General features: G+C 44.4%; 3 protein-coding genes and 1 pseudogene across 3 annotated transcripts; 2 read left to right on the top strand and 2 right to left on the bottom strand.

Moving 5' to 3' along the window:
• Nucleotides 1–5,689: 5,689 nt before the first annotated feature.
• On the bottom strand, nt 5,690–6,215 carry LOC130480907 (shematrin-like protein 2). The gene has a single exon (XM_056853530.1). It carries the CDS (start codon nt 6,209–6,211, stop codon nt 5,690–5,692), a length of 522 nt encoding a protein of 173 aa, XP_056709508.1. The 5' UTR covers nt 6,212–6,215.
• Nucleotides 6,216–19,958: 13,743 nt separating this feature from the next.
• LOC130480981 (claw keratin-like) lies at nt 19,959–20,498 on the top strand. The gene has a single exon (XM_056853613.1). It carries the CDS (start codon nt 19,960–19,962, stop codon nt 20,479–20,481), a length of 522 nt encoding a protein of 173 aa, XP_056709591.1. The 5' UTR covers nt 19,959; the 3' UTR covers nt 20,482–20,498.
• Nucleotides 20,499–26,643: 6,145 nt separating this feature from the next.
• On the bottom strand, nt 26,644–45,596 carry LOC130480906 (shematrin-like protein 2; annotated as a pseudogene).
• Nucleotides 41,609–42,190, top strand: LOC130481200 (shematrin-like protein 2). Its single transcript, XM_056853935.1, has one exon. It carries the CDS (start codon nt 41,613–41,615, stop codon nt 42,174–42,176), a length of 564 nt encoding a protein of 187 aa, XP_056709913.1. The 5' UTR covers nt 41,609–41,612; the 3' UTR covers nt 42,177–42,190.
• Nucleotides 45,597–72,089: the final 26,493 nt, after the last annotated feature.

Raw genomic sequence — 72,089 nt, 5'->3', positions numbered from 1 at the left:
CTGACCCCTTATGGTGTAGTGGGCTGTATTAGTCCTTCGTGCATCAGCCAGCTGCCACCCTCTGAGGTGGTGATCCAGCCGCCACAAGTTGTCGTGACGATCCCGGGGCCGATCCTCTCCGCTAGCTGCGATCCTGTTTCTGTGGGCGGCTGCTCACCTTGTATCCCTTGTCCTCCCTGTTGGTGCGTTCCGCGAAGGCCGTCCTGCAATCCATGTAAACCTTGCTAAACGGAGGACATGCAGAACTATCTAGGAAATGAAAAAAGATATTGGGACCGATTTAAAACTTACCTGCAGTTCAGAAATGATGAGCGCTCGTAGTCCCAGCAGGAGTTAGCTGGAGATTCAGGTGCTCAACTGTTCTGAACAAAAAAAATATTATCAAGATATAGTGGTTAAGAGCACTGGTTTGGAGCGGTGGACTCTAATCTGGAGAACCGGGTTTGATTCCCCACTCTTCCACATGAGCGGCGGAGACTAATCTGGTGAACCGGGTTGGTTTCCCCACTCCCATGCACGAAGCCAGCTGGGTGACCTTGGGCAAGTCACAGCTCTGTTAGAGCTCTCTTAGCCCCACCTACTTCACAGGGTGTCTGTTGTGGGGAGGGAAAGGGGAGGTGATTGTAAGCCGGTTTGAGTCTCCCTTAAGTGGTAGAGAAAGTCGGCAAAAAAACCCCAACTCTTCTTTTCTTTTTCTCTCTTGTGCTCATGCATCGGACTGGGGACGGGGTCATGTACTGGGAACTGAAAATTCTGATCCTTCACAGCTGCTGCTGTTGGTTTGTTTTCAAGAGCTTCAGAGTTTGACTCCCATACCAATTTATATTCATCCAAAGATCTGTAGTATCACCACAGAGTTAGGAAGAGCTTTCACTGAGATCAGCTGGGCTATTTCTGTTAAACTCACTCCAGAATGTCATATCTGTTTTTGCCACATTGGTTTATTGTGGTCCACTAGAGAAGCTGATAAATTCTTAAGGTGTTTTCTGATTTTGTGAAGATGCCTTGCTCTTTTCTTTATCAATAAAGTTATCTGAACATCATAAAACACTGTCTTCTGGTTGCTCGTGTGTGTGTGTGGGGGGGTCCTTTTTAATTCTGAGTTCAACCTGGGTTTTATACCCTGCTTTCCTCTACCTTAATGAGTCTCAAAGCAGCTTCCAATCTCATTCCCTTCCTTTTTGCACAACAGGCACCTTGTGAGGCAGGGTCACCCAGCAGGCTTCATGTGGCGAAGTGGCACATCGAATCTGTTTCTCCAGGCTAGAGTCCACTGCTCTACACCACACTGGCTCTTGGATCAAACTCTATTGTGTTTCAAATGTTAGGAGAAAGGCAGGTTTATAAACATTTTAAAGAAATTAGTTGATTAACTGATCACTAGATTCATTAACCCTTTCCTTTATCCCTTAGAAGCTCCTTGATCCATTGATCTTGAGCAGCAAAGTTTTTAATCTAATGTTTGAGGGATATGAGGACTGAAATAAATTTTGCCCCTGCCAATGTAGCCTTGGGACCCCTATCACTTCATTAAAAAGGCATTATATCAGACACAGAGGCACTGGATTTGGCCACTGTGTGAACAGACTGCTGGACTTGATGGGCCTTGGTCTGATCCAGCAGGGCCTTTCTTATGTTCTTATGTATTAGAAGAGGAGAGATATGTCATGCTCTAAGGTCCTCATAGAAAAGGCATACCAAGAGCCCATGATATTGATATTGGTTTCTTGTGTCACTTGATTCCCACTTGGCTACAATTCCACCATTTGGCCATCAAAAAATGGTGGTGCTACTAAAAGAAGTAGAAAGCAATGCAAGAGCTCCCTCTTCTGGCAAGCTACTGCAGCATAACAAACCTGGCGAAGAAGAAGAAGAAGAAGAAGAAGAAGAAGAAGAAGAAGAAGAAGAAGAAGAAGAAGAAGAAGAAGGAGGAGTTGGTTTTTATATGCCAACTTTCTCTCCCACTTAAGGGAGAATCAAACCAGCTTACAATCACCTCCCCTTCCCCTCCCTGTGAGGTAGGTGGGGCTGAGAGAGCTGTGACTGGCCCAAGATCACCCAGCAGGCTTCATGTGTAGAAGTGGGGAAACGAACCCAGTTCACCAGAGTGGCCTCCGCCGCTCATGTGGAGGAGTGGGGAATCAAACCCTGTTCTCCAGACAGTCCACCACTCCAAACAGCTGCTCTTAACCACTACAACACGCTGGATAACTTGCATATCTGCTTAAAATGCACTGATTGTTGGGATCAATTGGCAATATGCTATTATGTACAGACAAGTGGAAACCCACAAGGACTTGCGGGAGGCGTCTCACTTTCCCCTCTCCCTTGATTCCTCTTTCCCTGTCCTGTCTTTTTGTCTTCAGGTTTCCCTCCCCCTCCCCCAGGAGCCTCTACCTAGGAAAGCTAATGCCTATTTATAGGGTTGCCAGGTCCCTCTCTGCCACTGGTGGGAGGCTTTTTGGGCGGAGACTGGAGAGGCCAGGGTTTGGTGAGGGAAGGGACTTCAATGCCACAGGTGACCTGATCTCTATCGGCTGGTGATTAGTTGTAATAGCAGGAGATCTCCAGCTAATATCTGGATGGTGTCAACCCTACTGCTTGCTTCTGTTCAACAGCAGCCACCCTATGAAAGTCAGTGTGGTGTAGGCAGCTGCTAAGCTGCTAGGCTGCTGCTAGGAGGTGGGGGAGGCACAATTGCATGGAAGAGATGGCTTGTTCTGCAATGGGCGCATCCCATTCCTCCAATTAGGCTGCTGCTAGGAGGTGGGGGAAGCTCAAATGCTTGGAAGGTAAGGCTCATTCAGCAGTGCACGAGCCTTTTCCCCCAATTAGGTTGCTGCTAGGAAATTTTTGTTTTCTTGCCCTGGGGTTGCCAATCTCCAGATGGTGGTCAAAAATACCAGCAGTAATGCCAGAAAACCACAAATGTATCAAACTCAAATGTCAGTCAATGTTACTTTGGGAGGACTTTGTTCCCCATCCAACACAGGAGCTCGCTGCATAACAGCCAGTGTTGGTCCCTGAAGAAGACCTTTTGGGTCGAAACAGGGTGGTAACTGGACCCCTGTAGTCTACATTTGGCTGTACCCTGTTATATGGGCAACCACCAGGGCCATAAAGGCTACTCAATCTGAGGAGAACCGCGCTTGAAGGATTGCTGGAACTTACACACGGTGGCAACACACTTGGAGGAATATAATTACATCACCTTGCTGCTATATCCTTCATTGAAACTGAAAGAGTGATGCACTCTATAGGAACAATCTTTGCATTAGTTCTCCAGAAATGATAGCACACTTGTTTCTGTTAGATCACTTATATTATTTATATAATGTTTTATGTTGGTTTTTGTCATGGTTGAGCAATTGTCTTTGGTGTTCTATATGTTTAGTGGTGTTTAGTAAATGTAATTTTTGAATTTGGTACATTTGTGTTTTCTGGCATTACTGCTGGTATCTTTGACCAATATACTTTACAGCAGTCTAACTTATATTTGCCATAACCTCCAGATGGTAGCAGGAGAACTCCTGCTATTACAACTGATCTCCAGCCAATAGAGATCAGTTCACCTGGAGAAAAATGGCTGCTTTGGACTCTATGGCATTGAAGTCCCTCCCCTTCCCACACCCCGGCCTCCTCAGGCTCTGCCCCAAAAACCTCCTACTGGTGGCAAAGAGGGACCTGGAAACCATATCTTGCCTCCCTCCTTTCAAGGACTGTGCATTGACAGACACCGTGGTGGGCTTTGAGCACGTGAGACTTCGGGGAGGGGAAGGTTTAGGACACATTCTAAACACTCATGGGGGAGAAGAGCTTTGGGGGCTGGTGACCATTAACAGTTTAGAATGCCTGATGCGCCCTTCTTTCCCACCCCCCGGCCTTGTGCTCTGCTGAGGTGCTGCAAGCCCTGGAACAGCCCGAGTCGAATGGGGCGGAGGCTTTAAAACTGGGAACTGTGTTCTGCTTAGCTTTGTCAAAGGCCATGAGTAGACCTGCCGCTCATCTGATAGTCTTGGCATTCCCTAAAGAGGCTGATTTTACTCCTTGGGAATGGGAGGGGAAGAACGGAGGACCTGTCCACGTGTATTATATGCCGTCAAGTCACTTCTGATTTATGAATCAATGACCTCCAAAATGTCCTCCTGTCAAGAGCCTTGCTCAGATCATGCAAACTGAGGTCCAGGCTTCCTTGATTGAGTCAATCCATCTCATGACGGGTCTTCCTCTTTTCCTACTGTCTTTGACATTTCCTAGCATTATTGTCTTTTCCAGTGAGTCTTTTCCAGTGACTAAAGTACAGCCGCTTCAGTTTAGTCATTTTAGCTTCTAGCAGCATAATTACCAGATAAAGCTTTTCTTAGGCTGTATTTTCTCAGGCTGCAAAGGAGCGTGAGGTATGTTGGCAGTTTCCCAATGTCAAAATTATGTGTGCTGTATGTATTTTTAAAAAATGTCCGGGAAAAGGCTAGGCTGAAAAACTTTCTCCTCGGGTTGGGTTTTTATGTGTGCAGAAGGGTTGAGGGAATATTCAAACATTACAGATAAAATAATGTAAGAGTGTAATTATTCACTAACAGTTCATAGAGGTCAATATAATTTATTCTGTCATTTAAAAGTGTTGATTATATAGATTGATTATATATGTATTTAGTGAAATGTTTGTTATGCCAATAAAGGTATCTGAACTGATTGATTATATATAGGGTTGCCAACTTCCAGGTAGTGGCAGGAGATCCCCTGCTATTACAATTGATCTCCAGCTGATAGAGATCAGATCACCTGCAGAAAATGGCTGCTTTGGCAATTGGACTCTATGGCCTTAAATTCCCTCCCCTCTCCAAACCCCACCCTCCTCAGTCTCTGCACTAAAAACCTCACGCTGGTGGCAAAGAGGGACCTGGAGGTTGGCAACCCTTGAAACCTTTGCTCAGGTGTGCAGTCCTGCACATGGCAATGGCCACATCCAGCAGGTAAGAGTTCTGTCTGCCATGATGGAAGCAGCAGAAAAGAGACTGTCTTCCTCGCTCCCAAGAGTTCTGTCATCTCTCTTTCTCTTCCCCCTGACCAGGTCAAGTAATTTTTTCCTGAAGTCTCCAGGGAATAGAGATCTCTAGAGCTTTCAACCTCCAAAACTCTATTTCCTGCTAAGTGTCACATGTCTAGCTGGCGGAGTGTGTGTGTGACTTGACCATCTCATTGTAGCTACCCAGGTTTACCATTTACACTTGTAAAGATGTGGTGGGCAAGGCTGGCGAGCAATTGACCCCCCGTTCTTGTACTCTGCCAAGAGAGATAAAAACTATTCAGGACTGCTTTATGAACTTCCAAAAGACAGAGCTGATTCTGCTCGTGTTTGAAAGTAATTGGCGTTTTTGAGAAGCTAAACCAAGACACAAATGCTAGAATGAAGCTTTAATGAAAAGGGAAAAGGTGTCCAGAAAAGACAATTACAGAAGAATCAGAAAATAAACAAGACAAAGAATATAAACCAAGGAGAACACTTCATCGGTTTTGCAGAGTTAAGAAAACTAAATGAAGTAGGAAAAAAGTGATTGATGCCCAAGGTTTATACAAAAGCTCTTAACTTCAATGATGTTTCTGCAAGCATAGCTTTTTGAATGCACTGATGGGTCTCATCTTCCAATTCCAGATCATTACCGGGATCATGCATAGATTCTCCTCGAGTTCAATGACAGATGCTGCCACGACGTCCGGGTAGAATCTTTCTTCCAACGAATGAACCTCGCCTCAGGCCTAAACAGGAACCTCCATAAAGGCCCCCTAGCCCCCCATAGTAGCTGGCTCCTGCCACCCCAGTACCGCTAATGGCACATGGGGCATTGCCTCCCACAGAGACTGGTTCACCGGTGGCAGAGAGGATGGGTCCTGGGAGGGTCACGACGGAGGGGGGTGGCTGGATCACGACTTCTGCTGGTGGGATCTGGTTGATGCAGGAAGGGATGACTCCAGCCAGGGTGCCGAGACTGCCAGAAGTTTCAGCCACAGCAGGACCGGAGCCATAGCCGAGACCATAACCGTGAGCTAAGCCAAGACCTCCATATCCATAACCTAGACCTCCATGAGCTAAGCCAAGACCTCCATATCCATAGCCTAGACCTCCACAGCCAAGCCCAGCAGATCCAAACCCAACTCTTGGGGTGGAGGCAATCGATGGGACAGCAAACTGTGGACCACAGGAGCCAGCCATGGTTTGATGGAGGTGGATCTGAAATTCGATATGAAAGAAAGAGATAAGGGCAAGGTACAGAAAACAGTGGAGAATGAAAGAGAATAATTTACCAGTGGTGATGAGTATGCGGCATAGTAGCTGATGTTCTGACTTTGGACTTAGGTGTCCTGGTTCTCAAAGAAGGAGAAGCAGAAGGAGGAGGAGGAGGAGGAGGAGGAGTTTCTCTACCACTTAAGGCAGAATCAAACTGGCTTGCAATCACTTTCCCTTCTCCTGCCACAACAGACACACTGTGAGATAGGTGGGGCTGAGAGAGCTCTTAATAGAACTGTGACTAGCCCAAGTTCACCCAGTTGACTTTACGTGTAGGAATGGGGAAACCAACCCAGTTCACCAGATTAACCTCTGCTGCTCATGTGGAGGAGTGGGGAATCAAACCCAGTTCTCCAGATCAGAGTCCATCGCTCCAAACCACCACTCTTAACCACTACACCGTGGAACTAGTTCAGCAATTAAATGTACTAGATCATATTGGGCAAGTGACGGTTGCTTAGCCTAAACTGACTTACAGGGGATGAAGCATACTGTTCACTACTCCATGGAAGAGAGAGGGTCTAACATTAAATACAAAGCCACACCCCAAGTATTCATGGTGAACTAGTCACCATGAGTATTCCTACTGTTCCTTATTTTCTCAATAGTACTTATCAGTCACTTTCCCAGCTTATTGTTATGATCGTGTTTGTGAGGTATGCTTAGGCTGATGTTGCATTGAGCAGGGGGCTGGGCTAGATGGCCTGTATAGCCCCTTCCAGCTCTATGATACTAGGTCCGGAAATTTGATCTGAGGTTCCATAAGAATCTGTACCAATTGATGTGGGGAATTGCTTTTGCCATCCACCCCCTGTGATGAATGGGAGAACCAGACTCAAAGGGTGGAGATAATAAAATACAGCACAACCAATGGGCATCATTAAAACAAGATTATTTACAGATGTTCCACCATGCCAAGCATGATTTTGCCACAGAGCTTTCTCCCCTAGCTTCCCTATTTTAGTAATATGTGCTTAGGCTATTGCTATGGGACAGAAAAGGAAGTTTTGTGCTTCTTCTCCAATAGGGCTGGAGGGAAACCCCGAGCCCTTTTTTGCCTCCTTCATGTTGTTCTGGTGAGTTTGTGATTAACTACATAGGCCTGAGGCTAAGGGCTTGGTTAGACATTAACTAGAATTGCTAGGGTTAGAGACCCAGTGTGATGTAGTGGTTAAGAGTGGTGGATTCTGATCTGGAGAATCGGGTTTGATTCCCCACTCCTCCACATTAGCAGTGCACTCTAGGGCTGTTGAAAAATAATTTCATTAAAATTCAGGTTTGGGTTTATTGGCCATTTTTTTATTCAGGAAAACCTGAATGCCGAATTTCCTATACTGGTAAAAAAGAGCAAGAGTCCAGTAGCACCTTAAAGACTAACAAAAATATTTTTCTGGCAGGGTATGAGCTTTCGTGAGCCACAGCTCACTTCTTCAGATATACTGGTAAAGGTAGGAATTCGGGTTTAAATTCGGGTTTTCCAATAATTCGGCCATTTAAACCCATTTAAACCCACTTGCGGCTTTCCACGGCTCCTGGGGGGGGGCAGTTTTGCAGGTAGAGGTCCCAAATTTTCAGGCTAGCTAGAAGGGACTCTCCTCCAAAAAAAAACCCAAGTTTGGTAAAGGTTGGGTCAGGGGGTCCAGACTAATGGGGTCTGGAAGGGGTCACCCAATCCTCCTCCATTGAAATGCATTAGCAAAGTGGCTGTGTTCAGACTCTTTAATGTGATCTTTGCCATGTATCTCAATGGGGAAGACGGGCTTTAAATGATGCGAAAGTTTACCCTGAACCTCCATAGAGACAAAGTGTATCACACTGTATCTCTATGGAGGCACCCGGCGAACTTTCTCACCCACCGTTTAAAGCCCGGCTTCCCCATTGAGATACATGGCAAAGATCACATTAAAGAGTCACAGCCACTTTGCCATTGCATTTCAATGGAGGAGGATGGGGTCGACCCCTTCCAGACCCCATAACTCCAGACCCTCTGACCCAAACTTTACCAAACTTGGGGGTTCTTGCAAGGAGAATCCCTTCTAGCTAACCTGAAAATTTGGGATCTCTACCTGCAAAAATGCCCCCCCCCCCACGTGCCGCAGAAATCCTGCTTTGCCAACCTCCCGGATTTTGCTGACTCAGTAAACCCGAACCTGAATTTTACCGAATTTGCATTTATTCGGTATTTTTCTGGTTTGTTTTTTACCGAATCAACAGCCCTAGCAGACGCTAATCTTTCCTTTATCCCTTAGAAGCTCCTTGATCCATTGATCTTGAACAGCGTTATTTTAGATCTAATGTTTGAGGGATATAAGGACTGAAATAAATCTTGCCACTGACAATGTGGCCTTGGGATTCCTGTCACATAATAAAAAAGCCATTATGACAGACACAGAGGCATTAGATTTATAAGTTAAAAGGGGAAAGATATAACATTATCTAAGTTCCTCATAAAAACGGCATTCTGGACTCTAATCTGGAGAACCGGGTTTGAGTCCCCACTCCTCCACATGAGCAGAGGACTCTGATCTGGAAAACCGGGTCCAATTCCCCAGTCCTATGCATGAAGCCTGCTTGGTGACCATGGGCCAGTTAAAGTTCTCTCTGAACTCTCTCAGCCCACACAGAGGCAGGCAATGGTAAACCACCTCTGAATGACTCTTGCCTTGAAAATCTTACAGGATCGCCGTAAGTCAGCTGTGACTTGACGGCCCTTTGCACACACACAGTGGACATTAAGTGTTTGAGCATGAGTTGGATTGGCAAAATACCCTGAAGCATCTTCAGATGAGGGAGCATACAAACTACCCACTCATGGATTATTGGTCCTCTGTTCTGGCAGTGATCTATATGGAACGGTGTGGGATAAAGAGGTCGATGGTCAGCATCTTTCCAGTATCCAAACAAGTGAGCCTTAATGCTCAAAAGCTTATACCCCAAAAATCTTGTTGGTCTCTAAGGTGCTACTGGACTCAAACTATTCTACTGCAGACCAATATGGCTACCCTCTGAAACTATTTTTGCAGGATGATGAGGTCGACAGGAAGTGTCTCTCACATACAAGCTTGGTAAAAGCATGGACAAGCAAGGTGCGGAGATCTGGAACTCCAAATTCCAGAAGGACATTAGAAAGAGGAGAATAGGAGGAGCATTTCTTTTGGAGGCCACCCTTTATATGTAGCAACACCAGTAGAGAATCATTAAAAGAAATATGTGTCCCAACATTGAATAACTTACCTGATTCTTGTAGAAGGAGAAGTGCAGAGGAGAGACAGGTGAAGCTGTTGGAAAATGGCAGGATACTCTGGGATTTTATACAGTTTTGGCAGCGTCCTTAGTGGTTAAAATACACCCCTTTGGGCCTGGATTTTTAATTACCTACTAAACAAGTTACTTGCAGGATATTTGACTCAAATTATTTTAATAAGTCCGGTGAGTCAGGCAGAGAATCCAGCTGTCATCAGCTTGCAAGATAAAATGAAAAATCCCACTGGGAATGTTATACACATTCAACACTCAATTTTGCCCAAACTAGAACTCAATGTTAATTTGGAGGTTTTGTGTAAGCAAACCATTTTTAAGGGTTGGACTTTAGGAAGAACCTCCACCCTCACAATCCAGTCGAAGTCCCAGAATGCAGGTGCTGTGCCCATGAGACAGAGCGGAAGCAGTAGGAGGGAAGTTGACTGGAGAAGAGGGTCGTAGGATAGTCATACTGGCCCTGGTGGTCCCCTCCAACTCTATGATTCTATGATAGTGTCATATAGGCAGTGGACCTTATACTCCTTCTGCCATCCATTTCTCAAGATCATGAGCAAGATCTTATATGTGACACCCAAAGATGATGACTTTTACAGTGGATGTGAGGACAAAATGAGGGAACCCTGTTCACGAGTGCCACCCTTAAAAAGTGGGATATAAATGTGAGGAGTGACTGAATGAGAGATGGAGAGGGCAGGGAAACAGAGCCAGGGAACCAGTGTGGTGTGATGTGTCCAACTAGGACCTAAGCTAAAATTCCTACTCGGCTAAGTATGAAACTCAGTGAGTGACCCCTGAGCCAGTCACTCCCTGTCATCCCAACCTTCCTCTCAGCATTGTCATGATTCCAAAGGAGCAGAGAGAACCATTCATGTCACCTGGCGCTCCTTGGAGGAAGGGCAGGAGATAAATATACTGTATAGGTAGGTGGATAGTTAGGTAGATGGAATATATGAAGCTGCCTTATACTGAATCAGACCTTTGGTCCATCAAAGTCAGTATTATCTACTCAGACCAGCAGTGGCTCTCCTGGGTTTCAGGCAGAGATCTTTCACATCACCTACTTGCCTAGTCCCTTTAACTGGAGATGCCAGGGATTGAACCTGGGACCTTCTGCATGCCAAGCAGAGCCACAGCCCCTTCCCTAAATTGGTAAGCAGGCAATTCACAGTGGGTAGCCGTGTTAGTCTGTTTGCAGTAGTCAAAAAGGGCAAGAGTCCAGTAGCACCTTAAAGACTAACAAAAATATTTTCTGGTAGGATATGAGCTTTCGTGAGCCACAGCTCATACCCTACCAGAAAATATTTTTGTTAGTCTTTAAGGTGCTACTGGACTCTTGCCCTTTTTGGTAAGCAGGCAGGAAAGGGGGCAGGCAGATGGATGGATGAATCTAATTTATTTACTTAAATGATTTTGTCTTATGTATTTTTCGGTTAGGGTTGCCAGGTCCCATCAGGCCACTGGTAGGGGATGCGGGGGGAGGTTAGGGTGGCCAGATCCAGGTTGGGAAACTACTGGAGATTTGGGGATGGAGCCTGAGGAAGACAAGGACCTCAGTAGAGTACAATGTCATAGAGTCTGCCTTCCAAAACATGCATTTTCTCCAGGAGAACTGATCTCTGTAGTCTACATATGAGCTGTAATTCCAGGGGAACCTCAGTTCCCACCTAGAGGATGCCATCCCTACTTAATGGACTTACATGGGTCCCTCCTTAGATGGCAATGCATGTTTCAAATGCTATGCTATAAGCTTGCTTTTTGTCTTCCTTCTGCCTGCTGAGCCTTTGAACCCGGACCCAAGGTTTCCACCTCAAAAGTCAGCCCTGATGATACTACTGCCAAGGCACCTAGACTTCAGTAATTCCTCCTCTCAGCAAAGTTTCAAGACTAGGTCTATGCACACACATGCTTATAGGGGAGCCATGTGACCACTTTTGGTAGGCTAACCCTCATCAAAGCACCCTGTTCTCCCCTGTTGCTCAAATGAACTGTGGGAGATAATGAGAGAGGAGAACTACATGGTTGAACCATCATAATCACTTCTAAACTTGGCAAATTCCTAGAGTGTCAGTGATGTCAGTTATAGGGTTTAGTCAGAAATGACATCAACGTGTTGATGATGTACTATTTCCAGTGCCCCGTGTTAGAGATTTGTTTGTTCATTTGCACTTAAAGTTGCCAACTTCCAGGCACTAGCTGGAGATCTCCTACTATTACAACTGATCTCCAGCCAACAGAGATAAATTCCCCTGGAGAAAATGGCTGCTTTGGCAATTGGACTCTATAGCATTGAAGTCCCCCCCTCCCTCCCCAAACCCTGCCTTCCTCAGGCTCTGCCCCAAAAAACGCCCGTCGGTGGCAAAGAGGGACCTGGCAACCCTATTTGCACTCCACCTCTTCAGGATCTTGAGGTGGCAAACATAGAAGATCAATATTTACCCCCCCCCCTTCCACTAAGCTCTCCAAAATGTCTCCAAGGAGCAGCACAAAAATATTCTCAATAAATAAATAAACTTTAGGAAGATCAGTGGATTACAATGGGAGAGGGAGAGTGGAAATTTTTCTTCCTGTGATGGAAGTATCCTCTGTCAACAGAAAATTTAGCCTGGATCCATGAATAAGATTTTTTTTTTTGGGGGGGGAAACCCAGTTCAATAAATCCGTTCTATGAAAATGTTTTAAAAATCAATTGACAAATTAAATCATCAGCATTAAACAGCTAGAGCCTTAAAACAGGCCTTAAGAACATCCGTTAAATGCCTCAGCCCGCAAATAACAGGCCAGATTAAGCCAAAATCACGATAGAATAGTGTAGTCCAAATCCTGGATGAACAAAAATATTTTAGCATGATGGGAAAATACTAGTTCAATAATGATGACTTTCAAGTACCAAATTTTTCCACAGACACAAAGAATGACCTGTATCTCTCTTTCTCTTGCCTCATTTATGCCGCTTGGGGCATAAAGAGTATGTCTTGGGGTGATTCATTCTGTTTTATTTTATTTATTTCATGTATAGTCCTCTTATTTCAATGAGAGTCCATGGGCATTATTATTATATTTAAGTTCAATCAGATAGCGAGGACCTCTAACAAACATTTCAGCAACAATTGGGAAAGAGGGCAAACAGCAAAAGCAAAACTACGAACGAAAAGGAAAAAAAAAATTCTGTGAAGGCATGATATGCCATAATTCAGAAAGTAGATTAGAAAGGTTGAATACAACACAGTAAAAAAGATATATGCAATAAACGTTGGAATAGAATATGATCATCTCCAGTTGTCTTTTTCGCTTTTCTTTTATACTCGAGTGCTAGCGATGAACTTAAAATGTGGGCTGGTGAATGTGGAAGAAGACGGTCATTCAGGCACCCTGACTTCAAAACTATTTAGGACTTTGAATAAAAGCACCAGAACTTTGAATCATGTCCAATAACAGATAACCAGATGCATGAGATTTTTCAGCACCGGAGTGATGCAGTCCCAACATCCAATGAACGGGAAATGCAGTTGTGTTACATCACAGCATTACAACCAAGTCATATAACCAGAGCCAGATGGGGGGGGGGGGTGAGAGGGAAAGCTGCCCCTGGTGGCAGGCAGGCAGGCAGAAGGATGTGTTAAAACCAATGGCCCTCCTTCCTCTGTCCTTGCATGTTCCTTTCTGCACTCCTCTAATTCCCTCCCTTCCAGCACAGCTTCTTTTTCTGGGGTTGCTCTTCCACCGGGAAGAGGTAGGCATTTACTTATTTACTCCTTTATTTATTTATCTATTTTATTGACATATCACCTGTGAGGAGTAAGAAACAGGGTTGCCCTACTGAGGATGGTTTGTCCCCAATTAGTAGGCAGAGCCATCTTGATGATTATTGGGACAGGAGCCTGTTAAGCTCCTTCCCTGTTGAAAATAAACACAAATGCCTGGTGGAGAATGTGCATCCCCTTCTAAATCAATGGCTTCTCCTCTATGCCTGCCCCTTCTAAATCAATAAAGTACCACTGATGCACTGGATATGATGGCTTACGTGGTTTCAAAAACATGATTTCCAACAAATTATTCCAGTTATAGAACAAAACAATTTATACCAATTGCAACCATCTATGCAAGTTTACAAGGTTTCGCGAATCTTTTCCTTGTTTCGCTAATTGCATTAGCTTCTTCAGAAGTCTGCTCCTGCTGTACAGGAAAATCGTGACTTTCTGATTTTGTTCCTGTTGCTTTAAACCAAAATTTAAAATAAAAATCACGTTTTTGAAACCGCATAAACCATCATATCCAGTGCATCAGTGGTACTTTATGTATATGTGTGTTCCAGGTATCACTCCCCTTTTGGTATTGTATACCTTCTAAATTAATGGCTTCTCCTCTACTGTCCCTCTTTGCTCAATGTGGGACTGAATAGTCCTGATATAAGTAACCAGCCACATCTGACTTCTGATTATCTAGAAGAGTGTCCATCAGAGAACAATAATTATGCATTATTAGCTGGACAAACAATGCTGATAAGAAAGCTGGATTTTATTGCACAATGCTGTTTGAGGTCAACCAAATGTATTCTGTTATTTAAAAAGAATTGTTGATGATATACCTATATGTAAAGAAAAACATGTATACAGTATATGAGGGTGTCATTTCGTACTTTTACCCCCTTAAAAAAAAACAAAAAATCCGGCACTGCATACAATTGTTTCTAAAAGCTAGCTAAGTTTAACAATCCAGTCAAACACTTTTTCAGCATCCACAAAACAAAAGATTGTGGGGTTCTTACTTATATGTCCCAGAACTGTTAATCTTCCCCCTTGCAAAACCTATTTGGTTTGGCTCTATATGTAGTCTTAAAAAGATGTTTAATCTTTTTTTTTTTTTGCTGAAACAGCTGTAAAAATATCAATATTTTAAAGTGATATTTGTCTTTGAGAAGATGTGTCCTCCATCATGGAGTAATGGACAGTGGACCATGTAGGATGTGCAAACCCTGTGCAAAAAATGCCGACACAAATTCAAGTGGGAAACTCTTGGTCAGGCTGAGTTTCAGTCCTACATTCTTTCTGCATTCTTTGAAACCATGTTTTTCATTCTGTGAATAGCTCAGTAACACTTCCTCTTCTCATGGAGATCATTCTATGTCACAAGAAGAAGACATCATAGAAAAAAGCCAGATGTGTATCTTGCTTTCTTGGCAGGGGTTCAAAGAAACTAAATCGGCATACACCTTTTTAAGGAAGAAACTCATTTTGTTCTGTCGAGTACAAGCAAACACCATTATCAGCAAGCACCCATTATCCGATTAAACACTGAATGAATCTCCAGGCTATTATATGAGATTAGAATAATCCTGAACAGCTTCCTTTCATGCAAATATTCCTAAACGCAATCCACCCTCAAGATTAATTTGGGAGTATGGAGGATACCAGTGGACTGAACTTCCACCCAAAGCCCATTCTCTATACTACAACTTCCTTTGTCTCCTTCAGCTATGGCCAGCATGCCATAGAACCATATGAAAAACAAACAAACAAAGAAAACAGGGGAATAAGAAGGTACTAAATTTGTCAGAAATATAACTGAGGAAGTATTAACGCAAAACAAGCTTACATCCGGGAACTTGTGTCAACACTACCTGTTGGAACACTACCTGTTAAATACTACCTGTTGAACCATCAATTTGCCCCAATAGGACTATATCATTTGTTAACTCTTAATTTACACTATCAGACCTGTTAATACGACTTGTTGGAACACTACCTGGTGAACACCACCTGCTGAATCAACAATTTGAATTGACATTGAATTGAATCACCTGTTGAATATATACATGTAAGACTATTTTATATACTGTTACATAAGCTGATACTGTATGTTATATCTACAATTTATAAGTCTGTATATTAGTTGTTTTGAAATAATTTTAATGTATATCTTATGGTGAATCATTACCTACTTTTGTTGAAATTTAAAAAGATTATATGTTTATAATCTATTAATGTTGCAATATTTTATTTTAGGAGGTACTATTTGACTACAGTGTGTATAGAACCATATGAAGCAGGTGTTCAACTGAATTATGGGAATGAAGACCTAAACCAGAAATATGTAAAGCATGGCCAAAGACATTGACATCAATCAAATGGACTGAGTATTTGTGTTTGTTTCCATGTGTAAGTCTGGGATTAGGAGAAAGGACACATAGAGGTGCATCTTATATCATGGTACCCAACAAAAGTACTAGAATTCTGCTTCAGGTTTCAGCAGTCTATTCCACACATAATCTATGGTAGGGTCTTCGATAGTACGACCTGCTACCTCTATGGAAATAAACTCCTCTGACCAACATAGCTGCTTCAAACTCCTCAGGATGGAGACCACAGTCCTTGCCTCTCCTCTGCTAAACCTTAGCTTTTCTCTCTTTTGTCCTCCTGATGACCCAGCTGACCACCATTTCCACCCTGTCCCACCTCCACTTAGAACAAAATTCAAGGAAGAATATAGAAACCACTGAATATATTTCTGTGTTCTCTTCTATGACTATTTCCAAGGAGGTTTACTAATGATTAAAATATAAAATACAATGACAATTAAAATTAGACACATTATTGGAAACTACAAACAGTGCAACCCCCAGGTGCTACCACAAAGCTTCTTACACGTCATCTGTAGCAAATGCAGATAATTCAGATACTTCCAGCAGGTCTGTTAGGATAGAGCCGTTGAAGTGATCTAAAACAAAGTTTCAAGACCAGATTGTATGTTCTGACTCAAGAGAAACAGCCAAGGAAGTCAAAGTAATTCCAAGAAAATGTGATAACTGAAATTTCTTACATGAAATATTTTTCACCGCCCATCTTTATTGTGTCTGTTTGCACACCTATTAGAACATACAGCTGACACTGAGAGTTTTGGTATGTTGATATATACATGAATTCAACCCATTAAGATACTGCAAGACATCCCTTGTTCTATAATCTCTACTAGACCTACAAAATATCCTTCCTGTTTATTTTTTTTGCTATTTATTCTTCCCCGCTTCTAAGACTAATCCTAAATACACTTAAGGCTGATCCTGCAATGAACCTGTGTGCCCCCTTCCAATTCTATCAGTTACCTATTTTGTTTTCTTGCAGATCCATGATAACTTTGAGAACCTTTCCTGTATTTGGGATACCAATCCATAGAAATGCACATGAGAGCTATGCTGAAGGACTAGGCATGCTACTGAATTTTGCAACCCAACGCTTCAATTTGACCACTTTTTCAATCTTTTGTAAATTAGAACTGTAGGGTCTTCAGATCTGTTCTATTCTCAGTGTCCTTGCAAAGAATTTCCTGGTGAAATGTATACAACTTTTTTCCACATCAATTGCTTATCAATTTCACATAAGTAGTTTAAAATATGTATATATGCTCAAAAACTGTCTAACATGCCATAAAATTACATCAGCACAACACATTGCTACTCGCAAGCTGGGGGGGGAAATCCCTGTGAACGGAAAGATCAAAAAGAAGCTTGAGCAGGAAACAGATTGTGTTGAGATTTTTGAAACAAAACAAATGTCACCAGAATTCCCATGACTGGGACTGCTGGGAAGGAACAAACAAGACAAATATTTTGCAGAAGAATGAAAATGAGAGGATCAAAGCCTTTGAAATTATAAGAGGCATTGTGCGGCGCTGACAGTACGCTACCTCTTTCGGTTATGGTGAACGCTTGCCACTTATTAAAGCAATTTGATGGCGTACACAAATTAGTTTGGGTTGCTTGAACCTTAAAGCCTCGGGCGGATACCAACCTGTTGAGGGGTCAGCAGGGGACACAGAAAAGATGGTATAAAAAGCCATCCTGCCCTCGGATCTTCCAACAGCTTCACCAGACGCTCCTTCCTTCTTTCGACTTCTGCTCTTTGGAGACTTTGGTAAGTGACATTTAAAGGAAAAAATATGCTGCAATTCCAGCAGAATTCGAGATAACTTAAATTTGATGGGATTCCCCCCCCCCCATTAAACTATGTATATCAATATGGCATAATATAATTTCCATTTTCTAAATGTGAGTGTGTTAAGTGCCATCAAGTCGCTTCCGACTCATGGCAACCCTATAAATCAATGTCTTCCAAAACGTCCTATCCTTAACAGCCTTGTTCAGATCTTGCAAATTGAGGGTTGTGGCTTCTTTTATAGAGTCAATCCATCTCTTGCTGGGTCTTCCTCTTTTCCTGCTGCCTTCATCTTTTTCTAGCATGATTGTCTTTCCCAGTGACTCTTGTCACTGGAAAAGACAATTTCCTAAATAATACAGTCTAATTTGGCTTCCATTGGGGTGGATCTAATTATCCTCTCATGATCCTTCTTCTAATTTAAGGAGCTTCTTCAGTTCGAGGAAGTCTCCTTAAACTGGATGGAGGGTTCAAATTTTGGTCAACAGAGTACTACGAGAGGTTGGATAAACTCCATTGATTCTTAACCTAGTTCACTGTCTACATTATTCTCCAATTTTTTTGATATAATAATCAACACATTTTTCTTCTCCTCTCTACCTTCTGAGGGTTTTGGTTATTCCATCTAATCAACCCTGAAGTCCTCTGCAGAGTTAACCTGAGTACAACGAGTACAATGGGCTTAGACTTAAGGAAGTCTACATAGGATTGCACTCTTCATCTGATGCGGAGAAATTATTTTTTTATATGTCAGATGTAGATTCTTTTGTCTCCCAAAAAGGGGCACTTTACACTTTGGCAGCCAGAAAACTTGGGCAAAGAAAGCCATTAAATGACTAGAAACTTTTTAATTAGAAAAGACAGTTGGAGCTGAATTTTATCCTTCTTGTTTTATATATATTGTTTTAATGGGAAACAGGAATGTTGAGTGTAATTTGAAAATGTTACTTGCTGTAATAATGTTTTAGATTGTAAAGGCCTATGGCCATGTACAATAAACCTATCTATCCAGATTAAAGTCTGCCGGTCCTAACCATTACACCACCCTGGCTCTCGCGCCCGCCTTTTGGATCACAGTCTCAGAGTTTACAAAGGGAATCTATGCTACACAAAGTGCGAATTCAGCATTCATTTTTTTTTTAAAAAAAATTATTTATTTATTTTTTATATACAGGGGTAAAGAAAAAAGAAAATAGAGAAAAGAAATTTAGGGGTGGGCGAATGTAAATAACATGTCTGTGCCAAGCGACTGTAATTAAATTTCCATATACCTTGGCGCCCCTAAGATTTCAACGCCTGCCCATAAATTTAGCGTATTTCTAAAATGGACACTAAGTATAGAAAAGACCCATTAACTTAAATTAAGAAATCAAATAGTTAAATACTAGATGCAATAACTGCTAAACTGGTTTTTATCTATTGTTACCTATTATATCAAATACATAATTGAGTACTACCTATAAAATAGTAATATTATCTTATGTGAGTCATATATTTCCCACCTCTCATAATCAATACAAGTAATCATCCTCATAATCAATCAATTTAACCAACACAGAATATATATATTCTGGGGAAGATCAGGAAAAAAATAGGAAAAGCTCAGCAAGTCAGTCAGCTCTGACCCTGAAATCTTTGTCAGTATATATTCTGTGTTGGTTAAATTGATTGATTATGAGGATGATTACTTTTATTGATTATGAGAGGTGGGAAACAGACAACAGCAGTTCATACAAGAGGACAATAAAAAGTGCAGCTGCCAGGATCACGGCTCCCGAGGAGGGGGAACAAAAGGAAGTGCAAGAATAAAACATAAGAGGAGGAAGGATTGCAAAAGCAGGCCATCCTTTGCCTGGTTTTGAACCACCAGCATGGCCTTTTGGCTCAGGTTGTGATGGGAGAGAGGTCTGAGCCATTCTTTAACCAGATCTTTGTTGGTTTTCAAGCCATATAGTTTTGAGAAGAAAGGCAAGGCTATTATGAGAACATGTGATGAGAAATGGCTCTCCCTTTGTTGATGAACCTAGGAAGGGGAGTTTGGTGGCCTTTAATAATGGTTCTCAGATATCTTTCACTATTTTTTAGGATTGCCAGGTCCCCCTTTGCCATTGGTGGGAATTTGGGGGGGGGGCGGATTCTGAGGAAGGCAGGGTTTGGAGCCCTTCTCAGGCTCCTCCCCAAAAGCCTCCCACCAGTGGCAAAGAGGGTTCTGGCAACCCTATGAATTCCACCTCTAGGTGCACTTTGAGATTCAAACTGGCACTAGATATCCATAGTATGGCAGGGTGGGGGAGATGAAAGTTTCTGTCTTTCTAGTAAGATCAGGAATGAATAAGTGAACAGTGTAAATTCAAGAAGTTTGGGGCTTAACTTAAGTGAAGATATGTAACTGCAAAGATTGGGGGGAGAAGAAGGAAAGAAACAGAAGGATAATCACAATTGCTATCTCTTTATATTTTGTTTCAGATCCACCTCCGTCAAACCATGGCTGGCTCCTGTGGTCCACAGTTTGCTGTCCCATCGATTGCCTCCACCCCAAGAGTTGGGTTTGGATCTGCTGGGCTTGGCTGTGGAGGTCTAGGCTATGGATATGGTGGTCTTGGCTTAGCTCATGGAGGTCTAGGTTACGGATATGGAGGTCTTGGCTTAGCTCACGGTTATGGTCTCGGCTATGGCTATGGTCCTGCTGTGGCTGAAACTTCTGGCAGCCTCGGCACTCTGGCTGGAGTCAGCCCTTCCTGCATCAACCAGATCCCACCAGCAGAAGTCGTGATCCAGCCACCCCCCTCCGTCGTGACCCTCCCAGGACCCATCCTCTCTGCCACCGGTGAACCAGTCTCTGTGGGAGGCAACGCCCCATGTGCCATTAGCGGTACTGGGGTGGCAGGAGCAGGCTACTATGGGGGGCAAGGGGGCCTTTATGGAGGTTCCTGTTTAGGCTTCAACCGCGGTTCATTCCTTGGAAGAAAGTTTCTAACTGGACGTCGTGGCAGCATCTGTCATTGAACCTGAGGAGAATCTATGCATGGTCCCGGTAATGATCTGGAATTGGAAGATGAGACCCATCCATGAGTTTGAAAATCAAAGCTTGCAGAAACATCATTGAACTCAAGAACCTTTACACGAACCCTCCGTCTTTCACCCCTGAAAGCTACAAGTCTATACAGAATGTTGATATTCTTTTTCTAATTACTTTCCCTCTCCTTGTACAACTGTTTTCATTGACTCCTTTTCCAGTAAAGCTCTGTCTGCATTCTAGTATCTGTGTCTTGGTTTTTCTTGTAAAAGTGCCAGTTACTTAAAGCATGCTCAGAATTATTTTTGTCTTCTGGGAGTTCACACAACACATAGTTAAATTGTGGAACTCCCTGCCCTGGGATGTGGTGATTGCTGCCAACTTGGAAGGCATCCGAGGATCTGAGGATGATGAAAGCATGAACTCGTGGAAGGCTAAATTCTTCACTTGTGGGGATCATCCCTGGAATCTTGACATTGAACCTTGTGGGATGATTAGAATCAAATCTAATAACACCATAGAGGCCAACAGATTTGCTTTCTAGAGCAACGAAAATGATCAGGGGACTAGACCAACTGCCCTATGAGGAGCGGTTAAAACACTTAGGGCTGTTATGGTTGGAAAGAAGGTGGTTAAGGAGAGACATGATAGAGGTCTATCAAATTACATATAGTATGCAGAGTGTGGACTGGGAGAAGCTTTTCTCCCTCTCTCATAATACTAGAATTCAAGGTCATCTGTTGAAGCTGGAAGGTGAGAGATTCAAAAAACAGATAAAAGGAAGCAGTTCTTCACACAACACCTAGTTAAATTGTGGAACTCCCTGTCCCGGGTTGTGGTGATGGCTGCCAACTTGGAAGGCTTTAAGAGGGGAGTGGACATGTTCATGGAGGAGAGGGGTATTCATGGCTACTAGTAAAAATGGAGAGTCATGATGCATACCTATTCTCTCCAGGATCAGAGGAACATGCCTATCATATTAGGTGCTTTGGAACCTAGGCAGGATAATGCTGCTGATGTCGTCTTATTTGTGGGCTTTCTAGAGGCAGCTGTTTGACCACTGTGTGAACAGACTGCTAGACTTAGAATCATAAAATCATAGATTTGGAAGGGACCACCAGGGTCATCTAGTCCAACCCCCTGCAGGATTTTCACTGCTACCTCCCCCACAAACATCCAGTGACCATGCCCAGAAGATGCCCAAGATGCCCTACCTCTCATGAACTGCCTAAGGTCATAGATGGACCTTGCTCTGATCCAGCAAGCCTTTCTTATGTTCTTATGTTCCTTTTAGGTAATTGGTCTCAGAGTTTCCTGTGAAGGGGTAGATGTTCCTCAAGGTGGACCCATAGAAGGGGAAATTAGTTTTTAAAAGGGTTCCAGGAAGGAATAATGCAAGATCTCAGTAGTGGTACTACAAAATAAAATTATGAGCAAAGAGTAGGGTTGCTAACCTCCAGGTATTAGCTGGAGATCGCATGCTATTACAACTGATCCCCAGCCGATAAAGATCAGTTCACCTGGAGAAAATGGCCGCTTTGGCAATTGGACTCTATGGCATTGAAGCCCCTCCCCTCTCAAAGCCCACCCTCCTCAGGCTCCACCCCAAAAACCTGCCACCGGTGGCGAAGAGGGACCTGCCAACCCTAGGAAAGAGTGAGAGAGAGTGTAGTTGTAAACACAAACAAATGATTGCATTCAAAATAAAAAAGGAAATAAGAATGTAAAGAGCATACTCTCCAAAGCATCAAATTTCTCCAAGGGAACCGATCTCTATAGTCTGGAGATGAGCTGTAATTCCAAGAGATCCCCAAGTCCCACCTAGAGGCTGGCATCCCTACTTCCTCACAATTGTCTCTTTCTTTCTCTCTCCCTATTTCTTTCTCTCTCTCTCTCTCTCTCTCTCTCTGTATAGATACACAATTACCTTTTGGAAACCTGTTTCCTTACGTGGGACAGATATCTGAACCTGCAATGATGTGATATTTGTTTCTGTTGCCAGTAGAGAAAACTCCAGATATTAGGGATAGTTTCAGGTGGGTAGACTGTAGTGGTAGGACAGAATTTGAGTTCGGTACACCTGGAATACCAACAGAGTTCCTCAGGGTACAAACTTTCATGAGTCAAAGCTCTCTTCATTACCTATAAAGAGACTGAAAGTCCATCAGCCCTCATATCCAAGTCAGAAGATAGAATGTAATCATAGAATCATAGAGTTGGAAGGGACCACCAGGGCCATCAAGTCCAACCCCCAGCACAATGCAGGAAATTCACAACTACCTCCCCCCTCCACACCCCTAGTGACCAGAAGATGGCCAAGATGCCCTCCCTCTCATCATCTGCCTAAGGTCACAGAATCAGCGTTGCTGATGGGAGAGTGGTTGCAATGAAGAGCCAGCTGGAGTCACTATCCAAGGGTACAATGCAAAAAGAATGTCAGACATTCCTGATATTCTTATTACTAGATGTATCTGATGTTATAGAGCAGTGGTTCCCAACCTGGAGTACATGTACCCCCAGGGGTACGAACCAGGACATTTAGGGGTATGTGAAAAAAAAATTAAATAATGGCGGTACAAGGCATTTAAAATAACAGCAACTATATTAATTACAAACATTCCGATAATATGAGGGGTACAATTTTAGTGGGTAGAGTGCCTGACCATGATAATAACATAAGAAAGGCCAAGCTGGATCAGACCAAGGTCCATCAAGTCCTAAACCCTAGACAGAACTCCTCAGTAGTCAAACTACCATTAAGCATCACAAGCAGGGTAATCTAGCAAACCTCCAATACAGGCATAACATTGTGCTGATCTTTACAGTACACTGGCTCATTGTTACTTTCTCAGTCTAACATAAGTCAGCAAGGTTAGGAACCCAGTAGCAAAATATGAGAAATGTTTTGTCCTAGAACCCTTACTCCTGTGCAATGTCCTCGGGAGGTGGTAATCTCTCCTTCCCTGGAGGTTTTTAAGAAGAGGTTAGATTACCATCTGTCAGCAATGTTGATTCTATGACTTTAGGCAGAACATGAGAGGGAGGGCATCTTGGCTATCTTCTGGGCATGGAGTAGGCCTACTCAGTAGGGTGGGAATAGTTTGGAATTTCCTGCATTGTGCTGGGGGTAGGGCTAGATGACCCTGGTGGCCCCTTCTGACTCTATGATTCTATAATTCCTTGATGACAATTTGCTGTTGGTACTACCTTCACTGAGAATCAGAGTGGCATTCATCCAATATTGCTGCAGCTCTTTTGGCAGAAGGCAAATCTGCTCATTGAGTATTCATATTGTTATTGAGAGCCAGCATGGTATCGTGGTTAAGAGTGGCGGAGGCTAACCTGGTGAACCGAGTTGGTTTCCCCCACTCCTCCACATAAAGCCTGCTGGGTGACCTTGGGCCAGTCACAGTTCTTTCTGAACTCTCTCAGCCCCACCTGCCTCACAAGGTGTCTGTTGTGGGGAGGGAAAGGGAAGGGGATTGTAAGCTGGTGTGAGACTCCTTAAAGGCACAGAAAAGTGGGGTATAACCCCTCCCCAATATGCTTGAAGATATCAGATAGTCAAGAATGTGCACCCTTATCAAATGGGACAGGTAGCTGTTAGGAGATTATTTTAAAATCCTATAAATATGGCAGTCTGTATTGACTTGGAGCTTCTACTTAGAAGGGGCTCCTTGCATGCAACCTGCTTATCTTTAATCATTTTTATGTTCTCAGGTAATTGCTCTCGTTTGATGATCTATGTAGTAGTAACGGATGGTATTTTTTTTTTTGGCGTAGTGTTAAAGATGCCCCACCCTCCTTGGGCTCCACCCCAAAAACCTCCCACCGGTGGCAAAGAGAGACCTCGCTACCCTAAGACAACCCCTTTTTTTGCAGCCTAAGTGCCAGGGAATCTGAAACTTGCAGAGTCTCAATGAGGCACCTGGGTTGAGCCATGACTTTGAAGATTCCTAGGAATACAGAGGAAGTGCAAGTGCAAGGAAAGCAGAGGCAGCACAATCTCCCCCAGCTCAGTGGCGTACCGTTCTCAATAACAAAAGACTTTTCAAAACTGAAGACATCACCCAAGATGAGAGTTGCCAGGTCCCTCTGCTCCACCGGTGGGAGTTTGTGGGGGCATGGCTGGAGGCACACAATGTGCATGTGCACAACCCAGGTGCTATGCCGATGTCATTTCCGGGTAGAATCATAGAGTTGGAAAGGATCACCAGGGTCATCTAGTCCAACCCCCTGTCCAATGCAGGAAATAACTACCCCCCCACATCCCCAGTGACCCCAACCCTCCCCCCACCAGGGTTGCCAGGTCCATCTTCACCACCGGCAGGAGGTTTTGGGGGTGAAGCCTGAGGAGGGTGGGCTTTGGGGGAGTCCAATTGCCAAAGTGGCCATTTTATCCAGGGGAACTGATTTCTATTGGCTGGAGATCAGTTGTAATAGCAGGTTGGCAACCCTAATTTCAGGTTTACCCAGAAGCGATGCAGACTCTTCTGGGTAAACCCGGAAGTGGCGTTGGCATATCACGTGGGTTGCATGTGCATGCACTTCGCACCTCCCCCTCCTTTTGGCCCACTTTTGCCTCCAACCAGATGAGGGGTGGCGAGCAGGCCGGCGGATTGGCGGGCTCTTGCCTGCCCACATCAGGCAATTGGCAAGCCTACCCAAGATCCTGACATACCCCAGGGGTGTCTGCCCAGCCCAAGGACACTGCTATTTCACATCAATTTGCTCTCCATCTTTTTCAGGAGATATGTCTCGCACCCAGACTTTTGTGTCCATTTAGATCGAGTACATCTCTACCTAATTGAAGTATGTTGACCATGTTGCTCAATCAGGTTCAGTGAATCTATACAGCATTGGTTCATGATAGCCTAGTCAAGGTATTCCCCCCAATTTTCCCTCTCAAAGTTTGAAAGCAGTTAACTTTAAACCATCCAGCGAGAGTTAAAGTTTTTATCTTGCCCCAGTCCAAGTTGGAATTGTAATATATGTTCAGTGTGTTTATTTCCTGTCTTGGGGCTGTTCCAAAATAAGGCTAAGGCCTTTTGTTGTATGCCAGCAATAAATACAGTGATACCCACTCTGCTTGGCTGATTCAGACCCCCTGCTTTAAAGGAATGGTCAACCTCCTACCTACCCCATGGCCCTTCTCTCCATAAAAAAGGACCCCAGAAACCAGCAAATGTTTCCTCAGATCCCTGGTCCAGATCTCTGCTAGGCAGAACTTTGGTATCCTTCCAAGAACTTCAGCTGCACTCTGCAGGTTTTTCCTCCTTGCTTGGTCGGCTCCTCACTCTCTTCCTTGAATCTCCTTTGCATCTTCCCTCAGACCTCTCCAGGCCCCAAGCCCCAGATTTAAGGTTGCTGGTCCCTTCCTTCAAGCATCCCAATTTATAATAAAGTTATTTGTTTGTGTTTACAACTACAGTCTCTCTCACTCTATCTTCATAATTTTATTTTGGTGCACCGCTACTGACATCTACCCTGGTTTTAGGGATGCCAACCTTCAGGTACTAGCTGGAGATCTCCTGCTATTACAACTGATCTCCAGCCAACAGAGATCAGTTCACCTGGAGAATATGGCTGCTTTGGAAATTGGACTCTATGACATTGAAGTCCACCCCTCCCCAAACCCTGCTTTCCTCAGGCCCCAAGCCAAAAACCTCCCGCTGGTGATGAAGAGGGACCTGGCAACCCTACCTGGTCTACAGAGACAACAAGGTCCTGAATTATTCCTTTCTGGAACCCTTTAAAAGCTAATCTCCCCTTCTCTGGGTCCAGTTTGGGTAACATCTTCCTCTTCACAGGAAACTGCAAGGTCAATTAACTAATGAACTTCCAGAAGACAAAAAGAATGCCATGCCTGCCAAAAGTAACTGGCACTTTTACAAGCAAAACCAAGACACAAATGCTAGAATGCAGATAGAGCTTTAATGAGAAAGGATTCAAGTCAAACAGTTGCTCAAGGAGAAGGAAATAAACAAGCCAAAGAATATCAACATCCTATATAGACTTGTAGCTTTCAGAAAAAAGATCGAGGGTTCATGCAAAAGTTCTTGAGTTCAGTGAAGTTTCTGCAAGCTTGGATTTTCAAACTCATCTTCCAATTTCTGATAATTTCCGGGACCATGCTTCTGTTCTCCTCAGGTTCAATGACAGATGCTGCCACGACGTCCAGTTAGGAACTTTCTTCCAAGGATAGAACCACGGCTGATGCCTAAACGGGAACCCAAGCCTCCATAAAGGCCCCCTAGCCCCCCCATAGTAGCCAGCTCCTGCCACTCCAGTACCGCTGATGGCACATGGAGCATTGCCTCCCACAGAGACTGGTTCACCGGTAGCAGAGAGGATGGGTCCCGGGAGGGTCACGACAGAGGGGGGTGGCTGGATCACGACTTCTGCTGGTGGGATCTGGTTGATGCAGGAAGGGATGACTCCAGCCAGGGTGCCGAGACTGCCAGAAGTTTCAGCCACGGCAGGACCGGAGCCATAGCCGAGACCATAACCGTGAGCTAAGCCAAGACCTCCATATCCGTAACCTAGACCTCCATGAGCTAAACCAAGACCTCCATATCCGTAACCTAGACCTCCATGAGCTAAGCCAAGACCTCCATATCCATAACCTAGACCTCCACAGCCAAGCCCAGCAGATCCAAACCCAACTCTTGGGGTGGAGGCAATAGATGGGACAGTAAACTCTGGACCACAGGAGCCAGCCATGGTTTGCCGGAGGTGAATCTGAAACAAAGTATAAAGGGAAAGCAGTTGTGATTATCCTTGTTTTCCCATCTTTCTTAGTGACCCCCAGTCTTTGTGTTTACATATCTTCAGTTTAACTCTCATAGTTAAATTCCTCACCTCGTGACACTTTACTATATTCTTACTCATAGCTGAGACCATAACCTAGACCACATGAGCTAAGCCAACTCCTCCATATCCATAGCCTAGATCTCCACAGCCTAGACCTAGTGGATCCAAATCCCACTCTTCTTGACTCTTTACTATTTTCTTACTCATTGCTAATCTTTCTTGAAAGACAGAAACTGCCATCTATTGAAACCTGCTATATTATGGACTTCTTTCATCCTGAGGATCACTGGTGTGCCTAGAGGTGGAATTGGACAGCAGTGTTGGTCCCTAGCTCATGGGTTCAACAGGGGCACAACAAAATGAAGCCTATTAGTCTAACATTACTTACTTGCACTGCTTCTTAGGATACCCCCCAGGGATATTTGAAGGACCAAATTTTGGCCCATTGGCCCAAAATGTCTGGAGATTTTGAGGTGGATCCTGGGAAGGGTGGAGTTTAGGAAGGGGAGGGAGCTCTACAGGGGTGTAATGTAGTACAGTCCACTCTCTAAAGTTTCCATTTCCTCTAAGGGAGCTGATCTCTGCAGCCTGGAGATCAGCTGTAATTCTAGGAAATCTCCAGGCCCTTGCTGGAGATTAGGAACCCTAGCCAAGATTTCTCCAGCCCAGCCTGGCAGATCTAAAGCCAACTCTTGGGGTGGAGGCAATAGATGGGACAGTAAACTATGGACCACTGGAGTTAGGCATTTTTGAAGGAGAGGTATTTGAAATTTAATATGAAGGGGAAAGGTAAGGGCAAGTTAAAGAAAACAATGGGAAACAAAAAGGAATAACTAACCTATGGTGATGAGCCAGTGTGGTTTAGTGATTAAGAGTGGCAGACTCTTATCTGGAGAACCAGGTTTGACTCTCCACCCCTCTACATGAAGCCTAGTGGGTGACCTTGGGCCAATCACAGTTCTCTCAGAACTCTCTTAGCCCGTGCAGAGGCAAATAATGGCAAACCCCTCTGAATGTCTCTGGCCTTGAAAACCCTATGGGGTTGCCATAAGTCAGCTGTGACTTGATGGCACACAAAAATACACACACACAACCTATGGTGATGAGAATGTGGCATAGTATTTAATGCTCTGACTTTAGATTTGTTATTATACTTGTTCAGCCATAAATTGTACTAGATAAAATTGGGCTTTTCACTGCTGCTTAGCCTAAACTAACTTACCAAAACATTTTTCACACATGCTGAATAATGCCCTTTCAGTCTACCTTCAATGCACTTTGCATGACTGTGTGAAACAGCAAAATCCACTTGCAAACGATTGTCAAAATGCATTGAAAGTGGATTGAAAGTGCATTATTCAGTATGTGTGAAAACACCCATTATGACAATAACAGATATGATGAAACATATAGTTCACACCTCCACAGAATAGAGAGAGCTTAAAATGAAGTACAAAGTCATGTGCCACAACCTTATGGCTCCAATACAGTGCTTTCAATATTTGTGATGACAGCAGGTCAGATTTCACTCTGGGATATCTCTACACGTCTTTATTTTGTAAATTTTAATTAATTCCCCAACTCCACATTACAATTATTGTCATCTCCAGAAATAGAAGAAGACGAGTTGGTTTTTGGGTTGTGCATATCGATAAACCCGAACAGAAAATAAACCCGAAATTAGCCATTTGGGCAATATTCGGGTTTTGGTTATACCGAACACCAAAACCTGTGGATCTACCCAAAGCCAAATAGCCGATTCCCAGAAAAGCCGAATAAATAATAAACTTTTTCAGGTTTGACTCTTTGCCTTTGTTCAGATGTACTGCTCGGTGCTTTCTCCCATTTTTCTATCTTTTTTTGACTGGTTTTGTTAGGGCCCCATTGCTGCAAGGTGTGGGGATCTGGAACTCCAAACCCCAGGAGGACATTAGAAGGATGAGAATTTGAGAAGCATTCCTGTTGGAAGCAACCCTTTACATGTAACAATACTGGTAGAGAGTTTGTAAAAGAAATTCCTATCCCCCACCCAACATGAGGCCACTTACCTGCTTCTTGAAGGAGAAGAAGTGCAGGGAAATAGAGTCAGTTGAAACTGCTGGGAAATTAGAAGATACTCTGAGCTTTTATACAGTTTTGACAGCGTCCCTAGTGGTTAAATTACACCCCTTCGGGCCAGGATTTACTAAACAAGTTACTTGCAGGATATTTGATGCAGCTTACTTTAATAAGTACAGTGAGTCAGGCACAGAATGCAGCTGTCATCAGCTTGCAAAACGGGATGGGGAAAAATTGCACTGGGAATGTTTTTACACATTAGAGTTGACACCAAATTTTGCCCAAACTAGAACTCAATGTCAATTGGGAGGTTTCGAACAAAGCAAACCATTTCTGTGTATAAGGTTGAAGCCCCCAAATGCAGGGGTTGTGGCCATGACACTGAGAGGAAGCTGTAGGATGGGAGTTGACTAGAGAAGAGAGTCATGGGAGAAGCAGAAACCCTGCCATAGTAGCATAGAGCATCATGGGATAGTTACTGCCATATAGGCCAACATTGGGATTTGGGGCATAGCCCTTCAATGGCTGCACTCTTTTCTCCAGGGTCTGGGACAGAGAGTGGCACTAGGGGAGGAGGTATCACTGTGGAACCCTTTGGTGTGTGGGGGGGGTGCAGCAGGGTGTGATCCTCTCCCCTATGTTGTTTGCCATGTATTTGTGCCCTCTTGCCCAGCTTCTCAGGAGTTTCAGGCTGGGGTGTCATTAGTACGCTGATGACACCCAGCTTTAGTTGTAGATAGATGGCCATCCGGACTCCGCCCCGGACACACTGGCCAGGTGCTTGGATACCATGACTGGATGATTGAGGAAAAGCTAGCTGAAACTGAATCCATCAAAGATGTAGGTCCTCTGGCTCAGCCTGACCAGCTCTGGGGTGGGGTGCCAGGGCCCAGCTCTGGGCAGCATATAATTAACATCTGCATCTTCTGTCAAGAGTCTGGGTGTGATCCTTAATGCCTCCTTATCAATGTAGGCTCAGGTCACAGCCATGGTCAAGGTAGCCTTTTCCATCTTCGCTGGGCCAGGCAGCTGGTGCCTTATTAATTTTTTTTATTTATTCCCTGCCCTCCCCAGTGGCTCACAAATATTTTGACATATTTCAGGAATAGCCTATTTGGCTTCGGCTTTATCCCCGGTTTTGATATCCAGTAAACTCGAATCCCGAAATTTACTGAAACAGCTAATATTGGGTTTATTTCCAGTTCGGGTTTATCAATATGAACAACCCTAATGGCCACCAAAGGCTTGCCATCGAATGCATGGAACAACACTCTTTCAGCACCTTGCTCCTTTAGGAGATTAATGGTCGGCCTTCCAGCTGAGGGGGGTGGACATTTAAAGGCAGACATAGTTGCTCTGCTAGCTGAATCTATTTGATCAAGACTTGTCGCTGCTCTTCCTTCTGTTCATCAGTGCTGACAAACCTGGGAGTGAAATCCAGACCAACCTCTCCAATTGCCAACAAGCTGTCCTTATTGAGTTTTGTGAGTGGCAACCCTTCATCCAGATCCTTTAAAGTAATACTGCACTCATAAAATCATAGAATAGAATCATAGAATCATAGAGTTGGAAGGGACCACCAGGGCCATCAAGTCCAACCCCCTGCACAATGCAGAAAATTCACAACCTCCCCCCTCCACACCCCTAGAGACCAGAAGATAGCCAAGATGCCCTCCCTCTCATCATCCGCCTAAGGTTATAGAATCAGCATTGCTGACCAATGGCCATCTAACCTCTTCTTAAAAACCTCCAGGGAAGGAGAGCTTACCACCTCCCGAGGAAGCCTGTTCCACTGAGGAACCGCTCGAACTGTTAGAAAATTCTTCCTAATGTCTAGATAGAAACTCTTTTGATTTAATTTCAACCTGTTGTTTCTGGTCCAACCTTCTGGAGCAACAGAAAACAACTCGGCACCATCCTCTATATGACAGCCCTTCAAGTACTTGAAAATGGTTATCACATCCCCTCTCAGTCTTCTCCTCTTCAGGCTAAACATACCCAGCTCCTTCAACCTTTCCTCATAGGACTTGGTCTCCAGACCCCTTACCATCTTTGTTGCCCTCCTCTGGACACGTTCCAGCTTGTTTACATCATGTCCTGTTGGAATTCTCTATATGAACACTATGAAGAGAAAAGCTGCCACATCTCTCACACAACTGACCAATCTATTTGACTGCAGATAATGCAATATCCATATCTTCCAATACATCTTCAATGTCCTCTTGGAACTCAGGTGCCATGAGGTGGCCTTACCTCTACCGCCCCGACCTAGCCACAGTGAACCAGGCGATGGGCAGCTCTAGGGTCGATTACTGTAATTCACTCTACGTAGGGTTGCCCTCGAGACTGATCTGGAAGCGCCAACTGGTGCAAAACGGGGTTGTCGCCATGAGATCATATAACACTAGTGCTGAAACAACTGCACTGGCTCCAGCTGGAGTACTGGATTAGGTTCAAGGTGCTGGTTTTGACCTTTAAAGCCTTACGCGGTCTGGGGCCATCGTACCTGTGGGACCGCCTCTCCTGGTATGCCCCCCAGAGAGCTTTATGCTCTACAAATAACAATCTACTGGTGGCCCCTGGCCCTAGGAATGTGCGGCTGTCCTCGACAAGAGCCAGGGCTTTTTCAGCCCTTGCCCCAGCCTGGTGGAATAGCCTTCCTAGTGACATCAGGGCCCTGTGGGACCTTAAGGAGTTGCACAGGGCCTGTAAAATGGAACTATTCCACCAGGCCTGTAACTGAGGGCAGCCACAAGTTGTCCATCATTGCTGGCCTCCCACTCTCCCCTTATTCTTGTCATCTCTAGGGTGTAATCTGTGGGCTTGATTCCATGGTGGGTATTTTTACATGGTTTTACTGGAACACCATCTTGTTTTTAGTCATTATGATCACTGTATTTTAACTAGCTGAGAAGATGAATATCCTATTTAACTTAATCAATGGGAAACTGGATACAATTATTGAGGAGATCCAAGATATGAAGACCCAAGATATGACAACACATATTCCCATGGAAATAAAAGGTTCTACTAAGGAGATGGCGACTGAATACTATGTGGAAGTGGTGATAAAATCTGGAGAACAATTTATCCTAAAAAAGGTAGCTGCAAATGACCAGCTGGCAATGAGAGAGAGCAACATGAGAGAATTCAATACCTCTACAGTCTACTTGCCTGAGTTATTGTTGACAGGAGGAACACTATTATCCCAAGAAAACATTTCCTGGCAGACAGCGATGGAGGGAGACACGAGGAAGGATTTTATCAAGAAGCTGCAGGAAATTTTAACAAGAAGCCAATGGATGCAACTACTGGGATCCTCTTTTACATTTTCAGAGGCCAGAATTGCAGCTACTATACTGAAAAAAAGGGGGGATTGGAAAATGAAGGACTGGCAGATCCCCTCCCAAAACAAGAAAATGGCTAAGATGATGCTTATTTTTGGGGTGTAAGGGAGGCACGGTGGATTTACTTTGATGAATTTTTAAATGGGAAAATTTGTTTATGTATTGATCTAATCCCTTCACAATGCAGAACATTTATAACAACCTCCCCCCTCACACCCCCAGTGACCCCTACTCCATGCCCAGAAGATGGCCATAAAAAATCCTCTGGGATCCTGGCCAATCCAGCCTGGAAGAAAATTCCTCCCTGATCCCAATGTGATGATCTGCATTACCCTGGGCATGTAAGAAAGGGCTACAAGCGCCAACCACAGAAGAAGAAGAAGAAGAAGAAGAAGAAGAAGAAGAAGAAGAAGAAGAAGAAGAAGAAGAAGAAGAAGAAGAAGAAGAAGAAGAAGAAGAAGAAGAAGAAGAAGAAGAAGAAGCTGGCTTCATGTGTAGCAGTGGGGAAACCAACCCGGTTCACCAGATTAGAGTCCACCGCTCATGTGGAAGAGTGGGGAATCAAACCCAGTTCTCCAGATTAGACTCCACTGCTCCAAACCACTGCTCTTAAACATTACACCACCCTGGCTGACACAACCTTTCTAGCCCTCCCTCTCATGATCAGCCTAAGTTCACAGAATCAGCCTTGCTGTCAGATGGCCATCTAGCCTAGATGGTCAAGAGCTTGGGGTACAAGATGGAAACTTGTAGGATCTCATAGCATAAATGCCAGGGATCTAAGCAAGTCTCTTCATCGTATCAATTAGACAAAAAGAGGGAGAAGTAAAATTTCCCTAGTAAGTATTTCTAAGCAAATCTGACTCAAGGTTCTCTGGCTACTGCCTGCTTATCCAAATTCCTTGCTGCACATGAATCACCAGATGTCCTTGCCTCATCAGTCTGCCGGTTCCTTGCGCTACTGTTATTGAAAGTGATTGGCTGCAGTGCCACATTCCCTCACTGCATGCTGCTCTCTGGGTCAGTGTGTATTTGTAATATTTCCCATCAATTCTCACATACCCTTTTATGTTAAACATAGTCATAAGAACATAAGAGAAGCCATGCTGGATCAGGCCAAGGCCCATCAAGTCCAGCAGCCTGTTCACACAGTGGCCAACCAGGTGCCTCTAGCAAGCCCACAAACAAGAGGACTGCAGCAGCATTATCCAGCCTGTGTTCCACAGCCCCTAAAATAATAGGCATTCTCCTCTGATCCTGGAGAGAATAAGTATGCATCATGACTAGTATTCATTTAGTAGCCATGAATAGCCCTCTCCTCCATGAACATGTCCACTCCCCTCTTAAAGCCTTCCTAGTTGTCAGCCATCACCACATCCTGGAGCAGGGAGTTCCACAATTGAACGATGTGTTGTGTGAAGAAATACTTCCCTTTATCTGTTTTGAATCTCTCGCCCTCCAGCTTCAGCAGATGACCCCACATTCTGTCCACTCTCTTCATATACCATGCATAATTTTATACACCTCTATCATATCTCCCCTTAACCGCCTTCTTTCTAAGCTAAACAGCCCTAAGCATTTCAACTGCCCTACATAGAGCAGTTGCTCTAGCCCATTTCATTGCCTAAAAAGAGGGACCCCTTGGTCTGAAATTTGGCTGGTCTGAAATTTGGCAGGGTGGATGTCCTAGGAGAGTACTGCGGTCCCTTTGAGCATTGTCAAATTTGGATGAAATACCAAAAAAGAAATAAAAGAAAACAAACTCCCCGGCACAAATCTAGTGTGTGTGTGTGTGTGTGTGTGTGTGTGTGTGTGTGTGTGTGTGTAAAGTGCTGTCAAGCCACAGCTGACTTATGGTGACCCCCTAATAGGGTTTTTAACTCAAGAGACTTACAGAGGTGGTTTACCATTGCCTTCCTTTGCATAGCCACCCTGGTATTCCTTGGTGGTCTCCCATCAAAGTTCAAGCCAGGGCCAACCCTGCTTAGCTTCCGAGATCTGACCAGATGAGGCTAGCCTGGGCCATCCAGGTCAAGGAAGTCTATTGTAGACAGACAAAATATTCACAAATGTGTTGTGCTTGTTCATTTGTACCACACTTCTGCAGGATCTTCTTGAGGGAGCTAAAAACAACAACAACCAAAAGAGCCATCAATAAACATACTAATGTATATAAATAAAATGGGTGGGATCCAGACTGTGTTTTCCATTAAAGGAAGACATTTTGCAGAAGAATATAAATTACTTGCCACCTTGAACACCATTTCAGGAAGATCTGTGGGCTAAAGTAGGTGAAGGGGAGCGTCAAAGTTCCACTGCTGGATGTACTTTCTATTAACAGAAAATTCAGTCTGGATCCTAGCCATGCTATTTTTAAAAATCAATGAATATGTGAGTAAAACCCCTCAAGATAAATGTTAAAACTATCAGTTGACTGATTGCATCAAAAGCGTTAAACAACCAAAGTTGTAAAAACGGACCATAAAATCATCCCTTAAATGCCTCAGCAGATGAATAAAAGATGAAGCCAAAGATAGCTAGGATAGTGCTGTTCAAACCGTGTATGAACAAAACATGTCTTAATGCACTCCTAAAGGGGGGGGGTTCTTCTGTGGCTACTGCCTGGTTCAGGATGCAATCCAACACAGATAAGTGCCAAGTTCTCCATCTGGGTAACAGAAATGAGGGCCATGCATATTGGATGGGGGATACACGTCTGGGCAGCAGTGTGTGTGAACATGATCTCAGGGTACGGGTGGACCGTGAATTAAATATGAGCAACACAAGAGACAGAAATTACCTGGGATTAGGTGGCATGGGATTTCTTCTCACAGAAACATTGGGGGTGAATTTGACAGGGTTTTTTGGAGAGAAAATCTAAGGATCATTGAGAAAAACCAAAGGACCCAAGAATGACAGTGGGATAATTTCTCAGAGGGGGCCACACAACACAACAAGCCTCGTGGAACACTGGACATTGGGACATGTGGGACATGCTGCCAATGAATTAGCAACACTTCCTGCTGATGGAGATAATTCTGACTCAGATCAAGACATCAGAAGAAAAAGCCTGATCTGTATCTTGCATTTCTGGCAGATATTCAAAGAAACGAAAACAGCTTACACCTAATTAAGGAAGGAAATTATTATGTCCTGTCGAGTACAAACAAACACCTTGATAAATGTATGAGCATTATCAATTTAAACACTAAATGACTCTCCAGGCAATTATATAATAGAATAATTGTAAACAGCTTCTTTTAATGTGTGTATTCTTCTCCATGGCATCCACGCTCAAGATAAATTTGGGAGATGGAACACATGAACACATGAAGCTGCGTTATACTGAATCAGACCTTTGGTCCATCTAAGTCAGTATTGTCTACTCAGACTGGCAGCAGCTCTCGAGGGTCTCAGGCAGAGGTCTTTCACATCACCTATTTGCCCTAGTCTTTTTAACTGGAGATGCTGGGGGATTGTACCTGGGACCTTCTGCATGCCAAGCAGATGCTCTACCACTGAGCCACAGATTGAACTCCTACTCAGAGCCCAGCCTCTCTCTCCCACACCCCTTCATCTTCTTCAGCTGTGAACACTATATCACACAAACATATGAAACAGGGGTACGATTGAGTTATAATAATGAAGGTCAAAACCAGAAATATGTAAACCACGACCAAAGACATTGGCATTGATAAAATGGATTGTGTCTGGCAGAAGTTGGTTTCAGGTAGCCAGCACAAGGTTGACTCAGCCTTCCATCCTTCTGAGGTCGGTAAAATGAGTACCCAGCTTGCTGAGGGTAAAGTGTAGATGACCAGGGAAGGCAATGGCAAACCAGCCCATCAACATAGTCTGCCTATTAAACATCGGGATGTGACGTCACCCCATGGGTCAGTGAGGACCCAGTGCTTGCACAGGGGACTACCTTTACCTTTACTAGGGGTATGCATCCTGAATAATGCCGAATTTTTCGCTATTATTTGGGATCGCATTGGCCCTGCCACCATTTCTCACCTCCCTCTTCCGTCCCCCTTCTTCCTCCCTTACTTATCTACTCACCAAGTCAGATCCCTGCCACCTGCAGTCTCCGAAGTCCATGGATCAAGTTTTATTCGATGATACCTCCTCCACCCCAATAAAATGTTTTCAATCCCAAATCTGTTCAGACCATCAGGGTGATTTAAATATCCTTTGAGTTTATCTGGCTCATCTCAGACCAAAATCTCCCCCCCCCTCACTTTTACCCACAAATATCCACATGTATCTGCTATGGACAAATCTTCAGCCTTCTCCCCTTCTGGGGGACAGATCATTCACCCCATTCAAAAGCCGGTGTGGGGAAGTGGTTAAGAGCAATGGATTCTAATATGAAGAACCAGGTTTGTTTCCCCCCTCCACCACATGAGCGGCGAACTCTAATCTAGAGAACTGGGTTTGATTTTCTGCTCCTCCACATGAGCGGCAGACTCTAATCTGGGGTTGGATTCCTATTCACTGGAAGACTTGAAGCAGAAGCCAAACAGCCATCTGTCAGGTGGAGGTTAAAGTTCCATGCTCCTCCATTGAGCAGGTTGTTAGTTTAGATGATGTCTGTCCAAGCTGTATCACTCTGCCTTCCTTCCCTTGCAGCATGGCATAGTGGTTAAGAGCAGTGGAGTCTAATCTGGAGAACTGGGTTTGATTATCCAGTCCTCCACATGCAGCCTGCTGGGTGACCTTGGGCTAATCACAGTTCTCTCCAAATGCTCTCCACCTCACCTACCTCACAAGGTGTCTGTTGTGGGGAGAGGGAGGGGAGGTGATTGTAAACCAGTTTGAGACTCCATAAAGGTAGATAAAATTGGGGTATAAAAACCAACTCTTCTCCTTCTCTTTCTTCTTCCTCTTCTCCCACTGCTGTTTCCCACTGAATTCAGTTTTAAATTTTAAGCTCTTTGGTTAGCAATGTCCTATTGCTCAACTCATTGTTGTAACTCTTTCACACAACCGAGAATGAATGATGCAACATCCAGGGACAATGTCATCATGTCCCCCTTTTATTTTCTTGCACAACCATGATAATGTTTGAGAACTATTCCTGGATTTGGAATACCAATCCACAGGTTTGAACATGAGATCTATGTGGCAGGATTAGACATACTACTGAATTTTGCAACCCGACACTTCAATTGAAAATGCCCTTTTCAACTTAGTGCAAATTAAAACTGTGCAGTCTTCATTGACTGTCTAGGGGGGCACTCAGTGGTGATCACTGCTGAACTGGCTCAATCTGATTGTATTAATTCTGGTTTTATTATCAATGCTATTAATGTGTATTATGGTTTTGATTGCAAAGTACAGATGTATATGGTTTTATTGTTATTGCTACCACCCTGAGCCTGGCTTGCTGGGGATTGAGGGTGGGCTAGAAGTAGGCTGTGGCTCTGTGGTAAAGCCTCTGCTTTGCATGCAGAAGGTCCCAGGTTCAATTCCTGGTATATTCAGTTAAAGGGATTAGGCAAGTAGGTGATGGGAAAGACCTCTGCCTGAGCCCCTGGAGAGCTGCTGCTGGTCTGAGTAGACAATACTGACTTTGATGGACTGATTCAGTATAAGGCACCTTCATGTGTTCAATATTAGTTAAATTGTGGAACTACTTGTGCCAGGATGTGGTGATGGCTGCCAACTTGGAAGGCTTTAAGAGGGGAGTGGACATATTCATGGAGGAGAGGGCACTCATGGCTACTAGTACAAATTGATATTTTTCATGATGCATACCTACTCTCCAGGATCAGATGAGCTTGCCTATTAAAGTTGGTGCTTTGGAACACAGGCAGGATAATTCTGCTGCAGTTGTCTTGTTTGTGGGCTTTATTGGCCACTGTGTGAACAGACTGCTGGACTTGATGGACCTTGGTTTGATCCAGCATGGCCTTTCTTATGTTGTTATGTTCTAAATAAAATAAATAAATATGCAAAGAATCTCCTGAGTTAAAAAAAAAAAGATTTGAACGTTTTTGTCATATCCGTTGCTTATAAATTTCATGTAAATATAATGCAAATTATGGTGTCAAATCGTATAACAGGGCATCAAATGTCATCAAACAAACACAAAATCTAGATTCAACAGTACTGGAAATGGGGGGAAATGAAAATATAATAAAAAAGTAAAAAAGAGAAAAGGATGCATTTGCTCACTGTCATTTGGGAACTTGGAAAAAATATAAAAACATGGACATCAGATGGAATCTTGGAAAGAAACAGATTGTGTTGAGATGTTTTGAAACAAAACAAATGCCACCAGGATTCCCATGACTGTAACTGCTGGGAAAGAACAAACAAGCCAAATATTTTTGCAGAATAATGAAAATGAGAACATCAAAAGCCTTTGAAATTATGAGAGGATTTGTCTGGAGAGGACAGTAAATTAGCTCTTTTGGTTAACGTTTTTTACTGATTAAAGTCATTTGATGCCATACACAAATTAGTTTGGGTTGCGTGCAAATTAAAGCCTCGGGCAACGCGGGGCGGATACCAACCTGTTGAGGGGTCAGCAGGGGACACAGAGAAGATGGTATAAAAAGGCTCCCTGTGCTCGGATCTTCCAACAGCTTCACCAGCTACATCCTTCTCTTGACTTCTGCTCTTCGGAGACGTTGGTAAGTGACATTTTTTAAAAAGCTGCTGCAATTCCAGTGGAATTCAGGATGACTTAATTCTGATGGCAACCTTCTTTCTATTAAACTATGTATATCTGCAGTGCATGGAGATTGGAGAATATAATTTCCATTTCTTTAGAGAGACAAACTCACTGAAAGTTAGCTGGGGATGGAGAGGACAGAGGGAGATGGGTACAATGGGGGTTTGGCAGTCATAGAATCAGAGATTCAAGAATCATAGAGTTGGAAGGTGAGTACAGGACATCTAGTCCAATCCCCTGCTTAATGCAGGATCAGCCTAGGGCACCTCTGACAAGCTATTGTCGAAGGCTTTCACGGTCAGAGTTCATTGGTTCTTGTAGGCTGTGTAACCGTGGTCTTGGTATTTTCTTTCCTGACGTTTCGCCAGCAGCTATGGCAGGCATCTTCAGAGGAGTAACACTGAAGACACTGTCCTTCAGTATTACTCCTCTGAAGATGCCTGCCATAGCTGCTGGCGAAACGTCAGGAAAGAAAATACCAAGACCACGGTTACACAGCCTGGATAACCTACAAGAACCAATGACCTCTGACAAGTGTTTGCCCATCTTCTGCTTGAAGACTTCCAGTGAGGGGGAGCTCACCACCTCCCTAGGAAGCTGATTCCACTGTTGAACAACTCTTACTGTAAAAAATGATTTTTCCTAATATCCAGCCAGAATCTTTTCACCCATAATTTGAACTCATTACTGCGATTCCGATCCTCTGCTGCCAACCGGAACAGCTCCCTGCCCTCCTCTAAGTAACAGCACTTCGAACACTTCAAGAGATATATAATAACAGTTCCACATTGCAAGAGGACAGATGATAGGGTGAAGAGAGCAGTGGTAGCATGGCTTGAAGACCAGAGGATAGGAGAAGGCAAAGTATTGGCTGGGAACAAGGTTCCCAGAGATGGAGTTCCAAAAAAAGAAAAAGAAAAAAACACCTTTCAGAGTAGAACATAGGAGGAAGAATGTCTAAAGGCAACCATACTTTTCCTGGTTTTGAACCATGAGCACGGTCTTTTGGCTCAGTTTGTGGGAGGGGGTCTGAGACACACTTTTTAAAGCCTATCCTTGAGGGCTTTCAAGGTCATGCTCTTTCAGAGGAAGGGTGTGACACTGTGTATTAACCTGTTATGAGAAATGGTGCCTACCTTTGTGGATGAACTCAGGAAGGAGGCTTCGGTGGTCCTTTCTGGCAGATCTGGAATTCCTTGACTATTAAAGATTGGGTTTTGATGGTTCATAGACACCAGTCATCTGGGGTTATTCTTTGGAAGATCTCAGCTGGTCAGAGAACAAGCCTGTGTCGAGGATTTCACAAATCCTTAGCTAGATACTGTGCGTCAGAGTCCTAGCACTGGGCTAAATCAATTTGATTTTGTTAAATGTTGAAGCTCTGTTGAATTGCTAACAGGGAGTTTTTGCTGTACTGTTCTTATATTCAAGTCTTCTTTGCCATGTGGGAAGTTGCATTCTAAGAATGCCAGCCACCAGGTAGGTTTGAAGATCTCCCTGGATTACAGCTGATTTCCAGACCTCAGAGATCAGCTCCGTTGGAGTAAATGGCAGCTTTAGAGAGAGGACTGTGTTGCATCACACCCCTGCTGAGCTCCCTCCCCTTCCCAAAATCCATCTTCCCCAGGCTCCACCTCCAAATCTCCAGAAATTTCTCAAGCTGGAGTTGCCAATGGGCCAAAAATTAGATCCTTCAAATATCCCTGAGGGGGTATCTTAAGAAGCAGTGCAATTCAGTAATGTTAGACGAATAGCCTTCATTTTGTTGTGCCACTGTTGAACCAACAAGCTGGGGACCAAGACGTCTGACCAATTCCACCTCTAGGCGCACCAATGATCCTCAGGATGGGTTCAAACTGGCAGAAAGAAATCCATAATATAGCAGGATTAAATAGATGGCAGTTTCTGTCTTTCAAGAAAGATCAGCAATGTCTAAGAAAATAGTAAAGAGTCAAGAAGAGTTGGCTTTGGATCCGCTGGTCTTGGCTGTGGAGGTCTAGGCTATGGATATGGAGGACTTGGCTTTGCTCATGGAGATCTAGGTTATGGTCTCAGCTATGAGTAAGAAAACAGTAAAGAGTCATGAAGTGTGGGATTTAACTATGAGACTTAGACTGAAGATATGTAAACACTGAGGGGGGTCATCAAGAAAGATGGGAACACAAGGATAATCACAACTGCTGTCTCTTTATACTTTTTTCAGATTCACCTCCATCAAACCATGGCTGGCTCCTGTGGTCCAGAGTTTACTGTCCCATCGATTGCCTCCACCCCAAGAGTTGGGTTTGGATCTGCTGGGCTTGGCTGTGGAGGTCTAGGCTATGGATATGGAGGTCTTGGCTTAGCTCATGGAGGTCTAGGTTATGGATATGGAGGTCTTGGCTTAGCTCATGGAGGTCTAGGTTACGGATATGGAGGTCTTGGCTTAGCTCACGGTTATGGTCTCGGCTATGGCTCCGGTCCTGCCGTGGCTGAAACTTCTGGCAGTCTTGGCACTCTGGCTGGAGTCAGCCCTTCCTGCATCAACCAGATCCCACCAGCAGAAGTCGTGATCCAGCCACCCCCCTCTGTCGTGACCCTCCCAGGACCCATCCTCTCTGCCACTGGTGAACCAGTCTCCGTGGGAGGGAATGCTCCATGTGCCATCAGCGGTACTGGGGTGGCAGGAGCTGGCTACTATGGGGGGCTAGGGGGCCTTTATGGAGGTTCCTGTTTAGGCCTGAGGCGCGGTTCAGTCCTTGGAAGAAAGTTTCTAACCGGACGTCGTGGCAGCGTCTGTCATTGAACCTGAGGAGAATCTATGCATGGTCCCGGAAATGACCAGAAATTGGAAGATGAGACCCATCCATGAGTTTGAAAATCCAAGCTTGTAGAAACATCATTGAACTCAAGAACATTTGTATGAACTCTCCACCCCCACCCCCTGAAAGCTACAAGTCTATATAGAATGTTGATATTCTTTGGCTTATTCATTTCCCTCTCCTTGTACGACTGTTTTCCTTGACTCCTTTTCCATTAAAGCTCTATCTGCATTGTAACATTTTTGTCTTGGTTTTGCTTGTAAAAGTACCAGTTACTTAAAGCATGCATGGCATTCTTTTTGTCTTCTGGAAGCTCATCAGGCCATCAGCCTTGGAGTTTCCAGAGAAGGTGAAGGTGTTACCCAAACTGGACCCAGAGAAAGGGAACTTAGCTTGAAACACTGGGCAAACTCTGCTATGTTAACCAAATTTCCCAATAAAGGGATGGTTCCAGTGTCCTTTATAACAACAGCAAAAATGGGGCAAACCCAACCTAAAAGTGAACTGGAAACCTAAGCAGTTCATGGTACACTATAAAAAAGGAACATAACAAAATTTATTTTTAATCCAGCAGTGCACTTAAAAACACATTAAAAACAAAACAGGCTTCTAGGCCGTACAAATCACAAACTGTGCAATACACTATATACCTATTGCGGAGAAAGGGAGGGTCTGTGGCTCAGTGGTAGAGCATCTGCTTGGCATGCAGAAGGTCCCAGGTTCAATCCCCGCCACCTCCAGTTAAAGGGACTAGGCAAGTAGGTGATGTGAAAGACCTCCGCCTGAGACCCTGGAGAGCAGCTGCAGGTCTGAGCAGACAATACCGACTTTGATGGACCAAGGGTCTGATTCAGTATAAGGCAGCTTCATGTGTTCATGTGTTCACTATACACCTATTGCAGCAAAAGGAAGGGTCTCTCTTGGGTGCTGAGCAACATAACTGGACCTTAACGTCTGAAGGGCATAGAGAAGGGGATGAGACTTGATACATCTTGGTACACGTTTTCTTGCTGGCTAGGATAAACAAAGCCAGCAGTGAGGCTGGGTGAGTTTCGAGCCAGGGTGGAGTTGCCCAAATTCTGGGATACAGATAGGGTTGCCAGCTCTGGCCTGGGCAATACCTGGGAGATTTTTTGGGTGGAGTCTGAGGAGGGCAGGGTTTCTGGAAGGGAGAGACTTCAATGCCATAGAGTCCAATTGCCAAAGTGGCCATTTTCTCCAGGTGAACTGATCTCTATCGGCTGGAGATCAGTTGTAACAGCAGGAGATCTCCAGCAAGTACTTGGAAGTTGGCAGCCCTACATACAGAAGAGGCTACCCACAGGTGGTAAACCACAATAAAGGAAAGGGAAGTGTTAATACTGATGAAGATTAGCTGTTAATAAACCTTGTTTAAGCAATTTAATGTGTAATTAAGTTGTGGAACTCCCTGCTCCAGGATGTGGTGATGGCTGCCAACTTGGAAGGCTTTAAGAGGGGAGTAGACATGCCTCAAAGTCTGGGGGCTCCCTTCATATCTGGGGTGCATGGCATGATGTCCATGCAAATTGGCTTCCAAACTGAGGAAAATGGCTTAAATGCAAGAAAAGTAAGGCATGGAAAACATTTCTTTTGGTGGCAAATGACATCCTGTGAACAGTCCTTTATTATGGTCATCAAAAATCTTATTCCAAGAGATGGTCATGATGCGGGGGAAACAAAGCTTCTACTTGGGGGATCTTCAGGTTGATAGCAGATTTTCAGGGGGTGTTGGTGATATTGGAGCCAGCTGAAGTCATGACCAAGCCAGCTCTTGTGAAGGAGATTGCTCATCCACACGGGTGAGGAGTCTTCTTCAAAAGCCCAATAAGTAATTGTAGAAGCTGGCAATTTTTAGTTGGAGGGTATATCCCTCTGGATGGGGCTAGGTGAGCCCCGTCTTTTAATGTGCAGATCAGCCCACCACCTGGTTAGTCAGACCGAGTTGGCTCCAATTACACGACCCCTACCTCAAAAGGGCCCTGACTATGGGGCCCTAACAAAACCAATTTAAAAAGATAGAAAAATGAGAGAAAGCATAGAGGCATGCATCTGAACAAAGGTGAATAGCTGAACCCAAAAAAAAAGCCGAATATTTATTCAGCTTTTTCAGAAATCACCTATTCTGCTTCAGGCAGATCCCCAGGTTTGGTGTAGTGGTGTAGTGGTTAAGAGCAGTGGTTTGGAGTGGTGGACTCTGATCTGGAGAACCACATCCCCCAAAATCATAGGAAGCTATGTGGGTCCCCTCAGTGGGCACGAAAGGCTTGACAATCAACTTGCTGGGTTCAATTCAGTGTTTTCATTATCACTTACAAAGCCATCAATGTCTTTGGACCTAGCACCTGGATCACCTGTCCTGCCTTACCCCAACACAACAGCTTCATCATCTCATCTTCGGAAGATGCCCACTAGAGCCAGCATGGTGTAGTGGTTAAGAGAAGTGGTTTGGAGTGATGGACTTTAATCTGGAGAACCAGGTTTGATTCCCCTCTCCTCTACATGAGCGGCGGAGGCTAATCTGGTGAACTGGATTTGTTTCCCCACTCTGACATATAAAGCCAGCTGGGCTAGTCACAGTTGTCTCCAAACTCTCTCAGCCCCACCTACCTCACAGAGTGTCTGTTGTGGGGAGGGGAAGGGAAGGTGACTGCAAGCCGGTTTGATTCTTCCTTAAGTAGTAGAGAAAGTTGGCATATTAAAACCAACTCTTCTTCTTCTAAACCCCAAACCCAAAAATTACCAAAACAACTAATTTCGGGTTTATTTTCAGTTTGGGTATATTGATATGCACAGCCCTAGTCATGATGCATACCTATTCTCTCCAGGATCAGAGGAGCATGCCTATTATATTAGGAGCTGTGGGACACAGGCAGGATGCTGCTGCAGTTGTCTTGTTTGTGGGCTTCCTAGAGGCACCTGGTTGGCCACTGTGTGAACTTGATGGGCCTTGGTCTGATCCAGCAGGGCCTTTCTTATGTTCTTATGTGTTAGGTGTTGTCTCTAAGAAAGCGTGAGGGGATACAGGATCATACTGGTGGATCATTTATCACCTGTCGTTTTTTAAGGTGAAATCAGTTAATGAGGGCAGGGTATAAAAACTGACTCTTGTTTTTCTCTTCAAACTGGCCAAGATGATCATTGCAGTTGCAGTGCTGAAGATGAAGGGAAGGGGAACATCCTAGTCTTTGGGTACCTGCAGAAGTCTCCCCGCTCCCATTTCCACTTTGTTTGTGACAGGCTGAATTCATCAGGAAACCTCCATATCCATAGCCAAGGCTTCCCCAACCAAGCCCTGCAGATCCAGAGCCAACACTTGGGGTTGAGACAATAGATGGCATGGCAAACTCTGGACCACAGAAGGCAGGCATTGTTTGAAGGAGAGGTATCTGAAATTTAACACAAAGGAAAGAGGTAAGGGCAAGGGACAGAAAACAAAGGAAAATGAAAGAGAAGAACATACTGATGGTGATGAGGATGTGGCATAGTAACCACACTTGAGGGCAGCCGCAAGTCCTTCCTATTTTCATCATTGTCTGGCCTCCCCATCTCCCCCCCCCCAATTTGGGGGTCCACGGTTGACCAGGCCTGTTTTAGTGTTGTAGTGGCTGTAAACGAAGGAAATGCCAACTTATTTAATGTATAATGAGAAATTATTTTAAAGTACCTTTTTAAGGTATGTTTTCATTTATGTTTTATGGTATTTGATGAAGGATGTTTGTTGTAACCCGCTCTGAGCCTGGCCTGCCAGGAAGGGCAGGATATCAATGCAATAAATAAATAAAATAAATAACCAGTGTTTGGGCTGTGAACTTGGTCTCCTCTCGCTTAGACTTGTTCAGTCATTCAGCGTACAGGATCATATTGGGCTAGTGTCAGGCTGCTATCTCGGTTTCGTTATTGCCTCTGTCTCTGCGCTGTATTGTCTGCCCCCCAAGGTCGCATACCTAGGCCTGGGAACTCAGCTCCTGGGAAACTGTATTCAGCCTATGCGTGTAATCTCCCGCCTTTCCTGCCTTATAATATCTCCCAGCTAGTGAGTCTCTCATAGCTGTCATTTTATTCGTTTGCACTGTATGCCTATTTGACCAGTAAAAGCCATCTGTTTGGACTCTATATGACTTTGTGGTGATTTCTGGTTCTGTGGGCCAAGGGCTGACATTATGACAGCTATCTCTCTTCACCATTCTACTAGCCAGGCTGGAGCCCAGGGGGGTTCGCCTGCCACTTGGATGGGAGCTGTGCAGCTCTCCAGGTGATCTACTACCCTGGAGCCCTTCTCTGAGGATCCTACTCTGTTACAAGACGTAATCGCTGAACTTTTCCGGACGACCCGAGAGGTTTGCCGCTTGAGGGGACTGGTACAGGAACAGTGGCAATCTCTTACAGGACGTCTCTGGATGTTAACGTCGGAGGATACTGATGCTCGTTTAGATCTTCAGGACTTGGATCAATTACTGGACGATGCCCGATTGGCGACTGAGGATTTACAAATATTAACTGGACTTTTGGATAATCTTATTTCTCGAGAAACTCTTTCTACCATGGCGGGAGCCCCACCGGAGGGTTTTTCCCTGATCCCGGATGCAGCCAGCTGTCAGGCTGAGGCCAAGCAAGTCGCTATTAGCACCGCTCTTCTCCTTGTGGAATGTACAAAGGACACCCCGGTAGCCACCTTGGCTCAAGTTTTGACCTCGACTTTTGGAGCCGAGGCACCCGCACTGGCGGTTCGAGTACAACCTCTGCTGGGCGGGGAACCCGACCCCATACTCTCACTCCTGGAGACAGAACTTTTGCCGCGCATTACGGCAGAGACTGCCCTGAGACTTGAGAACGCCAAAGTTCTTGCAGATCAGCAAGCCGCCGAAGCGGCTAAGGTCGCAAGAGAGAGAGAGGCTGCGGAAGCAGCCAGGGCGGCTGCAGCAAGGATTAGGAATCAGGCGAACGTGGACACGCGCCCCAAGGACAATGTACTAGGGCTATCAGGTCTGTCCTTTTCCCCGGCGTTTGTCCCGTCGCGCGCGACCCAACGCGCACGCCGTTTGGCTGACCGACGTCGAGACTCAGGAGAGTCTGAAGACGAGGATTTATATGGGGATAGCTCTCAATGGGCCACAAGCTTCCGGACCAGTAAGCCTCATCTTACTGGTGGCCCAAGTGAGGAGGTTCATCTTTTACGAGCCCAGAATCGGGAGCTCTCTGACCGTGTTGATCAACTCCAGGAAGTAATGGAACGTATGCTTCAGGAGAACAGGCAATTACAACAAACCCTGATAGCTCAGAGACAGCCCGTTCCGATACCGGGTCAGGGGGTACCCGTACAGCCACCCGCTAATGTGCCTGCTCCACCCTTGCCTCCTGGAGCTCCTGTTGCTCCTCCGCCCGGACCACCCGTGCAACCACCCGCTAATGTGCCTGCTCCACCCTTGCCTCCTGGAGCTCCTGTTGTCCCTCCGCCTGGACCACCCGTGCAACCGGGTCAACCTGCGCCCGGCCCTTGGAAGCAACTCAAATTGAGGACTACGTATGACGGATCTCTCGAGACTTTGCCTTGTTTCTTGCATCAAGTGGACAGTTATATGCGAGAACAAGGACAACTTTTCCCCACGGAAGATAGCCGGGTGCGTTACGTAGCTTCCCTTCTGACAGGTAAAGCGGCTGACTGGATGGTCCTCCAGTTTGACACCCGCTCTCGTGCTATTCGTTCCCTCAACAACTTCATGACTGCCCTGAGAAGGAGGTTTGAGGACCCCTTCCTGGGGGAAAGAGCCAAAACGGAACTCTTACAATTAAAACAAGGCTCTGCTACAGTACGAGAATTTGCCGATGAATTTCAACGACTGGCAAGTAAAATTGTAGGTTGGCCCGAGACCACCCTGATCCATCATTTCAGGGAAGCCTTGCATCCTGACATTCTGAACTGGTCTTACATGCGGGGCGATCCCGATACCCTCGAAGACTGGATCCTATTAGCCGAGGAAGTGGAAAGCCGCCGACGCTTTATTTCTCTCGTCCGTCAAAAGCACAAGGAAAAAGGCACCCAAAAGCCTCAACCCAAGGCACCACTGCTCGTCCCACGAAATCCCCCACGTCCGCCCCAGGAACGTGAAGCCCGATTTCAGAGGGGTGCCTGTCTTACTTGCGGAGAAATGGGCCACTTTGCAGCCGTTTGCCCGCGCCGCCAGGAATTATTTCGTCCCAGCACGACAACCCGCGCCCGAGGTCGTCCACCACGCAGAGGCACCGCGGCCACCCGCAGCGCAGCTCCGGGAAGACCCACACCCTCTGCACTCCATGCCGGGGACCCAGCCTCCCTGCCTACTACCAACGACCCCGCCGGGTCTCGGATTACAAGTGCCCCATTGGGGGACAACTTTCCCTCTTCGGATGAGGAAAATCCTTGGATTTCTCCAGCCTTAAACCTGGAATCTCCCCTCGACTTGTCAAAAAACGGCTCCGGTCTGTGGTGAATGGAGCGTCTCCACAGACCTCTCAGGATCTTCCTATCAAACCGAATGCTCCTACCAAAATCAAAGAAGTGGACTCCACCGTCTACGTGGATGCAGTTTTACAACAACTTAACGGTGGCCCACAAATCCCCGTCAAAGCACTAATTGACTCCGGTTGCTGTCGCACTCTCATAAGCGAAGCCACTTTTGCTGCACTCAGAGCCGACTCTGAGGCTTTACCCGCCCCCGTCCAATTTGCCCAAATGGACGGAAGCCATTTCCAGGGGGGTCCAGTTGATCACCGCACCATAGGGGTGGCAATGGGAATTGGTTCCCACTGGGAACAAATAGTCTTCACTATAGCCCCTATCCGATTTGAAGTGGTCTTGGGAATTAACTGGATTAAAGGACATAGTCCCAGTATTGATTGGGAAACAAACACTATCTCCTTCGCTAGTCCCACCTGCGACCAGCATCGGCAAAACTTTGCTCTGCTATATCCGCCCGTTCCAGCATTAACCTCTACCGCCCCAACACCACCGGCTCTACCCGCTGTATACCGGGACTTTGAAGATGTCTTCGACCTTAGGGAATGTGATGCCTTACCCCCCCACCGGGCCTCAGACTGTGCGATTGAAGTGGTAAAGGACTGCACATTGACCAAGAGTAAGATTTACCCTATGAGCGCTTCCGAGCGCACTGTCCTCCGGGACTTTTTGGACAAAAACCTCGCCAGAGGGTTCATTCGCCCTTCGAATGCCCCAAACTCGGCCCCCGCGTTTTTCGTCCGGAAAAAAGAGGGCGACCTTCGCCTGTGCATTGACTTCAGAAAGCTCAATGCGGTTACCCAGACCAACGCCTATCCTATCCCATTAATATCAGATATTTTGGGACAATTACAGGAAGGCCGTGTGTTCTCTAAATTAGACTTGGTGGAAGCTTACTACCGAGTCCGTATCCGCGAAGGGGATGAGCACCTCACTGCCTTCTCTAGCTGTTTCGGAATGTATGAATTCCTTGTGATGCCGTTCGGATTAAAAGGGGCCCCGGGGGTCTTCATGCAACTCATCAATGAAATCCTACATGACCTTCTATATCGTGGGGTGGTGGTCTACTTAGATGACATTCTCATTTATTCGAAAACTATGGACGAGCATGTGGCTCTGGTCAGGGAAGTTCTGCAACGCCTGCGTAACCATCAACTTTTCGCAAAACTAGCTAAGTGCGAATTTCACCAAAGCAAACTCACGTTTTTGGGATACATCATCTCCCACCAAGGTCTTCGCATGGACCCCGCCAAAGTCCAAGCCGTCCTCGATTGGACTCCCCCCACCAACCGTAAGCAAGTACAGCAATTTCTGGGATTTGCAAACTTCTATCGAGGATTCATCCCTAACTTCGCCCAGGTGGCTCTACCCATTACGGACCTACTGAAAACTAAGGGAAAAGTAAGCTCGGCTGCCTTGCCCTCCGCAAAAATCCTATGGACTGAGCAATGCCAAGCCGCCTTTCTGGCCCTCAAACGCCTCTTCATTTCGGAGCCGGTGCTACAGCACCCAGACCCAAATCAAATGTTCATTGTGCAAGTCGATGCTTCCGATGTAGCCATGGGAGGGGCTCTCCTCCAGCAAGGACCGGATGGTCTTCTTCACCCTTGCGCTTACTTTTCAAAAAAATTTGCGCACGCTCAATTAAACTGGCCCATCTGGGAGAAAGAGGCCTCAGCAGTTCATCATGCACTGACTCTATGGCGACAATTCTTGGAAGGGTCTAAAGTCCCCTTTGAGGTTTGGACCGATCACAAAAATCTAGCTGCCCTCACGGGGTCCCATAAGCTATCGGCGAAACAACAACGGTGGGCGGAGTTCTTTGCTCAGTTCCGTTTCACCCTGAAGCACGTCCCTGGGAAGCAGAACGTTCTCGCGGATGCCCTCTCCCGTTTACCACAATATCCGGTAAAACTCGAGAGACCCACCAACTCTCTGTTCACCCCTATGCAACGTGGGGCCCTACCTATGCTGGCTGTGCAAACTCGATCCCAGCATCAGCACACCTTACCCAACTTACAAGCTCCGCCAGCCCAACCGGCTGCCCAGCCGCCACCGCAACAAACCGGAGTTCCCGCCCTTCCTACCCCTCCGACTGCCCAGCCGCCTGCAGTCTGCGCGCCGCCGCACGTAAGCACTAGCCCCATAACTGTTTCTAAGATCTCCATGGCCGACGGGGGGGCCCCCTCCAAAATCCCCATCTCCGAGTCCTTTTTAACTGTCCTTCGGGACCAGTGCCTTTTAGAACGTTCCGCTCATACCCTACCTCCTGGTGTTTTGGAACAAGGAGGATCCTGGTACAAGGACTCGAAATTGTATGTCCCCAAAGCTCTCCGGAAGGACGTTTTACATTTAGCCCATGGAGCCAAAACAGCTGGGCACTTTGGGTTTCTGAAAACCCTTCACTTATTGCGCAGACAGTTCTGGTGGGGGGGAATGCGTTCCGACATTGACTCCTTCATCCGCAGCTGTCCCGTTTGTGCCGTTGCGAAACGATCGCAGGGCAAACCTCCGGGACTGCTACAACCTCTTGAAACGCCCAGCAAACCTTGGGAAGTGATTGCTATGGACTTCATGACTGATCTCCCTCTCAGTGGGGGTAAAACTGTGTTGTGGGTTGTTACTGATTTGTTTTCTAAGCAAATACATTTGATTCCATGCGCAGGGATCCCCTCTGCTCAGAAACTGGCCCGCCTCTTCGTGACGCATATCTTTCGTTTACATTCGTTTCCGCGTAAGATAATTTGTGACCGCGGAAGTGGTTTCGTTTCTAAGTTTTGGAAAGCTTTCCTCAAGTTGGTGGGAGTGGAACAAGGGTTGTCTAGTGCATACCATCCTCAAACTGATGGTCAAACTGAACGTGTCAATGCTGTACTTGAATGTTATTTACGCTGTTATGTTAACTACCACCAGGATAACTGGGTGGAACTGTTACCTTTAGCAGAATATGCCTACAATAATGCCATGCATCAATCCACAGGTTTTAGCCCATTTTTTGCTGTGTATGGGCAAGATTTCAGTCCCATCGCTCCTGCAGATGATGTGGAGGGGGAGGGGAACCCCGACATTGCCTCCTGGGCACACGCCCTCCGTACCACTTGGCCCTGGCTCGTTAGCAACCTCGACCGGGCCAAACGTAAATACAAAGCGCAAGCTGACAAACATCGCTCCCCCGGGGGTGATCTGTAAGTGGGTACTTTGGTTTACCTTTCCACCAAAAATCTCCGTTCCACCCAACCGTGCCATAAGCTCAGTGCTAAATTCATTGGCCCTTTCCCCATCACCCGGGTCATAAACCCTGTCACGGTGGAACTGGCTCTCCCCAAATCCTTGAGGCGTGTGCATCCTGTTTTCCACATTAGCCTCCTCAAACCCCATATTGCTTCTCCACAGTGGCATCCGGACCCACCTACTGCGCAACCCATCATGGTGGGGGGGGGAGGAACACTTCGAAGTCTCCAAGATCCTTGACTCCCGTGTTCACCATGGCAACCTGCAATATTTAGTCCGTTGGAAACATTTCCCCCCTGCCTATGACGAATGGGTGCACGCACAGGATGTCTCCGCCCCCGACCTCGTCGACGCCTTTCACATTGCTTACCCGGATAGGCCAGCCCCCTTGCGAACTGGGAGGGGGCCTTAAGGGGAGCAGAATGTCAGGCTGCTATCTCGGTTTCGTTATTGCCTCTGTCTCTGCGCTGTATTGTCTGCCCCCCAAGGTCGCATACCTAGGCCTGGGAACTCAGCTCCTGGGAAACTGTATTCAGCCTATGCGTGTAATCTCCCGCCTTTCCTGCCTTATAATATCTCCCAGCTAGTGAGTCTCTCATAGCTGTCATTTTATTCGTTTGCACTGTATGCCTATTTGACCAGTAAAAGCCATCTGTTTGGACTCTATATGACTTTGTGGTGATTTCTGGTTCTGTGGGCCAAGGGCTGACAGCTAGTCACTGTTGCTAGCGTAAAGAATCTCATGGGGTTGTTATAAGGATAGAAGATTTGGGGAGAGGGTGCTCTTTTCAAGTCCTTACACGTGGAGGTGTCTAAAACAAAATACAAAGATGCAGCAAGTCCTCATGGGTGCAATATGGCTTGCGACATTTGTGGTGTGAACAGGTCAGATGTTAATCTTGGATAATCCTTGCAGTTGTTTGATATTAAACAGGCCATGTCTTCCCAAATCTTCCTACCCTCCAGATACAACACCACCAGAAGGGAAAGCCCAAGCTGGCATGGGGGGGAGGTATTCCTGAGGCAGTCCCCGGAGTGGAGCTGCCTTTAGGCAGCTTCCACAGCCCTTTCACCCTGGGAAAGCCCCCTTGAGTGGTGGCAATGGGGAATTCCCTCCCTTTTTAGTTGTTTTAATTTTTGATTGTCTTTTTTTTGCCACTGATCTCCCCCCACCCCTTCAAGACTGGGCTACCTGAGATGCAAATATAGCACAGCCAGGGAAAGACAGAGAAAGCAAGGGAGTTGCTGTGATGTTAACTGTGGTGTAGTGGTTAAGAGCGGTAGTTTGGAGCGGTGGACTGTAATCTGGAGAACCGGGTTTGATTCCCCACTCCTCCACATGAGCAGCGGACGCTAATCTCGTGAACCAGGTTGGTTTCCCTACTCCTACACATGAAGCCAGCTGGGTGACCTTGGGCCAGTCACACACTCTCAGCAGCACCTATTTCCCAGGGTGTCTGTTGTTGGGAGGGGAAGGGAAGGTGATTGTGAGCCAGTTTGATTCTTCCATAAGTGGTAGAGAAAGTCGGCATATAAAAAACAACAACAATTCTTCTTAAGGAGTATAGTGGTTAAGAGCGGTGGACTCTCATCTGGAGAACCGGGTATGATTCCCCACTCCTCCACATGAGTTTTGGAGGATAATCTGGTGAACTGGGTTGGTTTCACCATTCCTCCACATGAAGCCAGCAGGGTAACCTTGGGCTAGTCTCAGCTCTCTTAGAGCTCTCTCAGGCCCACCGACCTCCCAGGGTGTCTGTTGTGGGGAGGGGAAGGGAAGGTGATTGTAAGCCGGTTTGATTCTCCCTTAAGTGGTAGAGAAAGTCAGCATATAAAGAACCAACTCTTCTTCTTTCTTCTCTTCTTCAAAAAAAGGGGGGCTCCAATATGGGATAACTTGCCTGTTTCTTGAGGAGGGAGAAGTGCAGAAATGGAAAGTCAGGTGAAGCTACCAGAAATTTTCAAAAGACTCTGGGTTCTATACAGTTTTGACAGCATCCCAAGCAGTTAAAATATATTGCTTAAGGCCGGGACTTTTAATTACCTAGTGAAAAATTTATGTGCATGATCTATGACTCAACTCATTCGAATAAGTATGGTGAGTCAAGCACAGAATTCAGCCCTCATCAGCTTGCAAAATGAGATGCACAATTCCACTGGGAACATTATGCACATTTGGGATGACCCTAAATTTAGGCAAAAGTAGAATTCAGTGGCAATTTGGGGGGTTCACGCAAGCAAACTATTTTTATGTGTGGGGAATTAGAAGGAACCCCCCCCACCACCAATCTCGTTGAAGTCCCAAAATGCAGGTGCAGGATGTGTGGTGTTGAGAGGAAGCTGTCCACTACTACCCTATCCACTACCAACACATTAGTCTCCACCACTCATGCGCTCTTAATCACTACGCCATGCTTGCTCTCTAAAAGCTCACTAAAATCAAGGGTGTTGATTCTTGGGGATCTGCATAGGATTGCACTGTTAGGTGTCTAACCTTTTAACTCGGAGATAAGCTCTGTAAATCAGTAAATGTGTTTGGAATTGCAGTACTTTATTACATGATTTTGTTGTTGTTGTTGTATGTTTACTTTCAACTTTCTAATGGACATGGTTTACACGAAGTATAACGTTTGTGCCTGTAAAACGGTATAAGTAGGGTTGCCAACCTCCAGGTACTAGCCAGAGATCTCCAGCTATTACAACTGATCATCTGCAAATAGAGATCAGTTCTTCTGGAGAAAATGGCCGCTTTGGCCATTGGACTCTATGGTATTGAAGTCTGTCCCCTCCCTAAACCCCACCCTCCTCAGAGTTCATCTCAGAAACCTCCCACTGGTGATGAAGAGAGACCTGGCAACCCTAGGTATAAGCAAATGTACGCTGGATTGCTGTTGTTATTTTTGTTTGAAAAGTGTAAATTAGAAAATGAAAAAAACAAACAAACAAGGGGGTTCCCTTCAAAACAACTAAGAAGAGACTGGGGATCAGATTGGAGGACCTTGTCAGAAGAGAGGGCATGGGTCTCACATCACTAGTGTTACCAAAACTGCTCTTTGATTGGGGAAATTAGCATGAGCAGCGGTACTAATTTATATAGCGGGATCACCCAGTGTCTACCAGGGTTGTTTTCAATGACTCTCAGAATAAAGACAGACCAAAGATTTCCAGATTAAAAGGGTGTTTATGTATTCATTCATTCAGTGTTGCAAATACATACATACAAGAGTCTAAGAATAAAAGGAGGTAGGATTAGAGATATTTAGGATGTTGTTGATTAGGTTATACGTTACCGATCTAGAAATATGGAGATGTCCAAAATCCGTGGCTTATAGATATAAACAAGGTACAGCAGGGGATGGGAGAGAGATATGCCAGAGCCTTGAGCCAGCCAAGACACTGGAGAACTCAACACACGCGCTGAAGGGATAGAGAGGTAGGGCAGGAAAATCGCACAGAATACCTGTCAGGGAGGGTAAATATACCTTTTCTGGGGGTGGGGGAAAATGAGATTCCCCAGATGGCTCCTTCCCAAAACAAAAGGGATCAAAGACTTCAGGTCCAGAGATAGGGCAAAGTGGCAATTTGTTTACTAAGCTGGCACCAGTGATTTATACATCTCCGAGATTGCTCTACTCAGTCTTCTCATGTCAGGAAGCTGTAAATCTTTCCTAGTTGTTGATGCAGATTGCTGTGGATGTTTTCCCATGGGATACTGGGGGGGGAGGGGAAGATGCAGAAGGAGAAGGCGACATGATGTTTTCATTTCAGCATAATGGCTTCCCTTTGGATCAAAAGACAATCAGGATCTTGGCTTCCCTTTTACTGGTTCTGCAGGGGCGACCCGGTCTCTTGTCCTGGACAGCCTGGTGCTGCAGTGGAGCACTCGCCCAGGGTGATGGGCTGATGGTGCTTTAGACAGTACAGAGAGTCTCTGATGTGGTTGCCACGACCAGAGCGGGAGGTCAGGCAGTGCATATTGTAACACTAGGACCTAAGAGGCCCATATTCCAATCGTCACTTTGCCACTCAAAGTTGCTGATTGACCTTGGCCCAGCCACACATTCTCATCTTAACCCACCTTACAGAATTGTTGTGAGAATAAAATGAAGAAGAATTAGGGTTGCCAACCTCCAGGTACTAGCTGGAGATCTCCTGCTATCACAACTGATCTCCAGAAGATAGAGATCAGTTCACCTGGAGTAAAGGGCCAATTTGGCAATTGGACTCTATGGCATTGAAGTCCCTCCGCTCCCCAAACCCCTCCCCCAAAACCTCCCACCAATGGTGAATAGGGACCTGGCAACCCTAAGAAGAATGCAAGCTACTTTGGATCCCCGTTTGGGAGGAAGGTGGGGTATGACATTTTTTTATCAATCAAATTTGGCCCACAGCTCACCAACCAAAGATGCTCGCTGTTGCTGTTCTTTCAGCAGGTATTGCTGCAATTCAGTTGGCAGGAGGCAAAGCTGCTAATTCAGTATTCAAACTGCCATGAAGTCTGGTGAGTGCAGGGAGATCTAAGATTGTCAAGTGTAGTGAGTGGGGGTAGAGTGCCTTGTCTATATAAAGAAAAGTCTCCATCTGTTTTTTCTATCCATCCATCCGTCTATCTGTCTGTCTGTCCATTCATCCACGGCACACATAACTCCTCGGAAAATAAAGCTGGGTGCCTCAAAACTGGCCATTGGCTTGTGGATGATCAGGGGAGTTGCAGTGTCAAACTTTTTTTATATATATATATAAATTTTATTGGGTTTTATACTAGAAATTTTCCATTGCATTAAACAACATCTATGACAATATAAAGTTTCAATTCTAACCTAAAGTTGTTATAATTCCATAACATATAATAAAGAAAAAAAAAAAAGAAATGGAAAATTTTTGACTTCCCCTTCACCTCTATCTTCCTCTTAATAAAAAGTTCATCCCGTCGTAGTTAATCTAATCTTAATAAACTATCAATACCATATATAAAAAAAACCATAATCTGTTAGTAAATATAATTATGCTTATTCATTATAAAAAAGACCAAAAATAATCCTCTGGATCAGATTAGAAAATATTCTTCCATTCTTCCCAATTTTAACTCATATTCACAATAATGCATCCACGCCCCCCATTCCCCCAGAAACCGAGCGTCATTTTCTTCATTTAGAATAACTGTTGAGTTTTGCCATTTCTGCCACTTCAAACATTTTAACAATCCAGTCTTTTTTCTCAGGAATTTCTAACCCTTTCCATTTCGCTGCATAAAGCAGTCTCGCAGCTGTTGTGGCATAAATCAAAAAGGTTCTTTGTGTTGATAAGTCGTCTGGAATCATACTCAATAACATCATTTCTGGTGTTTTGGGTATATTCTTTTGTAGTATTAGTCTCAATTCATTATAGATCATGTCCCAAAAGTCTTTAGCTTTGTCACAGGTCCACCACATGTGATAAAAGGAACCAATTTCTTTGTTACATTTCCAACAGATAGGGGACATTGTTTTATAAATCTTTGCAATTTTCTTAGGTGTTAAATACCATCTATACATCATTTTATAAATGTTTTCTCGCACTGACTGTGCTTTTATTCCTTTTAGATCTTTGGACCATAGTCGTTCCCATTTATTTAAAGCAATATCATGTCCCACATTTTGAGCCCAGTCGATCATAGTTGGTTTAATCGTATCCTGCTCACAATATATTGTTAAAAGGAGATTATACATTTTAGAAATCAGTTTTGTATTATTATCTAGTAAAATCCTTTGAAAAGAAGATTTTTCTTTAGAAAAACCTTTTTTAACATCTTGTACAAAAACTGATTTAATTTGGTAGTATTGGAGCCATTGTAAATCATCCTTAAGAAGTTGAAAGTCTTTTAGTGAGCATTTCTTTCCGTCCCAATTAATTAGATCTTGATAAGTAATAAATTTGTCTGGTCTAAGTGGGCGCAATGTTAGCATTTCTTGAGGCGATATCCACATCGGTGTTTCTGGTTCCAAGATGTGTTTATATCTCATCCAGATACGAAGTAAAGAGGACCTGATTATATGATTACGAAATGTTGCTTGTAACTTAATTTTATCATACCACAAATAGCCATGCCATCCACTTAAGTTATTATAACCTTCCAAGTCTAGCAAACGTATATTTGACAAATTCATCCAGACAAATTCATTCAGCCATACTAAAGCTACCGCTTCAGCGTAGAGTTGAAAATTAGGCAGTGCTAAACCTCCTCTAGTTTTTAGATCCACCAAATATTTATAAGCAGTCCTTGGTTTTTTCCCTTGCCAGATGAAGTTTGAAATGTCTTTCCTCCAAGTATCAAAATATTTAGTGTGTGATATTATTGGCAAATTTTGGAATAAGAAGAGCATCCTTGGTAAGACATTCATTTGAATCGTTGAAATACGTCCCATTAGTGACAATTTTTTATTTGACCATATAATCATATCAGTTTTAATCTTACCCCATAACTTGAGGTAATTGTTGGTTATCAAATCTTTATTCTTTGCAGTAATCCAAATTCCCAGGTATTTAACTTTGTTGGCTTTCTCCCAACCAGTATATGATATAAATTCCTGTTGCTGTGTTTCCGGTAGATTTTTAAATATTATCTTTGTTTTTTCTTGATTCACTTTGAAGCCTGATATTTTCCCAAAATCGTCCAAAGTCTCCCGAAGTATATTCATTGACTGTGTTGGGTTCTCCAAAATTAACAGTAGGTCATCCGCAAATGCTCTCAACTTAAATTCATGTTTTTTAATTCTTAACCCGCGGATGTCCTCCATACTTCTTAGTTTCACACATAGCGGTTCCAACACCAACAAAAGTAACAGTGGAGACAAGGGACATCCCTGTCTGGTCCCTTTCGTGATTTGGCAATTATCTGACATTGATTCATTAACCAAAATTTTAGCCTGTTGGGAGGTATAAATAGCCGATATACCTTTCTGAAAACGATCTCCAAAATTCAATTTATCCAAAATCCGTTTCAAAAAGTTCCAAGAGACCATATCAAAGGCTTTTTCTGCATCCAAAAATACAAAAGCCGCAGTTTGTTGGATATTCTGGTCATAATATTCCAGTGAGTCTAGTAAAATTCTTACATTGTCTTTTATTTGCCTTCCTGGTATGAAACCTGCTTGGTCTTCGTGTATAAGATCCTTAATGAATTGTTTTATCCTACATGCCAAAACCGAAGCAAAAATTTTGTAATCCACATTTAACAGCGATATAGGTCTATAATTGGATGTTTTTTCTGGATCCCTTCCTTCTTTAGGTATCAATGATATAAATGCATGTGACCAAGTCTCCGGGGATGTTCCCTCATCCAAAATTGCATTGTAAAGTAAGCCAAAAAATCCAACTAAATTGTCACTCAATGTTCTGTAAAATAGTGCAGTAATTCCATCTGGTCCAGGTGTTTTATCCGTTTTTTGTCTCAGTATTGCTTCTTGTATTTCTTCCCTTGTTACTGGAGCTTCAATACATTCTCTCTGGGTCATTGACAAAGCTTTCATCTGTATTGAGTTTAGAAATTTATCTATTTTCTGTTTTGGAGTATTTTCTTTCTGATATAACTTAGAATAAAATGAAACAAATTCTTTCTGAATTTCTGAAGTTGAATAGACTGGTCCTTTAACAGTTTGGATTTTTGTTATAACCTTTTTTTGGAATGCGTCCTTCAATTGTGTTGCTAAAAGTTTTCCTGGTTTATTTGCATATTCAAAATACTTTTGTTTAGCAAGTTTCAAGTTTTTATTCATTTCCTCCATTATTACCAAATTTAATTGATGTTTAGATGCAGAAATCTTTATTTGAATTTCTCTTTTCTCCTCTTCCTGTGTTACCGTTACCAATTTCTGTTCCAAATTTTGTAAATTCCAAAGTAAATTGTTTGTAAATTGTAATTGAGTCTTCTTCCAAGCCGAATGTTTCTGTATCATAAAGCCTCTCAGAACAGCTTTGAATGCATCCCAAACTGTATTTAAAGAAGTTTCCCCATTAAGATTAATTTCAAAAAAGTCTTTCATTAAAACCTGTAATTCCTTATGTATCTTGTTGTCTTTTAGAAGTTTATCATTCATTCGCCATCTAAATGCTTGTTTATTGTTCCAATCAAAAGTAACAGGATTATGATCAGAAAAAGTTCTGGGTAAAATATGGATTTTACGTAACTGAGTGAAAATTGATTTACTGGCCCATATCATATCGATTCTGGAGTGTGAATCATGTCTCGCTGAATAAAAAGTGTATTCTTTAGCAGTTGTATTCATTGTTCTCCAAATGTCTTGTAGTTCTAATTCTGAAGTCATAGTAAAGAAAGTTTTAGGTAAGCATCCGTCATTGATGTCTTTTGCTTTTGATTTTTTGTCCAATGATGGGAGAATAACTCCATTGAAATCGCCCATCAATAAGATTTGATCTTTTGCGTGTTGGGCTATCAAATCATGTAGATTTTCATAGAAGGATTTTTTCCCTTCATTGGGTGCATAAATTCCAACCACTATTGTCCTTTGTCCCAATATTTTAGTTCTAATAATTACAATTCTTCCTTCATTGTCTTTATATACTAGTTCTGGACAGAGACTGGGGTGGGCATAGATTACCACTCCCTTTGTTTTAGTTTTAGCAGAAGCAATAAATGCTTGTCCAAGCACCTGTTTCTCCAAGTATTTTTTATGCTTTGAAGCTATATGGGTTTCTTGTAGGCAAATTAGGGAGTATTTATATTTCTGTAGATATTTGAAGATTCTGGCCCTTTTAGTTTTCTCATTCAGTCCATTTACATTCCAAGAAATTGCTTTTGCCATAATGTAGTATTTTTTAGCAAAATAAAAAGTCTATAGTTTAGTACCACCTTCTGCACCCTGTACCTCTTCTTCTTCCTCTTCTTCTTCCTCCTTCTCTCCAGGTAATTCTTTAAGGTCCATTTTATATTTTCTCAAAAATTTCCCCACATCTGCTCGGGATAGAATTGTCGTTTTCACTTCCTTATAGGTGAAAGCCAAACCTTGTGGCATAATCCAACGATATTTGATGCCATTAGCTTTCAGTATAGACACAAAGTCTTTGTAGTTATTCCTCTGTGAAAGTAGATGCCTTGGAATATCCTTCAGTAGTATAAGAGAGGAGTTTCCTGCTGACACTGGATTTTCATAATGAATCTTCATAATCTTGTCTTTAACTCTGGTGTCATAGAACACTATCATCAAATCTCTTGGCTTAGATCTTCTCATTCTAGCAGGTAGTGGTATCCTGTATATTCTATTAATGGCTTGTTTTAATTCTTGTTCATCTATCTGAAATAAGTAGGCCAAATTTGGTATTGCAGATTCTTTATTATCTCCCATCATATCTGGAAAATTGCGTATACGAAGGTTGGTCTCTTTCACTCTCATCTCCATCATTGCCATTTGATTTTTTGCCGCCATCTGATCCGCTTGTATTGTTTCAATCTGTTTTTCTTGGCTTGTTAATTTTTTCTTTGTGTCCTTGTGCTCATCCATCACTTTCTTAATTGATACATCCATCGCTTGCATATCTGTCTTCATAACAATCATTTGAGTTTTTACTTCTTTCAAGTCTCCAGTGACCACATCCAACTTCTGATTAATAGCTTGGGATGCTTGACCAAGATTTGTCATCATAGAAGTCAACTGTGCCATCTGTGTAGACATCTGTTCAAACTGTTTATTTGTTGCCTCAGTTTGTTTAGTTAGCATATCCTGTAACTTTTTTTCCATGGTCGAGGTTTGTAAAGAGTCCCTTAGTTTAGTATAGGCAGGGCTATGTAGTGAGCCAGAGCGGGGTCGAGACATTTACATTCAAAAAAAGCTGGTAAAATACATGTCCACCGACAGGGCCTTTAAGGTGCTGGTTAAAAGATGATAGTTCAAAGATCAGCCTAATAATTTTTTCGGGTTGAAAAGAGTCGAAATTGGCTTTAAAATTGCATTTTAAAGTTTTAAAATACCAGTGAGTTTTTTCGGTCGCTCTAGATCGGATTAATCAGGAAGTAAACAGGAAGTTACTAGTGCTGCAGACCTTCTATCGCCTCTTCTCGATGGTTATTCCTTCAGGAATGATTTGAAAGTAACTCGAGTGCGACGGATATTCAGTCCCGCGGCTACTTCCTGTTGTTTTAGTTCCAATGATAGAGAGGGTGTTATAGAGAGTCTTCCGTTCCAGGCACTCCCTTACTGCAAACGTGGCAGGAATTCGCCGGAAAATCAGGAAGAGAAATCACCCTCCCCTTCCTTCGGACCTTCTCATTGGTGATAATTCTTGTCAGTCTAAAAGGTATCCTTCCGACTCTTTGTTATGGTTTAGGCTGATCGATCCGATAAGGCTCCTGTCGCTAATCCCGATGACTAACTCAGATCAAACTTTTTCAGTTCGGATTATGGAGGGGTGGGGGTCCCAGAAATATTCTTATCAGCCTCCCATCTGTTCAAATTTCTAGTAAGTAGACGAAGAGTTCTTTTGTACTCACTTGGGTGTCAAGAGGTGAGGTTCTTTTCTTTATGTAGTCCTTATGTTGGTATTAAGGCGGTGGAGGGTAGAGCTTGCTGCCAAAGTTGCGTTTTGGCGATGTCCTTCCCTAGTGCCCTCGCAGGACCGGCGTCCAGGACTCCGAGGGGCTTAAAAAAGCCCCCTCAGAGTACCTAGGAGGTCAAACCGCATTTGCGGGCTGCAGGGAATTCCTGCTTTCCAACCCACTTGCAAGGGTCGGATTGGGGTATCTATGTACCCCAGAAGTAACGCAAACTTGGATTTCTCCCAGGACGACCTGGGGAAATGGAGTGCTCTCCCCAGCAGCACCACCGGAAGTCGCAGTGTCAAACTTGAAGGGAATAAGAAGATCCTGGCCTGTGCAGTCCCCAGAAATCCCCCATCCTGCCCTGCTTTTACCATTGGAAGCTGTGGTTGAGTGGGAGGCTTAACTAATCTGAAACTAAAGCTAGGAACCTCAAAATTGGCCATTGGCTTGAGGATGATCATGGGAGTTGCAGTGAAGGGACACTGATGGTGGCCGGAGATCTCCTGCAATTACAACTGATCACCAGCTGATAGAGATCCTTTCCCCGGGAGAAAATGGCCGCTTTGGCAATTGGACTCTATGGCATTGAAGCCCCTCCCCTCTCCAAACCCCACCCTCCTCAGGCTCCACCCCCAAAATCTCCCACCAGTGGCGAAGAGGGACCTGGCAACCCTTCTCACTCAGTATTCAAAGTACCATTAAATTTGCCAAGTGTAGTGAGCTAAGGGTAGGGATGCCAGCCTCCAAGTGGGGATCCCATGGTATTACAGCTCGTCTCCAGATGACAGAGATCAGTACCTTGAGAGAAAATTGCTGCTTTGGAGGGTGAACTCTATGGCATTGTACTCCACTGAGGTCCTGGTCCTCCACGGGCTCCATTCTCAAATCTCCATGAGTTTCTCAACCTGTTTTGTGCAACACTGCTCCCTTATCCCCTGATGGTGCCCTGGCAACCCTAGGTAAGGGGCTGGTAAGTGAAGCAACCAGGGGCAGAGTCCCTAGTGTAAGTCATAAAGGAAAAAGTGTCAAGGCTGAAAAAGGAAGACAGATGGATTATGATGCAGCAGAGCCTTTATTGAAAGCATTGTCAACACGGCACAAACAATTCTAAAGGAGGGCATTAAAGCACACCGCGGATACAGAGGTAAGCCAGAATCTTGATTGTGAAGGTTGCAAAGCAAACTGAGACAACATTTCTCGAGAGCAGATGCCCAAATACATGCAAAAGCTGATGCTGATTTCAGCAGTGGTACCACAGGTTTGGCTTATTTGAACCAAGGCATGGAAGACTCAGTAATGGATTGTTACCGTGTGTTGCCAGTTGGCATCCAGAATTCTAGAATTCAGCAGAAGTTTCAACAGATGCTACTACAACGTCCCTGCAGACATCTTCCTAGATATCCTCCCCTCTTCAGGCCATAACCCATTGCCCCTGAAAAGCTTCCTCTCAGCCCACCATAAAGGCCTCCTCCAAGACCCCCACAAAGTCCTCCTCCCACACCCCCATAGAGTCCTCCTCCCATCCCCGAACCAGAAACTGCACATGGAGTGTTGCCTCCTACTGCAACAGGTTCACCGGTGGCAGAGAGGATGGGTCCTGGGATGGTCACAATGGTGGGGGGTGGCTGGATCACAACTTCTGATGGTGGGACCTGGCTGATGGGTTGAGGGATGGTCCCAGCGAGGGTTCCAAGCTCTGCCGAGGTTGTTCCTCCTACAGAACCAGAGCCAAAGCCAGAACCATATCCAAGACCTCCATAACTATAGCCGAGTCCTCCATAGCCGAGTCCTCCACAGCCTAGTCCTCCATAGCCGAGTCCTCCACAGCCTAGTCCTCCATAGCCGAGTCCTCTGTAGCTGAGTCCTCCATAGCCGAGTCCTCTGTAGCTGAGTCCTCCGTAGCCAAGTCCTCCACAGCTGAGTCCTCCATAGCCAAGGCCTCCATAGCCAAGGCCTCCACAGCCATAACCCAGACCAGAGCCTAAGCCAAAACCTGCTGATCCCAATCCAGCCATCGAGTTGGAAGCATATGATGGGGCAGCACACACTGATCCACAGTAAGCCATCACTTGAATGAAGGAAGTCAGTCTGAAATAACATTTGAGAAACAGAAATTCATCAGAAACTTTTACCAATTGCCGGTTTGTGTATTGCAATTGGATAGCTGCTTTTTCCTCTTCATCCCAGATTGCCTGGAATTCCCAAAATAACAAAAGTACAACATGGTACAACCCACACCTCACAGACTCTGAAGTCAGCAAAGCCATTCTATCTGGAAAAAAGATGCCTTAGAATCATAGAATCATAGAGTTGGAAGAGTCCACCAGGGTCCTCTAGTCCAACCCCCTGCACATTGCAGGACATTCTCAACTACCTCCCCACCCCACACCCCCAGTGACCCCTACTCCATGCCCAGAAGATGGCCAAGATGCCCTCCCTCTCATGATCTTCCTAAGTGCATAGAATCAGCATTGCAGATGGATGGCCATCTAACCTCTTCTTAAAAACATTATATCCTTAAACAATCTCCACCCCCACTTTTCAGTGTAATATGTATTATCTCTGCTTCATTCAACACTGCTATATCCAACACAACAGATTAAGATGCAGAAAATGGCAGGTACAGCCTTTCCTGCCTTCTGTTTGAACACATGAAGCTGCCTTATACTGAATCAGATCCTTGGTCCATCAAAGTCAGTATTGTCTACTCAGACCAGCAGCAGCTTCTCCGTGGTCTCAGGCAGAGGGCTTCCACCTACTTGCCTAGTCCCTTTAACTGGAGATGCCGGGGACTGAACCTGGGACCTTCTGCATGCCAAGCAGAGGCTCTACCACTGAGCCACAGCCCCTCTCCATGGCTCTCCAGAGTCTCAGGCAGAGGTCTTTCACATCACCTACTTGCTTAGTGCCTTTAACTGGAGATGCCGGGGATTTATTATTTAATGGCCTCTTTGATGATATGCTAAACGTTACAATCGAGTTATGCCTAAATGCTCATTGGCATTCAAATGCACTCATTTTGCACTGGAAATGGAACTGAAAATTATCTAGAAACTTTAATGGCTGAAAAGTCTCAACTTTTTCTTTTAAAAATCAGCATATTTGTATCTCACCTTTTTTTGAACATAGAGCTGTCAGCTCCCCCGCATTACAAAACCTTTCCCTTGTGCCTATAAGAACAACTTGACCTCCAGATACTAGAAGAAGATAGTGTTCATCTTCATGTTTGAAACACTTTTGGCTGCAAATTCCTGCAGAATGAGATGTTCTATCAGACACATGGTTTTTTCATGGTCAGTTGACAATGCTATTCCACAGATTCTTGAAGGTTATTCGGGCTGTGTGACCGTGGTCTTGGTATTTTCTTTCCTGACGTTTCGCCAGCAGCAGTGGCAGGCATCTTGATGCCCGAATAACCTACAAGAACCAATGAACTCTGACCGTGAAAGCCTTCGACAATACTATTCCACAGAGTTCAGAATGGTGTTGTGTGAGATCCTATTGTACCACATAGGAGGATATTAACTGCCCAATGCAATTCATGACTGACTAACACTATGAACTCTGATCACCCTGGTCCCATAGCCCAAGAATTTCTATTCTATTCTATTCTATTCTATTCTATTCTATTCTATTCTATTCTATTCTATTTGACTTGAAGGTCCCTCCCCTCTCAAAACCACACCCTCCCTAGTCTCCACCCACCCAAGTCTCCAGGAATTTCCCATGCTGCAGTAGGCAACCCTACCTATGGAGAAGAAGAAGAGCTAGTTTTTATACTCAGCTTTTCTCTTCCATAAAGAGTTGCAAAGAGGTTTGTCAAGAAGTTGAGGTCCCTCAATTTCTTGGATTTCATGATTTTCTTGGTTCAGGCCTAGAGGCCTATGAATTTTGTGCTGTTGGGACTTTAGAACAGTAAAATAGTTACATTTTGAAAGCTGCTTCTGGGGAGAGAGCCAGATAGGCATCCAGCTGCTACTTGTTAAAGCCTCCTCTCCCCTTTTGGAATGCAAGGCCGTGCGTTGTCACTGTAACTAATCTGTCAGCCATCATGACGATGTCCAGGTGCAGGGAGTTCTGCAGGCTTCATCACCTGAACACGTTCATCACCTGAACACGTCACCTGAAGTGAGCTGGCATTCTGACCAAGCAATTAATCAACCATTAAATTACTTTCATTTTCTCATTGGCTCTTGAGCTCACACCGTTGAGAAAACGATCATAAAACCAGATCAGTTCTGAGCCTAATTATGCTCGTTGGGGGCACAGCAAGAAGGCTGGGCAGGCGGCATCACAACCCATTCTGATTTTGGCCCTGAGGAGAAACTCTGGTCGACTTGACCTGCCTGGAGAAACTTTGGACAATTTGTGAAACTCTTGAATGCTGGAAGCATCTTTGGAAGTTGATAACTGTAAACCTGATGCAAGAAATCTTTGCCAATCCTTTTGAATCAATAAGGCTTTTGAATGTATTAGTTAGCTATGGTAAATGGTTTATTATTTTATTGCCTATCACTTCATGAAACCTTTTTTCTTTCCTGTAAACCAGCATAAATCTTATAAATAAATCGTTAGCCTTTAAATGGATTGTGTCTTTTGACTTTGGGATTCCAAGCCTAAATCCAAGTGCCTTGTATGTGTTTTGACCATGCTATAATTGTGCAAACTCTTTTGGGAAGTGCGAACAGTCCTGGCTAGGTCTCAGCCTGGCAGGAAAAGTGTCACACTGAATTTGAAGCTTGGCAGGGGTTACTCTGGACCCTTGCCTGGAGGCTTAACGATTGGTCCAGAGTTGGTGGCATGGCAGCTACTCATTGAATTAGGGGTGGAAGCCCGGAGTTTAATGTTTTGTTTTTTGGGAAACTTTTGACCACCCTAATACCTAACCAAAGCAGCCCAGCTGGTGGAGGCTGGCTGGAGCTCTTTGACAAGGTTTATAATTGGCTTCCCTCCCGTCACCTCCCCCCAACAGGCACCTTGTGGGGTAGGTAGGGCTGAGAGAGTTCAAAGAGAACAGTGGCTAGCCCAAGGTCACTCAGCAGGCTTCATGTGGAAAAGTGGGTAATCCAACCTGGTTGTTCAGATTAGAGTCCACCACTCGTGGAGGAGCGAGAAATCAAACCTGGTTCTCCAGATCAGAGTCCACTGCTCTTAACCACTACACTGTTCTGGGTCTCTATTCTATCCTATCCTAGTCTAGTCTAGTCTGTGTGTGTGTAAAGTGCCTTCAAGTCGCAGCCGATTTATGGCGACCCCTTTTGGGGTTTTCATGGCAAGAGACCCGATTTATGGCGACCCCTTTTGGGGTTTTCATGGCAAGAGACTATCAGAGGTGGTTTGCCAGTGCCTTCCTCTGCACAGCAACCCTGGTATTCCTTGGTGGTCTCCCATCCAAATACTAACCAGGGCTGACCCTGCTTAGCTTCCGAGATCTGACGAGATAAGGCTAGCTTGGGCCATCCAGGTCAGGGTAGTCTAGTCTAGTCTAATCCCATATATCAGGCTATCTAGTCCAACCCCATGCTCTATGCAGGAACCCCCTAGAGCATCCCTGACAAGTGTTAGTCCAGCTTCTGGTTAAAGACTGCCAGTGAGGGGAGCTTACCACCTCACTAGGTAGCTGATTACACTATTGAACAACTCTTACTGTATTTTTCCCCCTAATATCCTGCCGGTATTTCTCTGCCCACAATTTAAATCCATTATTGCGAGTTGTATCCTCTGCTGCCAACAGGAACAACTCCCTGCCCTCCTCTAAGTGACAGCCCTTCAAATACTTCAAGAGAGCCATCCTGTCCCCCCTCAACCTCCTCTTCTCCAGACTGAGCATTTCCAAGTCCCTTGGCCTTTCCTTGTAGAGCTCAGTCTCCAGGCCCCTGATCATCCTTGTTGCTCTCCTCTGGACCCGCTCCATTCTGTCAATTGCACACAATATCCCAGTATTCTATTTGAATGTTTTAGGAAATTCTAATATGTTGAAATAAGGGAGAAGGGGTTATTTTTCAAGTGTTTTTTTTCCTGGAGCCAGAGAAATTATACTTACTCCACGTCCAATAGTCTTCAATACAAGAAGTTGCTTTATGCTGAATCAGACCATCAAGGTCAATATTGTCTACTCAGACTGGCAGCAGATCTCCAAGGTCTTGGGTAGAGGTCTTTCACATCACTTCCTACCTGATCCTTTAACTGGAGATGCCAGGGATTGAACCTGGGACCTTCTGTGTCCAAAGCAGATGCTCTTCTAATGAGCCATAGTCCCTCAGCAGCCTTAACTACTACACATGTTCCTGGCCCTGACAGAGGTTTTGGAAGGAAGAACCCTATTTACTTTGAGAAAAATAACAGGATATGGGAGGAAATATCCATCTAGCACAACATTGAAGAGACTTGCTGGCAAGTATGGAAGGTGCCTAAGAAAAATTACTTACCCGCTTTTCCGAGAAGATGTAGTAAAGAGAGGAGAGTCAGATGAAACTGTTGGATGAGCTGGGAGAAGTTTGACCTTTTATACGGTTTCGCCAGCATCCCTAGTGGTTATGTTGCCACCTCTTTTGGCTGACATTTTTGCTTAACTGCTGACAATTGACTTTTCCAGTGTAATATTACTTTACTAAGCATAAAGATAGAAGGAATTAATCTGTTGTCGCAATTCAGTATGAATCCTTCAACACCTGTTTATTTCACCAGTTTAGTTCTATTGACCTCAACTCGACTCACTTCAATTTACCCGCTGTTTAAACAAGGGAATAGGAAACACCCCAAGGGAGGGGCTGGGAATCCTCAAAGCACTTCGGAAAGCATTCATTATCATCTTTGCGGGATTTAATGGTCATACCTTTCCTTGCAACTTCATTTAATAGTCCTCATTAAAGAATGTTGAAGGCAAATAACAGGGTCAGTAATTTTGAAAACTGTTTTGCAAGGAAGGCTTTGGAAATGTTTGGATTCATGGCACCAAAACTCTGGAATTCTCTCCCCAGAGAAATTAGACTATTTCCTTCTGTTGCATCTTCCACCGGACTTCCGACTTCTGGTGTGACACTGCAGGACGCTCGACGCTGTGCTCCGTATGTGGAGCTTTTGTCTTTGTTTTAGCTTTTATTTAGGGCTTATTTTATTTGGTTGTTTGTTTTAATCTCCCACTGCCTTTTTAAAATATACTCAAGCTCTTATCACACACATACACAAACCTTTATTGGCATAATAGCCATATTGGCAGGTGCATTTATACAGGCACTTTAAAAGAAGAAAAAAACGTGTTCCATCATAAAATGACAATTAGTTAAAATCAGTATATAACTAACATTAAAAAGGATCTCCTTCTCATATTTCAAGCTAATTAAACCCATTAATTAATAAATAATAAATACACTATTAGATCTCTATGGTCATCATTTTTGTCCTAAACCATCATTCTCTCTCTCTCTCTCTCTCTTTGTCTTTATGACAATTGCAAGAAATTCAGCGACATGCTCGGTGACTTCCGGGGATTTATCCATCAGTAACAATTTGATACTCTTGTCTGCTGAATTTTTTGGAACTTGAAGGTGGGGATTAATTAATTTTAAATGCTGTTTCACTAAAAATGGACAGCACAAGAGAGGATATGATGGGCAGAGTCTGGTTCTTGACAACTACAGAACCTTTTCTCGCGTGGTACTGAACCTTTTCTCGCGTGGTACTTTCTTATATCTGCCACTAACCATAGCTGAAGGAAATATATTCAGCCTGGCCAACATGAAAGCCCCTACGCTGCTGGGGGAGAACTAAATTTGAAAAATAGTGGGCCATGACCTCCTGTGTGTAAGTGAGGCCAAAAGCACATCGTGAGCAGGTCTTGTTTGCTCCAGCAATTATTATTTGTTGTTCAATATCCCAGATCCTCCTTTGAATCACCTGGAGGATTATTCCCTGCCGCGGGCGGGGAAGGGAGAAGAGCCACGGAGAAGCTGGCTAGGGTGGCTGGTGCTGGCGATTCGTTTCGGGCACAATCTTCTGCGGAGGCAGGGAGTGCCTTTCCAGCTCTTCTTTCAGTCTCTTCTCCCCGGGGCTCGGCGACGTCATTGGCCAGTGGTGGGGTGGCCTCGGTCCGGAAAGGGGACCGAAAGGACGCCTCTCCCGGGGGCCCAGCCCGGTATACCGGCGCTGGAATGTGGGTTGGGCGCTCTCTGAGCTGGACTTTCGTGAGTGATGCAGGCAGGGGACCACTTGCTGGGTTTTCTGCAGACCTGTTAATTATGCTATTTAATTATAATTTTGCAGATCTGTTAATTATAATATTTAATTATATTCATGGAGGAAAGGGGTAGGCATGGCTATTAGTTAAAGTGGATACTAGTCATGCTGCATGCCCATTCTCTCTAGTATCAGAGGAGCATGCCTGTTATCTTAGGTGCTGTGGAACACAGGCAGGATGGGGCTGCTGCAGTCATCTTGTTTGGGGGCTTCCGAGAGGCCCCTGGTTGGCCACTGTATGAACAGACTGCTGGACTTGATGGGCCTTGGTCTGATCCAACATGTTCTTATGTTCTTATGAGGATGTGGGTTTCTCCAGAGTTGGCCATGGCCCCCAAATCAATACCTATGGAGTGGATTTTTGTAATATCAAATGTGACCATTTAGAAGTATATGGGTCAGTAAGTAGACTGGCTAAAAGACAATTGGAAGGAGTTTGGAAATGGAGGTGCAGCCAGTATCTAATGGTCAAAAGCCAGGCTTTAGTTTTCGAACAAGCTCTTATCTTGTTTGGCACTGTCTTTCGTTTCTTTCTCACCTTCTCCCTCTACCTCCCTTGTTTAATTGTAAGGGTTTTAGGTTGGAGTGCAGGCAGCCCGAGCAGAGTGTTTATTTGATCTATTTATATTTTATCTAGTTTATATATTTTGTTTCCCTATTATAGATATTATTGTTATTTCTTGTTTTCATTTTAAGCTTTTTATCATGAAGGTTGATATGTGGTGGTGGCAAGGAAAGGGGAGTTTTAGAAGTGGGGGAAACAAGGTGGGAAACTATAGAAGGGCTTTTGTCTGTGGAAGGGCTTTTAGGAGAGGGGTTGTGGATCACTGGTAGAGCATCTGCTTGGCATGCAGAAGGTCCCAGGTTCAATCCCCCGCATCTCCAGTTAAAGGGGCTAGGCAGGTAGGTGATGTGAAAGACCTCGATCTGAGGCCCTGGAAAGCCACTGCCAGTCTGAGTAGACAATACTGGCTTTGATGGGCCAAGGGTCTGATTCAGTAGAAGGCAGCTTCATGTGTCTCTTCTATGTTTGGCATCTTCCACCTGCAGTTGAAGACTTTTTTTTTGTTTCACTTAGCATTCCCTCAATGACCCCACCTTTCTAACCAATGTGGTTTTAAAAAAATGTTCTATATGTATTTTAACTCTGTTTTTAAACTCTGGGTTTTTTTAAATAGTTTTTTTTAATTATTTTAATTATGTGCATTCGGGAGGGAAGTTGATTTTAAGCTCTAATCGAATCGAGGCAGAAAACAAAACCTATAATACTCACTTATAAATATTAGATGTCGTAAATATGGTATGCAAACCGTACATTCTTGAGGTTGGGAGCCGATTCCTCTTAGGAGGTGGTGTGACCTCGCCGCCAGCATAAGTGCGTCTAAT

This window comes from Euleptes europaea, chromosome 7 (assembly GCF_029931775.1).
Source record: "Euleptes europaea isolate rEulEur1 chromosome 7, rEulEur1.hap1, whole genome shotgun sequence".
In the NCBI taxonomy this organism is placed as follows: domain Eukaryota; kingdom Metazoa; phylum Chordata; class Lepidosauria; order Squamata; family Sphaerodactylidae; genus Euleptes; species Euleptes europaea.
The sequence above is the reverse complement of the archived record's forward strand: the minus strand, read 5'-3'. Positions and strand labels throughout refer to the sequence as shown.

Coding starts and splice junctions, on each gene's coding strand:
- LOC130481200 (XM_056853935.1), top strand. CDS start 41,613: ATGGCTGGCTCCTGTGGTCCAGAGTTTACTGTCCCATCGATTGCCTCC.
- LOC130480907 (XM_056853530.1), bottom strand. CDS start 6,211: ATGGCTGGCTCCTGTGGTCCACAGTTTGCTGTCCCATCGATTGCCTCC.
- LOC130480981 (XM_056853613.1), top strand. CDS start 19,960: ATGGCTGGCTCCTGTGGTCCACAGTTTGCTGTCCCATCGATTGCCTCC.